The 70663-nt window shown below is 51.8% G+C and overlaps 2 protein-coding genes across 2 annotated transcripts; both read right to left on the reverse strand.

The window, feature by feature from the left end:
• Positions 1–14980: 14980 nt before the first annotated feature.
• LOC136570509 (olfactory receptor 14C36-like) lies at positions 14981–15898 on the reverse strand. The gene has a single exon (XM_066570972.1). The coding sequence runs from the start codon at positions 15896–15898 to the stop codon at positions 14981–14983; it is 918 nt and encodes a 305-aa protein (XP_066427069.1).
• Positions 15899–36453: 20555 nt separating this feature from the next.
• Positions 36454–37386, reverse strand: LOC136570454 (olfactory receptor 14C36-like). Its single transcript, XM_066570924.1, has one exon. It carries the CDS (start codon positions 37384–37386, stop codon positions 36454–36456), a length of 933 nt encoding a protein of 310 aa, XP_066427021.1.
• Positions 37387–70663: the final 33277 nt, after the last annotated feature.

Below are 70663 nucleotides of genomic sequence, written 5' to 3' on the forward strand. Positions count from 1 at the left end.
GGAATTTTGGAGAGGGAATCACATTTTGGCCATGGATGCTTGAATGAGAAGGGCAGTTCTTTTCCATTTGAAGGAAAGCTCAGAGCCCCAGGGCTTCAGGGGTACATGAGAAGAGACCCTCAACATGCCAGTCAGGCCAAGCCAACCAGGCCTGTTCCCTGTTCCCTTGGATCCATGGGGCCCTGCAGGGTCACAGTGGTGGTGTCATATTGGATCCTTGGTTCCATGAGGCCCAGATGTGTCACACTGGCCCCTTGTTTCCATGGGGCTCCAGAGTGTCACAATGGTCCCTTGCTTCCATGAGGCCTTGCAGTGTCACAGGGGTCTCCTTGGTGCCACAGTGTCACAATGGACCCTTGGTTCCATGGGGACTCACAATGTCAGAAGGGTCTCCTTGGTTCCATGAGGCCCTGCAGAGCCCCTGGATTCAACGAGGCCTCCAAGCATCATCATGGACTCCAGGATTCCATGGGGCCCTGCAATGTCCCAATGGACCTTTGGTTCCATGGGGTCCTGCACTGTTCCATGGATCCTTAGTTCCATGGGGCCCTGGAGTGTCACAATGGACTCCTTGGTTCCATGGTGCCACACAGTGTGACAGCTGCCCCTTGGCCTGCCAAGACTCCAGAGTGTCACAATGGTTCATTGCTTCCATGAGGCCTTGCAGTGTCACAATGGCCCATTGGTTCCATGGGGCCTGTATTGTCACCATGATCCCATAAGGCCTTGCAGTGTCACAACAGAGCATTGGTTTCAGGGAGCCCCACAGTGTCACTATGGTCACCTTGGCTGCACAAGGCTCTGAAATATCACAATGGCCCTTTGCTTCCACAAGGCCTCCAAGTGTAAAAATGGCCTCCATGGTTCCATGAGGCCCTGCCGTGTCACAATGGACCTTTGATTCCATGATGCCCCAGAGTGTCACAATGGTATCCTTGGTTCCATGGTGTCAGAATGGACCCTTCATCCCATGGACACCCACAGTGTTCACTGCAGTCCCCTTGATTCCACCAGGCCCGGCCATGCTCTAATGGCCCCTTGGTTCCAGGGGGTCCCAAAGTGTCAGAACAGTCTCCATTGCTCCATGAGCCCCGCAATGTCACTGTGCTCCTCTTGGTTCCACAGGGCCCCACAGTGGAACAATGGACTCTTGGTTCCATGGGGTTCCTCAGTCCCAATGGTCTCCTTGGATCCGCAGTGTCACAGTGGCCCCTTGGCTCCATGTGGCCACGCTGTGTCACAATGGCTCATGGTTCCATGAGGCCACACAGTTTAACAAGGGACCCTTGCTTCCATCAGGCCTTGCTGTGTCACAATGGACTTTGGTTCCATGAGCTCTCACACTGCCCACAGCAGTCTCCTTGGTTCTGCAGTGTCACCATGGACCCTTTGTTCCATGAGGTTCTGCAGTAGAACACGGTCACCTTGGTTCCGTGAGGTTCTGCAGTGTCACAATGGACCCATGGTTCCACGAGGCCTTGCTGTGTCACAATGGCCCCTTGGTTCCAAGAGGTTTCTCAGGGTCACAATGGTCTCCTTGGATCCACAGCATCACAATGGACCATTGGTTCAGTGTGGCCCTGGTCTCCTGCTGGGCAGGTTCACCCCTGAGCAGGCAGTACCGGCCGGATAGCTCAGTCCTTTGGGGACAGACTGTCCAAGTACCCAAGCCGCTCCTAGCCACAGGCAACCTTAGCAAGCTTAAGGGATATCAGCTCTTTTTAGTTATTATCAGCTCTTTTGGGTTCAGCTCTTTTGCTTGCTAAGGTACCGTTGCAGGCCGACCGAAGGGCAGACGGTGTGAGAGGAGAAGGCAGCTCTGGAGTTCCACAGCGATGGCTTTATTGGCGTCTGTGAAGGGTTCCAGCAACGGCTCTTCTGACCAGAATGGGCTAAAACAGCCCATTATATAGGGTATAGGGGGATCCAAAATTGTCCAAGAGCAGGGGTTAAGGGAAAGCAACCTATGGGGTTACAGAGAGATAAGTTAGGGTTGGAGAGGCAGAAGACAGGGGCTTCTTGCTATGACTTGGCGTTTCCTATCTTTAGGCCTCTGCTCTCCACGGGGCCTTTGCAGTCCCTGTGCCTGCTCCAACTCCACTTTCTGTTTTTAGAAAAAAGGTGCTCCCTATAGTTCATGTGAAACAGTGAACAAGGCACGAGAATCTAGATAATACAGTAACAACTACAAGGAGACTCCACAACATTCCCTTAACCAAAGATGCAACCCATCCTGTTAATCCCCATTGACCGAAAAGGTCATTGACCCAGTCTGGGGTTTTTTCTACTTTCAAGTCCTTCGCGAGTTCTTTCAGTTTCTGGATGTTTGCATGGATGGATTCCAAGCATGAGGAGAGGTTGAAGCAGCACATCCCTTTGAGGTCTTCACAGCCGTGTCTGTGGGCAAGAAGCAGGAAGTCGATTGCTGCTCGATTTTGGAGCGAAGCCTGTCTTGTGGTTTCTTCTTCCTTTAAGAGATCACTCAAGGCAGCAGATGTAGCGTTAGCTTGTTTACTGAGCCAGCACCCAAGGTGATTGATTTCACCGAGGGCTTTAGCTGCAGCTACCCAGGGTAAGAACAGGGAGAGAGCAATCTTTTTTGGTTTGTTCCAATTGTACAATTTGGGATCACAATTTTTATCAAATTCAGAGTAGGACCTTTTTTGTCATTTTGATTCACTTTCTTTTTTCCAATTATGTAACAGGGTGATGTTTGGAGTAAGGGTAGAAAGTTTTCCAAGGGTACAGGGACCTCCCTGGAGTCGGGATCCCAGCTCATATTCTGTCACCACAGATGAGAAACATTCCCTTGGGTAATACTTTGGGGTGGTGAGAGGACACAGAGATCACACGAGCTGTGTAATTACACCAATCGTGAGAGTTATAGGCTTTAATTGGTGATATCTCTTTTCAATATGTGTTTTTGTTCTGGTCAATTTCTGGCCAATTGTTTTTTGGACCTCTAAAGTAAAATTTGACACAGTATGTGGCCTTGGAGGACCCCAGCAGGTGCAATTCTTGGGGTTCCTCTTGAGCATTGGGCAGAATTTTTGTCCACTCGTCCCAAGTATCAGCTGCATTGGGTCTCTTACCTGTGGTGCGGAGAAGCTCTGAGTTATAGACAGGCCAGTCATCTGCTACAAAGGGAATTCCTACTAGACATGTGGAAAGTGGGTTATCAATGCTTCCCATGGACAAGCACATGTTGCTCCTGTTTTAATGTTTTTGCTAAGGTTACCCAAACATTATGGCTGGGCTGTGGGCTAATCCAGCCGAAGGCATGCAGTACGGTGAAGAACATCCAGGCAGCAATGAGGACAGCAGCAACGGAGATATTTTTCATCTTTGGGCAGGAATAGGGCTTCTGATAGGGAATATAAGCAGAATTTGTTATCTTTATGATGAGAGGGTTTTCTGCCTTGTTCTTTTCATGTTCCCCTCCTCCCCCCCTTTTTCTTTTAATTTCTAAGCTACTCTAAGGGAGGAGGAGTGGGTAGAAAGTTAAGGGGTTTTAAAAGGTAAGGGAGAGGGAATAACAGGGTATTTTTTTTTCTTTTTACTTTCTTTAAATACAAAAAAACAGTGTAACAACATATAGTTCAGAGAACACTTTTGTGTTAAGGCTATCTATGGTTTGATGCAGCAGAATGTTATTTAGTTTTTAATTTTGTCTGCTGTCACGTGGTGGGACGATCTGTTCTTGTGTTTGTGGGTATTCGGCGACGTCTTCGTCTCCAGGCAGAGCTGGTTTGGTTTTGAGGTGGTCTTGTGTTTTCCTCAGGAGCGTTCTTGTCCCCGTTTGCAGGAGTAGTGTTCGCAGTGCCTGAGTATGGCTTTATGTTTTTTCCTGGGTACCACCTCGGACTGGATGGTAGTAGCACGCACGCATATCCTCTACCCCAGGTAATCAACTGGTGAGGCCCAGAAATTTGGTGTGTTTCAGGGTCCTTCACGAGCACAGGTGGTTTCTCAGTGAGCTTTGCTTGGGTGGTATTTGCAAAGTGGCGAAGTATTGGTGGGTCAGGCTCTGATGCTGTACAGTTCAGGAAGCTGATGATGTAGAGAGCCTTGCAAAGTCTTTCCACTGGAGATGTGATTCTCATGTCTCTGTTCTGTTGATCGAGGACTCTTTTGAGGGTTTGATGTGTCCTTTCCACGATGGATTGTCCTGTGGGGTTTACAGGTATGCCAGTCTTGTGTGCTATGCCCCATTCATTGAAGAACTCCTTTAACTTGCGGGAAGTGTAGGCTGGTCCATTACCTGTTTTAATCTCTTTTGGTACACCCAGGGTGGCAAAAGCGAGGAGAAAGTGTTTTATTGTGTGCATGGTATTTTCTCCTGCATGCGATGATGCAAATACTGCTCCTGAAAATGTGTCGACCGATACATGCACGTATTTTGACCTTCCAAAAGGTGCAAAGTGAGTTACATCTGTCTGCCACAGCTGGCAGCTATTCAGACCTCGGGGATTGACTCCCGTCCCCATAGATGGTATCTGATAGTTCTGACAGTTCGGACACGTAGCCACGATAGCCTTTGCCTGATCCTTTGAGAGCTTAAACATTCTCATAAGGGCAGGTATATTTTGATGAAAAAATGCGTGTGACAACTTTGCCTGGGCAAAGATGTTAGGAATATTAGCAGTTTCTGCTGCCATTGCTAATGCATCCACTTTCCTGTTGCCTTCTGCAACAAAACCTGGGAGGTCTGTGTGTGACCTCACATGCATTATATGGTAAGGTTGCTTTCTGTGGGAGATTAGGTGTATTAATTTAGAGAGCAGTTGGTACAACTTTGGATTAGAGACCTCTTTGAGAAGAGCATGTTCTGCTCTCATCGCTATCCCAGCGACATAGGCTGAATCTGTAACCAGATTGAAAGGTTCGTTTTTAAACTTTTCAAAGGCTCTGACAACAGCTGCTAATTCTGCGATCTGTGAGATCCCTCCACTATTTGTATGTCAGAGTGCCAATCTTGTGTTTGGGGGTCTCTCCATGTAACCACCGACTTGTGGGAAGACCCTGAGCCATCTGTAAAGAGGGTTAGAGCCTTGAGAGGTTTTCTACTTTGGGTTTGTTTTGGAATCAAATGGAAGGTTACATCAGGGTTAAAAAGTTTGTGTTTTGGGATCCTAACTGAAATTTGGCCCGTGTAGCTATCCAGGGCAAACTGGAGGCTTTCATTGGTCTGGATCAAATCCTCAAAGTCTGTAAGAGTTATTGGTAAGTATATGCATTCAAACTCACAACCTGAAAGAGAGCGAAGGCGAGTCCTTGCCATTTTTATTAAATGTGCAATGACCTCCTGGTAGGTGGTGAGTGTCTTTGTGGGCTGGCTACTTGTAAAGACCCATTCCAGTATCAACAAAGGGTCTCAAAGCTGAGAGTCCCATTGGAAAATCAGTCCCTGAAATCGAGGTGCTTTTCCCAGGATGATGAACTGGAAAGGCAGGCTGGGCTCGAAGCGATGGGCTTTGCGTGAAGACAGGGCTTCCTGGACTTTGGTGATGGCACCTCTGGCTTCTTCTGTGAGAGTGCAGGGAGAGTCCAGGTCCTTAGGTCCGCGAAGAAGCTTGAACAGGGGAGCAAGGTCCTCTGTTGTAATTCCTAGCAGTGGACGTACCCAGTTGATGGATCCACACAGGCTGTGTAAGTCCCTGAGGCTCTTTGGGTCGTCATTTATGGTGAGCTGTTGAGGTACGATGGTCCTTTCCCGGATCTGGACTCCAAGGTAAGTCCATGGCTTGGTGTACTGGATTTTATCCTCACGAATCTCCATTCCTGCCTTTTCTATGGTTTCAATAGTCTTTTTAACTGTATTGTCCAAGTAAGCTTTGTCTGAAGCACACACCAGGATGTCATCCATATAGTGATGGATGATAGCATCGGGGAATGATTTCCAAATGGGAGACAGGATGTGAGCCACGTACCACTGGCAAATAGTGGGCGAGATTTTTAGTCCTTGAGGAAGATAACGCCAATGATATCTTTTGAGCGGGGTCTCCTTGTTAAGAGAGGGAACGGAAAAAGCAAACCGTGGAGCATCCTCAGGGTGCAGAGGAATGCTGAAGAAACAGTCCTTAATGTCTATGATAGCAAGTGTCCAGTCTCTAGGCAGCATCGATGGGGAGGGCAGGCCAGGCTGGAGGGGGCCCATGTCCTCGATGACCTTGTTGATTCTGCGAAGGTCGTGGAGGAGCCTCCACCTGTTTGTCCCAGGCTTTGGTAGAATGAAGACCGGAGAGTTCCAAGGGCTGTTGGACTCCACTATGTGGCCTTTTGCGAGCTGTTCTTCCACTAGGGTGTTTAGGGCGCGCAGTTTGGCTTTATTGAGGGGCCACTGTTCAATCCAGAGTGGCTTGTGACTTTTCCAGGTGAGACGAGGTGTTTCTGGCAGCGCGCTTAGCTCAGTGGCCCCGATTAGAAATCCTGAGTGGGAATACGTAGGGAAGCTCCCCACTGTGATAGAACGTCCCTGCCCCAAAGGGTGATGGGGGCCCTTACCACAAATGGACAAATGGTTGCCAGCTTGCCTTCAGGCCCTTCCACGAGGATGTTGTTCCTGCTTCTCATGGACACTGTAGCTCCGCCAATCCCTGAAATCATGCCTGCAACAGGTTGTAGATCCCAGTGTGCTGGCCATTCTGAGCGGGCGATGATGGTCACATCAGCACTGGTGTCCAGCATCCCTGGCAGGTGGGTCTTCTCACCTTTGCAGGTGAGGCCGCACTCGATGGTAGGCTTGGATGGTCCCATGACTTGTGCCCACATAGCTGTAGGGTTGAGAGGAATCTGTTCCCTGTGATCCTTTGGGAGTAAAAAGGCTTGTGCTATTGGAGTTCCCTTTGAAAGAAAAAACGGTGAGTCTATGCAGCATACCTGGACGAGAATCTCTTGTCCTGGCTGCACTGTCAGCACTTCTGGAACAACGAAGATCTCCTTTGGGCTATTAAGAGAGTCACCTATAATTAAAATGTGCGAAGGACCACCTTTTGACCCATATTTGCCTGTGGGAACATGGTGAACATTCTCATTATTAAAGTCAATGGACAAAGCAGTTACCAGTTGACGGTGGGTTCCCATCTGGGTTGCCCCGTGGGTTGGATCCTCTTCTTGTGGTCTGGAACGTCCTGGGATGGTGCGGGGTTGGGTCTGGGTGGCCTTTGATTTGTTGTCAGCGCCCGGGGCTCGACCGGGCGGCGCAAGGAGTTTAACGGATGCTGCTGGTAGCGCTGCTGATTCTGGGGTCTGTGGTAATTGTTACGGTGGTATCGGGGGGGTGACCTCTCTGGGCAATCCTTTATATAATGTCCAAGATCCCCGCAGTGATAGCATCTAGCTTGGTCTTTAGAAGCTATTACTGCATATGCACCAGAAACTCCTTCAGCAATACCTTTGGCAACTGCTTGGGCCACTGTATTTTCAGTGGACATGTGACGTGTACAGCATTCCAGCATTTGCTCTATGGTGGGGTCTGTATCCACGGATAGAGACCTCAAAATGGCTTTGCATTTTTCATTAGAGTTACACAAGGCAAGTTTACATAAGAGTTCCTTCTTTGCCTCTGTGCTCTCTATCTGTTTCTCCAGAGCATCTCTAAGTCTGTCCACAAATTTGATAAAACTTTAATCTATCCCTTGTTTAATAGTAGTAAAATGCGTTGTTGGCATTGACTCATCATGCACGAGAAGTAAAGAGGTTTTTGCTGTGATAGCGACATCCTGCAGTGCCTCTTTATTCAAGGTTTCCAATTGGTCTGCTGGTTTCTGTAAGTCACCTTCACCAGCTAGTTGGTATTCTGTAAAATTCATCTTATTAGCATCCACAGAATATGAATCTGATAATGTTTTTAAATATCTTTTCCAATGCCTGTCCCATAACATATATTCTGCTGGGGACAGGAGGCAGTGTGAATTTTTTTTTATATCGTGGGGAAGTAAGACATGTGCTGAGAACATGGCTTCTAAGAAATTTCTAAAAATATGTGAGCTTCGCCCATGTCCTATGGCTATATTTCTTAATTGCACTAGTTCCTTATTCGAGTTCGCCTTCCATGTCTTTATAGTGGACTCGCCACCATTCCGTCCTTGCTTATATTCTACTGGGAAAGCATTAATTTTCTGTGCCAACTTCCAATCTCCAGCCTTTGTCGCTTCTATTTTAATAAGAGCCCATGGATCCGTGTGGATCATATCAGAATCAGATTCACTGCAAGAGCTCTGGTCCTCTGAGGAGGACTGAGGGGGGGTTGCTATCCGTGACTTGCGCTGTTTTCGTTTAGAAGCGTTTTTTCAAAGGTTTCAGTGGCTGGGGGGGGAGACATGGCATGACCTGGCCACGGGGAGGCGCCAATGGAGCTGGGATGGCAGCACAGCACGCACAGGACCGGGTGGGGGGGGGTAGCACTTTGGGGGGTCTCTGGGATTCCGTTAGGGGGGCATTGAGGGTGGGCGGGGAGTTGGGGGGACACGTGGTCGGGGCAGGGGGGCTGGGTGGGGTGGGGGTGCGGGCATGGGGGGAGTGGGGGGAAGCCAGCAGTGGGACCGGTCTGGGGTGCCGCAGTTACGGGGTGGTGTGGTGGGACTATGCTTGTGTGAGGTCCCCCTGCTGTGGCAGGCAGGGAGCAGGGGGAGGGGGCAGGGATGGACACGGGCTCGGGAGCGGCGGGGCTGTGGCTCTGGGAGCCGTCGGGAGGGGCCGGGCCGGTCGGAGCCGGGGCGGGGGGAGTGGGGGCGGCGGGCGCGGCGACAGGAGGGATGGTGGGGGACACCAGCGCAGGGGTGGGGGGTACGCAGTGGAGGGGGGCAGAGCCGACGCAGGGGTGGAGGGGGCGGCAGAGGCAGGAAAAGGGACCCCCGGGACCGGAAGCAAGGAGGAAGTCGAGCCGGGGGTAGGGGGGATGTGTGGAGTTACAGATAAGAGAGGATCCGCGGAGTTGGGCAGCGCAGGTCCCGAAGGGGTGGAGGATGTGGGGGGGGGAACCGCGGTGGGCAGCGTAACCTCTGCTTTAGGAGTAATGGAGGCGAGAGGGACTTTAGGAACGAAGGGGTGATGTGAGGTATGCAAGTGACATTCCTCTGAGTCCTTATCAATCTCGTTAGTATTTGAAGAGGAAGTGTCTGTTAAGCCCTGCAAGATTTTTTCTCTGTTAAATCTTTCAACGGTTTTAGTTATTATATGGAATAAAGGCAAATAATTAGTTACAGAGAAATCCTGGTTTGTTTGGGAGATATATATTGTGTTCCCGATCATATCCCAAAACGAATTTTCAATGACTGCTTTCTTATCAGTATCAGGGTATTGCGAAATAATCCAAGTTACAAATTTTTTAAGGTTAGTTTTTGAGAGCTTGCCTTTAGAAAAGGAGAAGTTGTTAGCAGATAAGATTTCTAAAATAGTTAAATATATCTCTCTCTTGGTTTTACTTAGTTTTAATGTACTAAAAATTGTACCCACGTTAATGGTTAGCCCTTCCAGCAGAAAAAACGTGAAAAAAAAGGAAAAAAAAAACGAAAAAAAAGTTTTGGAGCCCCGAAGTTATGTGCGCAATATTAGCTAATACTTACAGTTCCTGGGGTCCAAGATCTGTGGAAGGGGTCTGCTGATGTCAGTTCTTCTCCGAACTTTCTCTCGTTCAGATGTAAGTTTTGAGTGTCGAACTGACCCTCCTGGGGAAAGGATTTTGTAAAACGAAAAGTCCCTTCACAGAAGGAGCGGCTTCCCGAACAGGCAATCACAGAAAACCCTGGGGGGGCTTTGTTGCTCAACCGACGGATATCGCCTCTGGGGGATTCCGAAGTCCGAAGTAGTTGGGTGCCACTTTAATAACCTCTCATTTGGCGTTATTATAAGGCAGAGCAATAGGGCTCAGGAGCTCAGTCCCTGAGTAGGGACCGGGTGCCCGAAGCTCGCTCGCTCATGCCAACGCCGCGGGGCTACCATCTAGCAAGCATGGTGATTATCAGCTCTATAGTGATTGCAAGCTCTTAGGATTTCAGCTTTGCTTGCTAGGTAGTGGTGTCCCGGGCTTGAGGCTGCAGCAGACGGAGAGAGAGGAGAAGGAGAAGGTGCAGGCTGTTCCACGGAGATGGCTTTATTTGGGGAGGTCCATGAAGGGTCTCTGCTCTTCTTCTTTCTCCCCTAATGGGGTACAGTATGCTTCTTTTATAGGGTTGGAAAGGATCCAAGCTTGACCAATGGGTAAGGGGTTAACATGACATTGCCTTATAGGGTTACAGAGATAGGTTAAGGGCGGAGGACAGGGAAAATGGATTTTTCTTTTGCTGTTTCAGCATTCCTATTGTTCATATTCTCCATGGTGCTTTTCCTAAATCTATGGGGTTTACTACACAATGCGACACTACAGGGCCCCATGGAACTAAGGATTCATGGAACAGTGTGGGACTCATGGAACCAAAGGTCCATTGTGACATTGTGGGACCTCATAGAACTAAAAGGGGACAATTGTGACACTGTGGGGGCAATGGAAGCAAGGGGCCATTGTGACACAGCTGGGCCTCATGCAGCCAAGGGGTCACTGGGATCCTGAGGAGCTCAAAAGAACCAAGGGGCCATTTTGACACTCTGCAGCTGTGGAGACCCTGAGAGGCATTCCCTGGGTTAGGGAGACACATGAAGCTTCCCTCAAAAGCTGTTTGACCCCATTGGCTCCTTCCCATTGTTCTGTGTCCCTCAGCCACTCCCTCCCCATTCCCCCATTGCCCCCCATCTTTGTACTGCCCCCATGGCACTGATCAACCCCTTCCTCTGGAGATACAGAAACCTGGACTCGCCCCAGGAGTCCTGCCTTGTGACCCTGAACATCTCACTGCACGGCTGAATCAAACATCTGTGGATCCCATGCAAAGGCCCTTTGTGCTTCCCTACCCTGGGCTTTATTAGCAGCTATTCCAGCTGCAACAATGGTCCATCATGGCAGTGTGGATCCAAGGACACCATGGTGACACTGTGGGACCTCATGGATCCAAGGGGCCATTGTGACACTGAACAACTTCATGGAACCCAGGGTCCATTGGGACACAGCAGGGCCTCATTGGAACAAAGGAACCATTGCTGACAGTACAGAAACTCATGGAACCAAGGGGCCGTGGTGACACAGCAGGCCCACATGGAACCCAGGAGAACAGTGACATTTAGGAACCTCATGGAACCAGGGTCCATTATGGCACTGCAGAAACAAGGAGACCATTGTTGATGCTATGGAAGCTCATGGAACCAAGCAGCCATTGTGACACTCCAGGGCCTCATTGAACCAGGCAGACCATTGTGACACCACAGAACCTCATGGCACTGAGGGTTTATTGTGACACAGCAGGGCCCATGGAGCCAATTGTCCATTGTGACAATGTGGAACCAAGAAGACCATGGTGACACCATGGAAGCTCATGGAACTAAGGGTCCATTGTGACAAAGCAAGGCCTCGTGGAACCAAGGAGACCATTGTGACATCATGGAACCTTGTGGAACCAAGGAGACCATTGTGACATCATGGAACCTCGTGGAACCAAGGGTCCATTGTTACAGTCCAGACCCAAGGAGACCATTGTGACATTACAGAACCTCACGGGACCAAGATTCCATTGTTATGCAGTGGGGCTTCATGGAACCAAGGAACCACTGTGACACAGCAGGGCCACATGGAACCAAGGGTCCATGGAGATACTGCAGATCCAAGGAGACCATGGTGATGCTGTGGAACCTCATGGAACCAAGGGGCCATTGTGACACTCTGGGGAACCAAATATTCATGGTGACACAGCGGGGCTGCTTGTGACCAATTGTCCATTGTGACACTGCAGATCCAAGAGACCAGGGTGACACTGTGGCAGTTGATGGAACCAAGGGGCTGTTGTGACACACCAAGGCCTCGTGGAACCAAGGAGAGCATTGTGGCAGTGCAGAACCAAGGAGGCCATTTTGACAGTACAGAACCCAATGGAACCAAGGGGCCATTGTTCTACAGCAGGGCCTCATGGAACCAAGGGGCCATTGTGAAACTGTGGGGCATAATGGAGTCAAGGACACCACTGATACTGAAATCCACTGGATAGAAACTTCTGAACAGAGTTTGGAGTATTTGAAAGCAGGTATTCTTTATTACAGCATGGTGGTCACTTGGGCCATCCTTCCTCCATTTGAGTGCGCTGAGCATCGAATGAACAGAGTTTTTATCACACACACTGAGTACGTATCCATTAGCTATCCCCACTTCCTTTGAGTTTATTTGACATAATTGCATCCCTTATCACAAATCCTTTTATGGTTCTTTGGGTTTTGTCTTCAACATCCAGTGTCCTTTTTAGGTGGCTGTTCTTCAACTCCCCTTTTGAGTAAGGGCAATATTATTGTTCTGCATGACTTCTGTTTTGTCAGCCTTGCAGAGCTGAGCTGGCATCCTGCTTGCATTTTGTGTGGCTTCTGTTTGCCAGAGGCACATCCTCAATCAGTTTCTCCAAGGCTGTGCTGTTCTGTTCTACTGTCCTTGACAAGAGTAAATGTTGTTCTGTTCTCCTGTCCTTGTCTCAGTGCTCGCCCCGCATGAGGCGTCTGCAACCCCCCCAACCGATGGGCCTGGGGTGGGCAAGTGTTCCTGGGGAACAGGGATGGGACAGCTGGGCTGGACTGACCCAAGGGATGTTCCACTCCATGCCACACCATGATCAGCAATCACCTGAGAGAAGCAGGGGGGCAAGGGGGGTAGGGAATAATTTCTTTTTAAAGACATTTTTCTTTCAAAATAGCACCTACACATACAGAATCCTCTTCTGCCACAAGGTGGTCAAACATTTTCTGCTGATAGGAGAATTCCTGTGGATTTGCTTTTCTTCTGTGGCTTTTTCTTTTTGTGGTTGGTTTGTTTGTGTGGTTTTTGTGTTGTTGTGGGTGGGTCTTGCTTTAGTGTTTTTGATTGGGTTTGGGATTTTTTTTGTCCGGTTAGTGTTTTCCCTATTGAATTGACTTTGTTCTGATGCCTGAGTTTTTTCTGTCCTTTCTTGTGGCTTGCTTGGCACCTGATGGCAAGACAAATTTACCCAACTCACTTATCTTGCCCAATTACATTTTGCAGTCACCATTAACTAGATGAGTTCAGCCACAGACTCCCTGCAATTTGGCAGCATCCACAAAGGAATTGAAAGTACATTTCATGCTGTTTTAGAGACAATAGAAATATTCCACAGTGGTGGTCAAGGGCTGGTCACTGATGGATGTCACCAGGGCGTGGCTGCCAAGAGGACTCTGTACCATGGATGACATTTGACCCTCATTGTTCAGCCAAATTCCCACCCAGCCCATGTTCCACTCCTTCAGCCCAGCTCTCTCCAGTCTGGCTCTGAGGAGACCACAGCAGACCCTGTCCCAGGCCTGGCTGAAGTCTGGGCACACAACATCCCCTTCTTTTCCCTCCCACGAGGGTTCTGCAGTCCCTGCCCTATCCTGCCAGTGCCTGGAATGGCTGCAGGAGGATTTGCCACATCCCTTTCCCTGCTGAGCCTGACCAGGCTGTGACTCTCCCAGTCCCCCTCCCTGCCCTGTTTGCAGACTGGTTCCATGTCTGCCCTTCCCAAGTGCCCAGGACCCTCTAGGATGGCTCTGGCCTTTCCAAGGGGTTTGAGAGAGGTCCCACAGTGACACTGCCCAGCCTTCTCAACAGCCCTGACACCAAAGGCCTTTTCCACATCCCTCAGTTCAGTGCCCAGAACACAGCACAGCCCTGTCAGGTCCTCGGGCTGGTTCAGCAGGGAGGCAGCTCTGATTTCTCCCCACAGACTCTCACTCTATCCAATGTCTCTCTGTGCAGTCCATGGCTGCCCTGAGCATTTTTCCTGGAGCCTCCCTGCCTGGGATATTTCTGTCCCTGCAGTCCTAACCACAACCCAGCAAAGAATTCAGGTGTTTTCCCAGAGGATGTTACTCTCAGAGTGAAGTGGCCTCAAGGCACTGTTTGTGCCGCTGGAATTGTGCCACCCCCGGGTGCTGCTGATGGTGTTTGTGCTCACTGGGGTTCATCTCCCCACACACACACACCATGCACTGCTGAGATCTCCTCAGCACAGAGCAAACATGGCCTGCTGGCCTGGTCCCTTGGTGTCCCTCCATGCAAGGCCAAACAACCTCCTGCAGGTGGGGAGAGGCCAGTGCTGGCAATGGTGGCTGCAGGGGCTGCTGTGGGACAATTGCCCCGGGGCACCTTCCCAGGCTGTCCCAGAACAAAGACACAGCCCAGGCCCTGCTCTGCTGCTGCCTCAGGTCCATGCCAGGAGCTCTGGCTGGGCCAGGACACTGCTGTGAGCCCCCCCTGCACACTCCCCCCTGCCCCAGGCACTGGGCTTTGCTGGGCCAGGGCATTCCTGGAGCACATTGCTGACAGCAGCTCTGGAGGAGAGCAAAGCCTCCCTGCCCTGCCCTCAGGAGATGCCCTTTGCTGATGGAGCTGCTGTGCTGGAGCCCAGCTGTGTCCCAGCAGTGCCCATGGCCTGGCCCTGCCTGTGGCCACAGCAGGGACACGCAGCAGGACAGGGACCAAGCTGCCAGAGCACTCCGGCCTTACAGCCACAGCAGGGCTGGCAAGGACAGGGTGGAGTTGGGCAGGGCAGCTCTGAAAGGACCAATCCCCGCTGCTCCCTGGCTGTGCTGCCCTGCTGGGACTCTTTTCCCCTTCTCCCCTCTAACTTCATGCAGGTCTCAGAGTTGGGATCCCAGATAAAACAGGCACTGCAAGGTAGTTTATTTTCTTCAAATGTAGTGATAGCCCAAACCCTGGTTTACAGAGCTTCTGGGTCAAATTCAAGAGGCAGACAGTGAATTTCATGGGGGTGATTAAAAAATTTCTTTTAGAATAATTTAATAACAGAAAGCCCCATTGAAAACTACCAAAGAACTGGGAAGGGCTATTTGGCCTGTCATGAGTTGCAATCCGAAAACTATGCAGAAGAAAACGGGAAGTTGGTTGCTTCAGAAGTCATCCAGTCATCATTTTCCTCAGGGCATCCTTGAGCTCCTGGTTCCTCAGGCTGTAGATGAGGGGGTTCAGGGCTGGAGGCACCACCGAGTACAGAACTGACACTGCCAGATCTAGGGATGGGGAGGAGATGGATGAGGGCTTCAGGTAGGCAAAAAAGCCAGTGCTGAGAAACAGGGAGAGCACGGCCAGGTGAGGGAGGAAGGTGGAAAAGGCTTTGTGCCGTCCCTGCTCACAGGGGATCCTCAGCACAGCCCTGAAGATCTGCACATAGGAGAAAACCATGAACACAAAACAGCCAGAAACTACACAGACACCAACCACAACAATCCCAAGTTCCCTGAGTTTGGAGTGTGAGCAGGAGAGCTTGAGGATGTGTGGGATTTCACAGAAGAATTGACCCAGAGTATTGCCTTTGCACAGGGGCAGAGAAAATGTATTGGCTGTGTTCAACAGAGCATAGAGAAAGCCACTGGCCCAGGCAGCTGCTGCCATGTGGGCACAAGCTCTGCTGCCCAGGAGGGTCCCATAGTGCAGGGGTTTGCAGATGGACACGTAGCGGTCGTAGCACATGACGGTCAGGAGGGAAACCTCTGCTGACATAAAGAAAAGAAAAAAGAAAACCTGTGCAGCACATCCTGAGTAGGAGATGTTGCTGGTGTCCCAGAGGGAATTGTGCATGGCTTTGGGGACAGTGGTGCAGATGGAGCCCAGGTCGCTGAGGGCCAGGTTGAGCAGGAAGAAGAACATGGGCGTGTGCAGGTGGTGGCCGCAGGCTACGGCGCTGATGATGAGGCCGTTGCCCAGGAGGGCAGCCAGGGAGATGCCCAGCAAGAGGCAGAAGTGCAGGAGCTGCAGCTGCCGCGTGTCTGCCAATGCCAGCAGGAGGAAGTGCCTGATGGAGCTGCTGTTGGACATTCCTTTATTCTGGACATTGTGAGCTGTTCAAAGACAACACTGACAATTTGGACAAAGTACCTTGAGTCAATCCTATGCTATTTTCTGACACAATCAATCAAAATTGCTTCTCTTTCTTTGGGGAAATTTCACTTACCTTTTTTTTTTTGAGTTTAGATATGGGCTGCTAAGTAACTGTGTGCTTTTTAGAAGGGCCAGAAGTCCTGTTCTTAGCACTGCTCTCAACCTGAATATTGGGGAGCCCAGAGGGAAAACAGGGCTCCCTGTGCCCCTGAGCAGTCAGACCTGCTCGTCTCACACAGGTGCCCTATGCTCATTTCACCTCCCTCTAGTACAGGATGGACAAATTTAAAACTGCATTTAAAAATAATGCGGCCTATTTGAAGACTCCAGTTTCAAAATCAATCTCTCCAACTCTTCTCTCTTTCCCTGTGCAGCTGGACATGGAGGGATACCAAGGGTTGGTCTGCCTCTCTGCTGCCCGGAGTTGTACCTGCTGGGAGCTGTTTCTCTCTATACAAGCCTTCTCCCAGCCAGTGCTGCCAGAGCCCAGCCCAGCCCTGGGGGCTCAGCTCTGCCCTGCAGACCCCTCCCAGCACAGGGCACTGCCCAGGGGCATCTCCCTGGCAGCAGGGCCTTAAGGGCAGGCCAGACAAACAGAGATGCTGCAAGCCAAGGTGCTGCTGCTGCTGTCTGTAGGGAGAGGAGGCTGAGGAGGCACTTTCTGAGGGAGATCTGAGGCCCATCTGCTGATGCCCAGGCTGACAGTGCAGGAGGCTCAGTGACACAGCCAAAGCTGGCAGCCCCTTTCCCTTCCCTTTAGGAGAAAGCTGAGAGCAGCCCTGGCCATGCAGCACCATCTCCAGAGCAGGAGGAATCTGCCCTGATGGGGGTGGCTCCTTGCACCTGGAACTTCTCCCCTGCAGCGTCCATGGGGAGCTGCCCGGCAGGCTGAGAGCTGCCCCTGGCAGGTGGCACATGCCCTGGGCTGGCCAAGAGCCCTGAGGGCTGCAGGAGCTGCTCTGCAGGACAGCCCTGGGCAGCCCTGGCTGCAGCCCCAGCTTCAGCCCCTGCAGCCGTCCCTGGCAGCAGGAGCCGTCCTGCCCTGTCCCTCTGACGGTGCCCAGGGCAGCCCCGCTCTGCAGCACATCCTCCTCCTCCTCCTCCTGCTCCTCCTGCTCCTCCTGTGCCACAGAGAAACTGGGAGAGTCCTCCTGACACATCCCCCAGGCTCTGGGGTGTGCTGGGTTCAGGAGATCCCTCCAGGAGCACAGGGGACATTGCCCTGCACCCACACACTCACCATGCACAGGGCTGTGAAGATCTTTCCCCAGGTGAAGTCTCAGCTCAATGTCTTCCCAATCCTGATTGCCTTCAGCCTGTCTCTGCCTGGCTCCTGTGCCCTCAGTGCCTGCAGGCAGAGCCCTCAGCCCTGCTGGGCTGGGAGAGGAGCTGGCCCTGGGAAGAGCTGTTCCTTTAAAGCTCAGCAGCACAGACACAGCACAAGGACTTTAATGAGCCTCTCGGGGATTTGGTGTTGTTTACATCAGACTCAGTCCCTGAGAGAGTCTTCAGAAAACTTGAGTATCGAGAACTCAAAGTTAAATTGAAACTCTGAAGTTTCTTGAAGTTTTAATGGGTCCTACTGAGGAACACGACTGGGAAAGTGTCCCCAGGTTCCAGTTAGAACACAACCCTGGAGGCAGTGATGACAGCTGGGGACAAACAAGGCCAAGGTGTCTCTGGTGCTGAGCAAAGCTGGATGTGTTTGAGGAATGCCAAGGGCCAAGGCCTGAGCCCCAGGGCCTGGCCAGGCAGATCCTGTCCCTCCCTCCTTGCTCAGGGCTCTTGCCGGGATGGGCACTGGCATGTGGGGATGTGCAATGCCAAGGACAGGAGCATGGGGCGGCCCCTGCCCGGCTGCTGAGCAGGGACAAGGAGGCCATGAGGCCCCTGGCCTGCAAGGGTCACTTGTCTCCTGCTCCTGCCTCAGGCCCAGGCCCAGCAGCCATGGCCAAAGTGCTGCCCAAGTTGGCTCTGGCAGGGCTGTCTTGCAGCTGCTGCCCATGCCTGTGCTCTGTGCAACCCAGGCTGTCCTACGGTGTCCCTGCCCTGCGCCTCTGTCCCTGCAGGCTCTGGGAACAGTTCCCCCTGTATTTTTTTGGACAAACACCTTGGCATATTAGAATGTTGTCCACATGGATGGCTACAGAACACCAAAACATACATTCTCATCCCTTTTTTCTGAAAATATAGGATCATAAGTCCCTATACTATCCTTTGGTGATTTTCATTATTATGAAACTGACCTTTCTGAATAGAAGGGTGTCCTTCTTATTGTGTAATATCTAATACAAAGGTAAAAATAATTTGGAATCATTTTAGGCATTGGAAATCATGACCATAGCACTCCAGGAAGGGGCCAAGTTAGAATCCAGGCCTATCCATAAGACATTCTATAAATCTTTAGATTACTGAGCTCCAAAGGATAAGTTATCATGGTATACCTTGATAAAGGGTCCCTTTATCAACACCATATGGACCTCCCCACAGCTGGCCTTTGGACACTCAACTTTTCAGCTACCTCATACAGACATGTTCATACACACAGACAAGAGTGCAAAAAGGTTTCTCATCTGACTCCACCAGATCCCACTGGCTCTGCAGAGCAGTCAGAAAATACACATTGAGTCTAATGAGGAAACAGGGCACTATGGAACAGTGCAGGCTTGGCCTTACAAGCACACTCATCAGCATTTGTCAGCCTCTGTCAGCATGACTGACCCCACTTATTGTATTCTTCCTCTATTTTCCTATGTCTATTTCTCTCCAAACCACCTTGATCCCTCCCTTTTCCTTCTCTGGTTCTTCCCCTAACATTCCATATTAAGTCTAGTGAAATTCAAAAATGCTGCTTCCTTGCACCCCAATATTAACCCTGTAACACTAGGCAGTAGTACCAGCCATTCTGCAAAGCCATCTGGAGAGCCAATCTGCTGACTCATGGTGATAAGTTTTCTTCCCAGACCACGAGGCTGAGGTGCTCCTGGAACATCTGGGAATGTTTTTATTTATTTATTTAGAAATTTATTTTTAAATTTAATGTATTTTATTTATTTATTTAGCATCTTTTACCGTGGTCCACATGTTCCATATGGTATACCATGTCCCCTGCTACAGAAGACTCCAGTATCACTGCTCTTACTTTCAAAATGGAGATAATACAGAATAAACTTCTGTCCTTCAGTGGAACCAAACTACTGACAGAGGTCTGATGTGAATATCTCCTGGTCACCTTATGTTACAGTGATTGACAGGGGTGTTGGCCAAAAAATATCTCCCAGGGCTACAGCCATCTTTTGGCAATGTGGAACGGGTCTTGGACCACATAATTCATGTTGTAAAACTCATCCCCCGGCTGCCCCACCTGGCTGAGCCCTTCCTTTGCTGACAGCTCTGCCTCCTGCCTGCCTCTGCCTGCCCACACAAAGCCTTGCACTGACCCAGACTCCTTCTGGGGGATGTGTTCCACCACAGCCCTGCCCTGGGAGGGAAATTCCTGTCTCGTTATGTCCAGTCTGGACCTCCCCAGCTGCTATTTTTATTAATTCTTTCTTTTTCTGTCTTTTTTCTATTATGTCAAAAGGATCCACCATCTCTGAAAGCACCCTTCAGTCCCTCCCAGGGCTCTCCTCTGCTGTCCTCAGTCTCCACCCCACTGAGCACAGAGCTCCTCTGTTCCTGTACACTGCTCATGTGCTTGAGGCCATGGGTGCCTGGACAAGGAGGACGGTTCTTTTCTACAGGAAGGAAACCACAGAGCCCCAGGGTTTTGAAGGCAAATCAGAGGCAGTCACCAGAGGCCAAGGCCAGCCAGACCTGTCTGTCCTTGCAGCTTTTGTCTGAAAGCAACCCTTGGATATTTGGGGAGTTTTGGAGGTGGAATTCCATTTCAGCCATGAGTGCCTGGACCAGAATGACAGTTCTTCTCCACAGGAAGGAAAGGGCAGAGCCCCACTGTTTCAAAGACTGATTAGAGGCAGCCCCAAGGAGGCCAAGGCCAGGCAGACCTGTTTGTCTTGGCAGCTTTTGTCTGGGAGCAGTCCTTGGGTAGATGAACTTTGGCAGGCCAAATCCCAGTTTTGTCCATGGGCGTCTGGATAAGAAGGACAGTTCTTTTCCATAGGAAGGGAAGTACAGAGCCCCAGTTTCACAGGCAGATGAGAGCTGGCCCTCAGGAAGCCAAGGGCACCTAGACAGTCCTGGCAGCTTTTGTCTGGGAGCTATCCTTGGATATAGGGAATTTTGGAGGCAGATTCCCAATTTTGGCTATGGACACCTGCATATGAAAGATGTTTTTTCCATGGAAAGAAAAGCTTGGCCCCCCTGTGTTTTGAAGGCAGATGGGAGATGGCCCCCAGGATGCCAAGGCCATCCAGAGCTGTCTGTTCTTGCAGGTTTCATATGGGATAATCTTTGGATATAATCAAATATGGAGGTAGAATCCCAATTTCAGCCATGAACCCCTGGAGGAAAAGGAGAGTTCTTTCCCACAGGAAGGAAAGCACAGAACTCCAGGGCTTCAGGGGCAGATGAGAAGCAACCCTCAACATGCCAAGGTCAGCTGGACCAGTTGAGCCAAGCCAACCAGAACTTTTCCATGTTCTTGGATCCTTGAGGCCCCTACAGTATGACAATTGCCCCTTGGTTCCATGAGGCCCTGTAGTATCACAACAGATTTTTGTTTCCATAAGGCCCAGTGATACCACAATGGTCTCCTTGGCTCTGCAGTGCCACAATGGCCCCTTGGTTCTATTGGGCTCCCCAGGATCACAACAGACTCTTGGTTCCACAAGGCCTGGCTCTGTCACACTGGCCCCTTGGTGCCATGGGGACTCAGAGTGCCAGAATGGTCTCATTGCTTCCATAAGGCCCTGCAGTGTCACACAGAGCTCCTTGGCTCCTTGAAACCATGAAGTACGGAATAGGCTCTTGATTCCATTGGACTTCTCACTGTCACATGAGTTCCTAGTTCCACCAAGCCCTGTAGTGTCACAATGGTCTCCTTGGTTCCCCAGAGTCAGAATGTCCCCGTGGTCTCATGGAGCCCCACTACGATCCCCTTGATTCCATGAGGCCCTGCAGTGTCTCAATGGCCCCTTGGTTCCAGTGGGTCCTGAAGTGTGGAGAGCTTTGTGGAGAGTTGGCTAGCTGAGAAAGGTCATGTTGACATAATACCATTGGTTAAGTTAGAAGGAGGCAAGTCTAGGATTCAGCAGTCAGTGTCCAACCACTGACAAGGACATTGTGCCCTTGGTGCAACAACTGGATAGAGGAGAGGATCTTTTGCCAAAAATATGATAGTTTCATCAGAATAACCAAAGGAATGTAGAAGTAGTAACAACATAATCATAAGAATATAGAAGTAGGCGTGGTTGACCGATAAGTAATTAACCAATAATGAGCTCAGCTTTGCAATTTGTATAAGCTTCATTAACACCAATATAAATATGTGTGAACTATCAATAAAGTTGGAGACTTGCTGATCACTCATATTGTGTGCCGCATTTCTTCCGCCGATCCGACAATTGGTGACCCCGCAACGTGATACCGACAACGGCAACCACGGTGGATCGGTGTAGGAGTTCGGGTCCTGTCACAGCAAGGACGGCAAACAAGCACGGCTGAAAAAGGGAAGGTGCCGTGCCCTGGGTGACTTTAATGGAGAGCCCAGCCGATACGTGCTGCCGAGACCTTGTAGGGCTGCAACAGCGCTGACCTTCTTAAAATGGATAGAGAAATGCAAGCAGCATATGATTTATATACTAGCTTTTTACAAAAGCGTCAGGTTAAGGGCATAGATTTGCAGAAAGAGCTTCCTGGGTTGTTAGCTTATGGGTATGAACAGGGAGTTTTTCAAAATCCTCATACAGTTCATGAGTTAACAGAGTGGTGCAAATTTGGGGATAAGCTGTGGGAGGCAATCATAGATGATAAAACTGCAAAAAAGTTGGGAAAGCTGTGGCGAGTTGTGCATGATGAGTTATTACAATATCAGGCAGAAGAAAAGGCTGCTCAGCAAGCTAGCGTGGCACATGAAAAGAATAAGGGTTATGGGGACTGGTTTAACTGTCCGTTACCCCCTGCCACATCCACAGTCATTTTGCCACCAACATCAGCTCCTGCCTAAAGCAGCAGCTCACCCCCTGTGTGTGCTACAACAGCACCATCCGCACCGCCTGTGTCAAACCCTCCATCTCCTCCTCCTAGTAATGAGCCAATCCCTGGGTCAGAGAGTGACCTAGCAGGGGCCATTGCACAGGGGTGAAGGGAGGCATGGGCAACGATAGCAAAAGATATCATGGATACAGGGGATGAGGAGGCTATAAAAGCAGCTATGGATGTTGCTTGTCTGGTGATATATTCACCCATGGCAGGGGGCGGGTTTCAAGCAACAATAACTGCTCTAGACTGGGAGTTGTTGTCGCAATTACAGTCCACAGTTAGTCAATTTGGGGTAACTGGTGAGCCCACAAAACAAATGCTGGATTATATCTGGGGGACTCAGGTTTTGCTGCCGGCTGATTGCAGAGGAATAGCAAAGCTTATCTTCACTCAGCATCAGCAGCTCTTGTTTAATGCACACTGGCAGTCACTCTGTCAGGAATGTGTAGCAGTAATACGGCAGCCGGTGATCCTTTACACGGGATAACCCTAGAGGAGTTAATGGGTCTCGGGCCTTTTCTTCGGACAGAAGCACAAGCGTTACTGGGTCCTGATAAGTGTCGGGAGGCAATGCGTCTGGTGCGGTTGGCTATAGATAGGATAAAAGAGCTAGGGGGGATTCCTTCTTATATGGGAATAAAGCAAAGAAGAGATGAGTCATTTGGATCTTTTATAGATAAGGTAGCCAATGCTATTGAGCGGGCAGGAGTCCCTGATTTCATGAAGGGTACTTTGTTAAAACAACGTGCACTCCAGAACAGTAATCAGGCTACAAAGAACATATTAAATACCCTAGGAGCTAATTGGTCTATAGAAGAAGCTTTAGAACAATTGGTGAATGTGCCCGTAGGGAATCAAGCGATGTTAGTAGATGCTATTAAGGAGTTAGGGGCAGGATTACAAAAACAGGCAGAAGCCTCACAGAGTCAGGTGTTAGCTGCTCTTGCCCCCCTACAAGCAGCGGCAACAATTACTCCACAGGCTCCATCTACTGGCCGATTCAAATGTTACCGGTGTGGAGGCACAGGACACACGCGATGGGCCTGTCAAGCAGCCAGCGTCTGGTGCCAAAATTGTCGCTTGGATACCCACAACACTGGAGCCTGCCGACGCCGCTCGGGAAACGGGAAAGCCAGCGCGTCCACCAGCCGCCGCGCCCAGACACAAGTAGCTGCTGTCAACACCTCAGCCCAGCTTCCCTTCAACCAGCCACCACCGGGAGCCTCCGATTGGACATGGCAGCCGCAGCAGCAGTAACCTTGATGACCACCCAACCAGAAAAGGTTCCAACTGGAATAAAGGGACCAATCATTAATGATAGATTACCTATGGGAGCTTTGCTTCTGGGATGATCATCGGCCACCATAATGGGATTATTTGTTTTACCTGGGGTAATAGACGCTGATTATACAGGGGAAATTTGTTTTATGGTGCATACTCTTTTTCCACCTATACAAATCGAGAAAGGACAAAGGATAGCTCAATTGGTTCCTTTGGAACAAATGGCTAAAACTTTACCCCCTCGTCAATCACGGTCAAGAGGGGAGCGAGGATTTGGTTCCACTGGAGGACTCACTTTATTAACAATGAACCTGAATGATCGACCAAAGCGCACTGTAATACTGGATTATCGGGGTGAAAGGCAAACCTTGGAAGGATTATTGGATACTGGAGCAGACTCCAGCATTGTGAGTCCGGATTTTTGGCCCCACAACTGGCCATTACAGCCAACCACAGTGACAGTTACCGGGGTTGGAGGCCTAAGACTTGCAAGAAAATCACCCATGTTATCTGTAACTATTGATGGAAAAACTTTGCAGAGTGTTTTATCAATTGTACCTTTGCCCCCTACTGTACAATGCCTTATTGGTCGGGACATTTTGGCTCAAATGGGAGTAGTACTGACAAACGAGCACCATTTAGGCTAATGGCCATTGCGTGGACTTTCCCAATCCCATTAACTTGAACCACGGACGTTCCAGTGTGGGTTAAGCAACGGCTGTTAAAAAGGGAAAGTCTGGAACAAGTTCATATACTAGTACATGAACAATATACACAAGTTCATTTACAGTTGTCAACAAGTCCATGGAATACCCCTATCTTTGTTATTAAAAGGAAATTGGGGAAGTATCACTTAATACATGATTTGTGGGCTGTAAATGAACAAATGGAGCCTATGGGAGCCTTACAACCAGAATTACCTAACCCGGCTATGTTGCCAAGGGACTGGCCACTTTTGATTATTGATCTGAAGGACTGCTTTTTTACTATTGCTCTTCATCCTCGAGACACTCGGAGGTTTGCCTTTAGCTCGCCAGCTTTAAACAGGGAAGAGCCGGACAAGGGATTTGAATGGGTTTCTCTTCCCCAGGGCAGGCGCAACAGCGCCACCTTGTGTCAACATACAGTTGACCTGAAAAAATTCAATTATCTGCGCCTTGGAAATATTTAGGATGGATACTTACTGATCAAATTGTTACCCCCCAGAAATTGCAATTAAATGTTAAAATACATACATTGCATGATGCTCAAAAGTTACTTGGTGATCTGCAATGGCTGCGCCCCATTGTTGGTATCCCTAATGAACTGTTAGATGAACTTCGACCTTTGCTGAAAGGAACTGATCCAGCACAGCCTGTTCATGTAACCTCTGAGCAGGTTAAGACACTGCAACAGATACTGGACTGTGTGACACAAGGCAGTGTTTGGAGACGAGATCTTAACCTCCCCATACAGCTGACAGTTTGGTGTGGAACTAAATTTTTACTGGGTGCACTTACTCAGCAAGTCAGAAAAACGGGGGAGGTGTGGGCCTTGGAATGGATATCTCCTCCACTTCAACAACATAAAACCCTTCTTCAAAATATTGAAATTTTGGCTGATTTGCTCAAAAAGGGTCGTGAACGGGCGTTACAGATTACGGGAAAGGAACCTGATCAGATACGGATACCAATGAAGAAGGATCCATTGACCTGGTACCTGACAAACAGTATGGAATTACAAGAGGCTCTGTTGGGAGCTGGTAGTGTGATTGCCACTGATGATATTCCCAATATACCGTTGAATTGGATAGGACAGTGGGGTTGGATTCAATGCCCAAAAAGATCACAAAAGCCCTTATTGGATGCTATAACAGTTTATACGGATGCAGGAAGAAAATCCAAAACTGCTGCAGTGACCTGGCAGGAAGAGGGACAATGGCATCATCAAATACTCCAGGCTACCGAGTTGGATACTTTACAAACGATGGAGCTATTGGCTATTGTATAGGCCATGATGCATTTCTCTGGGCCTCTCAAAATAGTAACAGATTCTTTGTATGTTGCAGGAGTGTGTGAACGAATAGAAGATGCCTCTATAAAAAAGGTTCAAAACAGGAGGTTGCATGAGCTGTTTATACAGTTGCAGAGGGCAATTAAGCTGAGGAAACATTCTTTCTCTGTTATCCATATCAGAAGTCACAAGTGGGAGATTGGTCTGGGAGAGGGTAACGTGCGAGCAGATAAGTTAGTCTCAATCACACAAGCAACTCCAATTCCCAGGCAGACTATGGCCAGAGAGGCACATTCCATGTTCCACCAAAATGCAAAAGGCCTCCGTAGAGAATTTCAGATATCTATGGAGGAGGCACGGGCAATAGTCAAAGCCTGTCCTATATGTAGTCATCATAATGGGGGCTGCGGGTTAGGTCTGGGAGTTAACCCAAGAGGGCTGAGCACAAATGAGACCTGGCAGATGGATGTCACACATTTTGCTGAGTTTGGAAGGATGAAGTACGTGCATGTTACCTTAGATACTTATAGTCATTTTATATGGGCCACAGCACAAACTGGTGAGAAAGCAGGGCAGGTAGAGAGACATCTCAGTAGTTGTTTTGCAGTAATGGGAGTGCCAGAGCGCATCAAGACAGATAATGGGCCTGCTTACTGTAGCAAAAGAATAAAGCAATTCATGCAAATGTAGGGGATAGAACACGTGACAGGCATCCCTAATTCTCCAACAGGGCAAGCAATCGTAGAGAGAGCAAATGGTACCTTGAAAAGATATCTGAGTAAATACACAGATATCAGAGAGCCACAAGAAAGATTGTTAAAGTGTTTATTTGTTTTGAATCACTTGTGTGTTTTTGGGGAAAGTAGAGTTCCTGCTGTAATTCATCACTATGTACAGGAAAAAGATGATGTGAAACAAGATGTATGGGTAAGATACAGGGATCCTAAAACAGGACAATGGCAAGGTCCTGCTAAGGTGTTATAATGGGGCCGCAGATATCTTTGTGTTTCTACCCCTACAGGATCTTTGTGGGTACTAAATGGACCCGAGCAGCTGTGTTTGATGGAAGACCTCAATCAACTGAGCAAAGAGGATCGTCAGCGAGTGGAGACGAGGCTGTTGATCATTCTTCAACCAATACTTCTTAAACTGAAAGGACAGTGTGATTTTGCCATCGACCAAGTGGTTGATTGGTGCAAATCTGTTGATAATATATTAAGCTTGCTTTCGGTGCTTTCTACATTTGAATCTAGAGGGCCTAGGATTTTAGCTTGTATTAAGTGTCAAAATAGACATTGTGCTTCATGGATACTGCTTTTTTGCGGGGGTTGTCTGGAAACTAAGTGGGTGCATCAATCCCAATTACCTGAGTTGTGGTGTAGGAGCTGTGGTTTCTATTGGCAGTCAAACTCCTGGCAGAGAGAACTTGAAGCATTTACAGGGCTACCTGGCCGCCAAGGGTTACAGTTGTATGAATCCCCAGAACAGAAAATCCTTGCATGGTTTAGGTGGGAAACCCAGCACTTAGTCAAACGTGCTTTAGGGCAATCTCAGTCGTGTATTTTACAGTCTAAGTGTGGTCAGGGTATTCCCCTGTCACAGTCAAGTGTAATAGGTCCGATTTCAGGAGGTCAGGATCCCAACCAAGTGTGGGATGATTGTTTCAAAGACCTAAAAGGGTTAAATCTGGGCAGGTCAAAGGGAAAGGAGAGAAGAGGAAAAAAGAGATATTCTTAACGGTTTGTGACAGACATGCTTGTTTCCAAAATGTCTGGGTGGTTCCAAGTAGTGCCTGGAAAGATCGGGGTGATGTGGAGACTTTATGCTATTACTTTATTAATTTCTGCTCTTTTTGTGGACAGTGTAGACCATCAGGCATGGGCCCCACTTCAGCCCAAGACTAACATCTGGGTCACCCTGGCAAACTTAACTAAACAGGAGGCTATTTGCCTGTCATTATCTTCTCCTGCCAATCCATTTACAACCTGTTTGGTTGGGTTACCAGCAGATCCCTGGCCATGCCCCTCACATGTACCCACCTGTAGAGTCACCAATGCTAGGGCAAGTGTAGATAATTGGGACCAATGGGTTTCCTTTTTTCCCATAGCACCGCAGGAACCCCAAGAATTGGAGCTGTTAGGTTCAGTGATGGCAGATGCATGTCTTAATTTCAACCATAGAAGCCAGCTGCCAGCCAAGAACCATTCCAATATTGTAACTTCCAGCATGGCTATCTACCGTAATGCAACAGTCTGGTGCAATTATACCACAAAGAAAGTGTCAATTTCATCAAATGAGCCTATTCAATTGCCAGCAGGATACTTCCTGATATATGGGGACCATGCTTGGGCCGGTGTCCCATCAATGCTGCATGGGGGGCCATGTACAATTGGACGGCTGTCTCTACTCACACCCAACATGTCCATGATACTGAACATGAGCCGCCACCATCGTCGCAATAAACGAATGGCTCATGCATTTGCTGCAGACTGCAGGGATGATGTAAAATTCTGGTCCCCAGAGGCCATAGTTGCAGCATCTTTCTTGACTCCAGGCGTATCAGCAGCAGGTGCTCATGCTATTTTAAACAAGTTGGGATGTTGGCTTGCTAAGCAAACCAATGCCACCTCTTTAGCACTTTCTAGCCTTTTGCTTGATGTTGATTCTATTCGCCATGCGACACTTCAAAATAGAGCTGCAATCGATTTTCTTTTACTTACGAAAGGCCATGGTTGTGAAGAATTTGAGGGCATGTGTTGCATGAATCTTTCTGATCATTCACAGTCCATTCACTCCCAACTCTCTGAGTTGCGGAGGTTAACTGGGAACCTACAGGTAGAATCGGGTAAAAGTAGAAACAAAAGAAGCATAAGAGTATAGAAGTAGGCATGGTAGACCGATAAGTGATTAACCAATAATGAGCTCAGACCTGCAATATGTATAAGCTTCATTAACACCAATATAGATATGTGTGAACTATCAATAAACTTGGAGACTTGCTGATCACGCATATTGTGAGCTGCATTTCTTCTGCCAATCCGACACAGGCTCTGCAGGGCTTAGGGGAAGAGGGGGACAAGGTTGCCTGGGCTCGGAGAGCTGCCCAGGCGTGCAGTGTTGCAGGGAAAATGGCCAGAAGCCCCTTGGCCTTTGATGGTTCTGTGGAAGCTTTTGTGCTGGTGACAGAGCGGCTGGGCAGGGGCCGGAGCTGCGGGGATCCCTGTGAGAGCGGTGCCTGGAGATGGCCACAAGCCCTGTGGCAGGCAGGAAGCGCCCTCTGTGTCCTCCTGCCCGTGTGCTGCTGGCTGGATTGCTGAGGGCTCCCGGCTGCCTCTGGATGGGGCTCCTCTGGAGCTGCTGTGGGGCTGCGGCGCTGCTGCCGGGCAGCTTGGCTGGGGTGGGGCAGCCCCTGAGGGGCTGGGGCGCTGGCAAGCCCTGAGCAATGGGGCTGTCAGAGGCCACAAGCAGCCCCCTGGCAGCCGCCTTCTTCCTGCCAGAGTTGACTTGCAAGAGGGATCCTGGGCACTGTGCAACTAACAGCATCAGTGCTGTTGGAAAGCCAAAGGCAGGGAAATCTCAGACCTTTGGTGTTGTCAGCAAAGCTTAGAATTCAACACAGCATTTGATCGGAGACCTTGCAAAGGGCTTCCAAACTTAGGTGCTAGAAGCCAGCATGCGGATTTCTAGTTGATTAGAGCAGAGACACGGGGAGGAAAGTTGAAGTGGAGGAAAGTTGAGAGTTTTAGGGCTGAAGATCTAGAAAAAAACAAAGTAGTTCCAATGGTAAACAAGAAGCTTAGGATGCAGTGCTGTAGGTTTGTGTGTCCTAACATGATTGCCTAAGGAAGCTTCCACTGTAGCGTGAGTCCAGAAGAGGAAATATTGAAGCATTGGCTCCAAAACAGAAATATCCTTGTTGGCAGTGTCTTCTTGGCCAAGAAATCCTTCAAAGCTCTTGGAACTACAAGTCTTGCGGCCTTGTGAGCCATGCAGTGCAGATGTGAGCCAAAGTCACCCTTCCTGGCTATGTAGAAGAGAAGAAAAAGCAATGGCATCCTTTAAAAAGCTCAGAGGTCCTCCCTCTAGCTCCTTCCAAACTCCTTCAAATCCCCCAAAGTGGCATTTAGCTCCAAATAGATGACAAGGACTCTTAGTGCTGGCTCTTGGACTCCAGAGCAGCTGCTTTAGGATCTTTCCCATAAGGCTGTGTAGTTGTGGGCCAGAAATGGATCATTTGAAGAAACTTTCCCAAGTGACTTGCATGGAGGTTTGTTTGAAGGGAGTTTGAGGAGAAAGGCTCCCAGCAGAGGTCTGGCCTTTGGCCTAGCTGTGTCCCCTGCTGATTGTCAAGTGTGCCATCAGCTGCAGGGCTTTCTGGGCTAAAAATATCATCAAGTCACTTGGACTTGCTCTTTGTGGCCTCTAAGAGCTGGACCCAATTTTGGGGCAAATTTGGAGAGCTCATCTATGGCTGGATGGACCAGCTAGGATTTTCCCAATTGCTGGCAATGGTTCTCCAGGTCCCTGGTGTAAAACGGGGCTCCCCAGCAACTGCGGATCTGCAAGATGATAAACAATTGGCTTGCTTTGAAGAGAGAGGCGTCTGCTAATGAAGGCAGAAGGCTTCTCTGAAATGGAAAATGAACATGCCCTCCCTTCAAATGATTCTAATTTAGAAATTCAAATGCTCTCAGGCAAAGATATGGGGGTAGGAGTGAGCCCGCAGAGCCGGGCAGCGTTTGCTGATGCTCTAAGCCCTTGCTAAAGATCCTGTGCGGGCTGTCTTAGACACCTGGGACCAGGGATTCCTTCCAAGCTGGGCCACCTGGGCTGGGCTGGGGGCGGCCCCAGGGCAGAAGGCAGTGTGTGCAAGGGCCCTGGCTGGCACGCTGCAGCACGGTCACCGTGCCATGGAACAGAACCCGGTGACCAAGGCCCCTTTGTGACACGTGGGAAATAGAAGCTTGCCCGGCTGCTGGGAACAGGCCACGGGGCAGAACGGGACAGAGCGGTGCCGTGAGGAGCCCCCGCACAGCGCACTCGTTCCTGTCTGACCCGCAGCCTTTCCGAGGTGTTATTCCTGCAGCTGAGCTCGAGGCCAGACCACGGGACTTGCTGACCCGTGGCCTTGCCGAGGCTTCTCTTCTGCAGCTGCTCTCGAGGGCAGAGCGTGGCACTTGGTGCCCCAGAGGCATCTCCCATCCCTGCCAATGGTGCCCTCGAGGCCCGACCACAATCCTTGACAGGAATCTCCTGTCCTTGTGGCAGGAGCCCTGGAGACCAGAGTGCAGGACTTGCTGTCCTGTAGCCTTCCTGAGGTTTCTGTCTTGAAGGTGCCTTCCAGGCACAACTGCAAGACTTGCTGACTCGGAGCTTTTCCCAGGCATCTCTCCTGCAAGTAGCCACAAATCCAGCCACTAACATGGAGCAGAGACCCCTGAGAGTGCCCAAGGTGGCCTGGGGGGAACAGGAGGAAGAAGGCCCTGCAGCTGCCCCAGCATGAGAAACCAAAGAGGTGGTGCCATTTGAGCTGCTGCAGGAGGGTGAGTGGCAGAGCTGGGCCACAGGCTTGGTGCCTGCAGCCAGCTTGGCACCTTTGCATCCCATCCCATCCCATCCCATCCCATCCCATCCCATCCCATCCCATCCCATCCCATCCCATTCCCTGGGCCATGCCCATGGACAGGACAGAAAAGGGGCCGGGCAGACACCCCACAAGGGCCGTGCTCCATCCCCTGGGGCATCCCGGGGCTCGCCCTGCCTGGGGAGCGCAGAGCTGGGCCGTGTTCTCTGGCCTCTCCAGCAGCCCCTCAGTTCTGGCTGTGCTCGCTCTTTGCCAGGTGCAGCCCTGGAGCGCACACAAGAGCAGGAGCCTGCCCGTGGCCTCTTCCGCAGAACAGAGCAGGTACCTGCAGCCATCCCCACCTGGGCTGGGCCTGCTGGCACCGCGCTTGCAGCATTCCCTGCAACATCCCTGGCTTCTTGCCCTTCTCCTACAGCTGGTTTGCAAATTCATCAAGAAAATCTGGGCGGAAGAGACCAGCCCAATGGGCACTGGGCTCAGAGCCTATTCGCACATCTTCAAAACCAAGACCAGTGCTGCTCTGCTGGATATGCTGGTAGAGGAGGGCTTTTCCAACCCAAAGCAAGTAAGCAGCCTGTGGCCAGGCTTTGATCCTGCCAGGAATTGCTTGCTCTCCCAAGCCATGCCTGCTGGTCACTGCAACTCTTGGAGGCCATGGCAGCGTGGTGGCAAGGGAAGCACTTGTCTGGAGAAGCTGGGCACATTCCTCCCTCTGGCCTCTTTCCAAGTGTCCCTGTGCCTTGTCCAGGTGCCCGCCCTGGTCAGGTACATCCACCAGTGGCTCCTGGCCAATCAGTTTGCTGAGCACAGGCTGAACAGGAGCCTGCTGGATCTGATGGAAGCACAGCCCGCTGACGTAGTCGTGACGCTCCTGCGTGTGGCCCCGTCCTGTGACAGGTATGGGGCCCACCTGCCCAGAGGAGCTCAGGGCTCCCCAGCCCATCAGCCTGTACAGCCTGGCCCAGGTGTCCGAGCAACAGAGAGTTCCAGGGCCCTCTGGCTGCTCCCTTTGCAAGCCCTGGCACGTCAGGCCTCGAGCCTGCTGCCATGCTCCCTCGCTGCCCCTCAGGGGCCTGTCCCCACAGGCCTGGGCTGCCTGGGTGCTGCTGGCCAGTGGCAGTGGGCAGAGGCAGAGCTGTCAGCCAGCTCAGCTCCCCACTGCTGCCCAGGTCCCACTGCTGTGTCTGAGACCCCCCTGAGACAGAGCTCTAACCCCACAGAGCTGCTTTCACCATGTGGAAGAGCATCATGTGCTCGCCTAGGACTGCAGAGCCGGCGCTGCTGATCCTCCTGCATGTGCTGGGCAGCTGGCCCAAGCACAGCACATGCACCTCCGACGGGGACAAAATGGGTGTCTTTGTCCTGGCTGTGAGTTTCTCTAACTGGCCTTTGCTGGCCCCAAGGCCGCCTCTCCAGCAGCTCTCCATCCCCCTTCCCCCACTGCATCTCCCTGCTGCAGGCGCTGGGCTGAAACCTGGCCCAGGGGCAGCTCCAGGCCCAGCAGGCCCCGTGCTCCCCCTGCGTCTCTCTGGGCCTCTCCCTGCCAAGCTCGGGCCCTGCCACACGGACACCTGGGCACTGAGCGCTGTCTCGGGGCGCTTTGTCCTTTGCAGGCAACCGTGGTGATGTGGAAGATCCTCCAGGTGCCCTGTGTCCCACATATGGTGATGGTCTATTTCCCCCGCCTCTTTGTGCATCTGCTCTCCCAAGTGTTCTTCAGCACTCTGCATATGCCATGTGCAACGTCCCAGGAGCGTCTGACATGTCCACCATCCACAAGTGATTTCCATACTAAAATTAATTTTAGAAAAATATGGTTCTGTGATAATTATAAGCACACTTAAACTCTTGTATCAGGATGCCCATCCTGGAGTGGGGGAAAAGCAGCCTGAACAATTCCTGATTTGCAAAGCTGTCAGTGGTGGATGGAGAATGGGGTCAGGCTGCTTTTGGTGTTGAGGAAATGCTGAAACCAGCCTGACTCATTTCATCTCCTCCTGTCCTGGCTGATCTCCCCTCTTTTTCCCTTTCCACCCATTGGCTTTTGTCTCCCCCCAGGCCCCCCAGTGAAGAGCCTGGCTCTGAGTTCTCCATCCCCTCCTCACTGGCACTGCCAGGCTGGGATGAGGAGCCCCTCAGCCTTCCCTGCTCTGGGCTGGACAAGCCCAGCTCCCTCAGCCTCTGCTCACAGCCCAAGGGCTCCAGCCCCACCTTGGAGGCCCTTCCCAGACCCTGCTCCAGCTGCCAGACATCTTTCCTGCCCTGGGGAACCCAACCCAGGCCACAGTGACCTGGATAATCCCCGTCCTTGATGTCCTGGTCACACAGCCCAGCCCCTTGTCCCTGAGTCAGGTTTTGGGGTGGATCCTGTGGAACATCCTTGGGGGAGGCTGCAGCTCCAGGTGGACCAGGGGGATACCAGGGGACAGGGACCCTGCTGGGCATGAACAGCTTTGGACTTCTCGAGGGAAACTGTGAGTGGGGTCAGGGGCAGAGTGACCAACCCAGTGACCTCACACAGCCCTCCTGTGATGTCACAGCCTGCTCTGTCATGTCATAGCTTATTCTCTGATATCGCTATGCTGGTCTTTGATGTCACAACCCACTCTGTGAAGCCACACAGCCCTTCTGTGATGTCACACAGCCACCCCTCCCCCTGTGATGTCACAGCCTGCTCTGTGATGTCACAACCCATTTTCTAATGTCACACAGCTGGTCTCTTATGTCACAGTCAACACTGTGATGTCATAGTCTGCTCTGTGACGTCAGTCCTCTGCCCTGTGATGTCACAGCTGGCTCTGTGATGTCACAGAGACATCACCAGGTGAGCACACACAATGCTTGTTCTTCAAAACCCCAGGCCTATGGAAACCACACAATGTCCATTGTGTGAGAAGGGGAACTGAAATTCACCAGCCTCAGTGTCCTGCCAGCTCAGCCAGGCCCACTGGAACATTGGGGTCCACGAGCACCAGGGACCACCAGAGAGACCCCCAGGACAGAAGAACACATGGATAAAGGGGAGGGGAAATGAGTTAATGGTTTTGGGGAAATGATTATCATATGCATCACAGTGAATGCAGCCACGACAAATCTCTCTGGTTCCCTGACTTCAGGGCAAGGATGGCGAAAATGAAAAGGAGTGGATTCGATGGAGTTGTCAAAAAAGAACTTTAATAACAGGGTGAAAAACAACAAATGTGGAGAAGACGACCACAGTATGAGGGACAGGATCCAAAGACATGAGACAAAGGGGAAACAACAATATATACACTTGGGGGTGGAACACTCTAGAACAACAACCATCTAGGGCAAACAGGTAACCAATAGGGGAGCAGAACTGGGACAACTTCGCATAATAACACCAAAGGCTTCTGGGGGAACTCTCAAGCTCACCCCAAGATAAACAAATGATTCTCAGGGCTTGAAGCTCACGCTCAGTGCTTTTGGGGTAAAATCCAGTTGAGTCTGAGTCACAGCTGGGCCAACTCCACACATATGTATGTTTAGTCTGGGACAATCAATGAATATGTATGCAAAACACAGCATGTAAACAGAAACTTTCCTGTACTCAGCATGCACAGCTTTGGGAGGGGCTATCCCCCTGTGCATCTGGCCAAATAAAGAATGCTGCTTTTAATGCTATATTGGTGTTAAGGAGTTTTTATTTTACTGCATTTTTGGTAACAATCCCACTCCCAAGGAAAGCTCTGTCTGCTGCTGTTCACAAACAAAGAAGGGCTGGTGGGAGATGTGGTGGTTGGAGGCTGCCTGGGGCACAGCCACCATGAAATGATCGAGTTTTCAATATTCTGTGAAAGAAGGAAGAGCACGAACAAAACGTCTACCCTGGCATCAGAAAGGGCAAACCTTGGCCTATTCAGGATGCAGATTTAGAGAATACCGAATCAGGTCCTGATTTTTTAAAGGGAAGCAGCCGTTAAAAAAAGGTGTCCAGGAAGGATGGACACACCTCAAGAAAGGAATCTTAAAGGGGAAGGAGCAGCCTGTCCCTCTGTGACAAAGTTGAACCAGAGAGGAAAATGACTGTCCTGGCTGGGCATGAGCTTTTTGTGGGAACTCAGAAAAAATAGGTCAGGCAGCTCAGGAAGTGTTTAAGGATGTTGTTGGGTCATGCAGAAAGAAAAGTAGAGAGATGAAAGCTCAATTAGAGCTTCACCTGGCCACTTCTGTAAAAAGTAATAAAGAAAAGTTTTTATAAATAAACTAATAGCAAAAGAAGGAATAAGGAGAACCTCTACTTGAGAGTGGATGCAGTGGGGAACAGAGTAACTAAAGATAAGGAAAAGGCTGAGCTGCTTAACACCTTGTGTATCTCAATTTTCAACAATAAGACAGGTTGTCCTCAGGACAAGTGTTCTCCTGAGCTGTAGATGGGCACAGGGAGCAGAACAGCCCCCCTGTAATCCAGGAGGAAGCAGCTGGGGACCTGCTGAGCCACTCAGATGCTCACAGGTGTCTCTGGGAGCAGATGGGATCCATCCCAGGGGGATGAGGGAGCTGTGGATGAGCTCCCCAAGCTGCTCTCCATCATTTACCATCAGTGCTGGCTCAGCAGGGAGGTCCCAGAGCACTGGAGGTGCCAATGTGAGCCCATCCCCAAGAAGGGCTGGAAGGAGGAGCTGGGGAACTGCAGGCCTGTCAGCCTGACCTGGGTGCCCGGTAAGGTTATGGAACAGATCACCTTGAGTGCCATCACAGGGCACCCACAGGATGGCCCAGGGATCAGAGCCAGCCAGCGTGGATTTCAATATCTGCACTGATGATCTGCATGAGGGGACTGAGTCCAGCATCAGCAAATTTGCAGATGACACCAAGCTGGGTGTGAGTGTGGATCTGCTGGAGGGTAGGAGGGCTCTGCAGAGCTGGATCCAGGGCCCAAATCCAGCCAAGGTGAGGTTGAACAGACCAAGTGCTGGGTGCTGCACTTTGGCCACAACAACCCCTGCAGCGCTACAGGCTGGGGACAGAGGGGCTGGAGAGCGGCCAGGCAGAAAGGGACCTGGGGGCACTGATGGACAGCAGGCTGGACATGAGTCAGCAGTGTGCCCAGGTGGGCAAGAAGGCCAATGGCTCCTGGCCTGGATCAGGACTGGTGTGGCCAGCAGGAGCAGAGCTGCTGTGCCACCCATGACATGCCCCCAGCTCTGCACACAGACATTGCTGCTGCAGCTCCAGGGAAGGCAGCAAAAGGGGAATTGCCAGGGAAGACTTTGCTGGGAGATGGTTTAGGTCACTTAAAATCACTGAGAGCAGAGGTCCTCATGGACACAGTCTGAGGTCACAGCAAAGGTGGAGAAAAACAAATGGAATATGACACAAACAATGCCATTTTTGTAGACAAGAATAAAAGACTAAGACAAAAGAAAGAAAAGAACAAATCAAATACCAAATCCAAGTATTATCAAAGACAAAATTTATTACAAGTGACTTACAGAAACTGGCCAGCAGTTTAATATTTCTGAAACTGTCCAGTGATCAGTCTCCACACTGCAGCCTTGAGCTCCTGGTTCCTCAGGCTGTAGAGGAGGGGATTCAGGACTGGGGGCACCACCGAGTACAGAACTGACAGGGCCAGATCCAGGGATGGGGAGGAGATGGAGGGGGGCTTCAGGTAGGCAAAAAATGAGGTGCTGAGGAAGAGGGAGACCACAGCCAGGTGAGGGAGGCAGGTGGAAAAGGCTTTGTGCCGTCCCTGCTCACAGGGGATCCTCAGCACAGCCCTGAAGATCTGCACATAGGAGAAAACCATGAACACAAAACAGCCAAATCCTAAACAGACACCAAGCAATGAAATCCCAATTTTTCTGAAGTTGGAGTGTGAGCAGGAGAGCTTGAGGATCTGTGGGATTTCACAGAAGAACTGTCCCAGGGCATTGCCATGGCACAGGGGCAGGGAAAATGCACTGGCTGTGTGCAGCAGAGCAATGGGAAAGGCACTGGCCCAGGCAGCTGCTGCCATGTGGGCACAAGCTCTGCTGCCCAGGAGGGTCCCATAGTGCAGGGGTTTGCAGATGGACACGTAGCGGTCGTAGCACATGATGGTCAGGAGGAAATACTCTGCTGAAATGAAAAACACAAACAGAAACACCTGTGCAGCACATGCTGAGTAGGAGATGGTGCTGGAGTCCCAGAGGGAATTGTGCATGGCTTTGGGGACAGTGGTGCAGATGGAGCCCAGGTCGCTGAGGGCCAGGTTGAGCAGGAAGAAGAACATGGGCCTGTGCAGGTGGTGGCCGCAGGCTACAGCGCTGATGATGAGGCCGTTGCCCAGGAGGGCAGCCAGGGAGATGCCCAGCAAGAGGCAGAAGTGCAGGAGCTGCAGCTGCCGCGTGTCTGCCAATGCCAGCAGGAGGAAGTGCCTGATGGAGCTGCTGTTGGACATTGCTTCACTCTGGGCATGGTGGACTGTTGAAACAAGACATTGACAAGCTCTTTGGGGTTATTTTAGGAATTGCGTCAAAACTACTTCTCTACCTGTCAGGAAAATTCACTCAACATTTTTATTTTTGAGCTTGGGTTTATGCTCCTGAGTTCCTGCCTCATCTTCAGCATTGCTCTCAGCCTGAACCCCAGGGAAGCCCAGAGGGAAAACAGGGCTCCCTGTGTCCCAGGGCAGTCAGACCTGCTGTCCCCACACAAGTGCCCTTTGCCCATTACACCTCCCTCTAGCTCTGGGTGATCAAACTTTAAAAATGCTTGAAAAAAAAAGTGGCGTTTCTAAAGACTCCTCTTTCACAGTTAGTGTCTCTAAGCCCTGCTCTCTTCCCAGTGCACCTGAACAGGAATGGATACCAAGGGTTGGTCTGGCTCTCTGCTGCCTGGAGTTGTGCCTGCTGGGAGCTGTTTCTCTCTATACAAGCCTTGTCCCTGCCAGTGCTGCCAGAGCCCAGCCCAGCCCTGGGGGCTCAGCTCTGCCCTGCAGACCCCTCCCAGCACAGGGCACTGCCCAGGGGCATCTCCCTGGCAGCAGGGCCTTAAGGGCAGGCCAGACAAACAGAGATGCTGCAAGCCAAGGTGCTGCTGCTGCTGTCTGTAGGGAGAGGAGGCTGAGGAGGCACTTTCTGAGGGAGATCTGAGGCCCATCTGCTGATGCCCAGGCTGACAGTGCAGGAGGCTCAGTGACACAGCCAAAGCTGGCAGCCCCTTTCCCTTCCCTTTAGGAGAAAGCTGAGAGCAGCCCTGGCCATGCAGCACCATCTCCAGAGCAGGAGGAATCTGCCCTGATGGGGGTGGCTCCTTGCACCTGGAGCTTCTCCCCTGCAGCGTCCATGGGGAGCTGCCAGGCAGGCTGAGAGCTGCCCCTGGCAGGTGGCACATGCCCTGGGCTGGCCAAGAGCCCTGAGGGCTGCAGGAGCTGCTCTGCAGGACAGCCCTGGGCAGCCCTGGCTGCAGCCCCAGCTTCAGCCCCTGCCGCCGTCCCTGGCAGCAGGAGCCGTCCTGCCCTGTCCCTCTGATGGTGCCCAGGGCAGCCCCGCTCTGCAGCACATCCTCCTCCTCCTCCTCCTCCTGCTCCTCCTGTGCCACAGAGAAACTGGGAGAGTCCTCCTGACACATCCCCCAAGCTCTGGGGTGTGCTGGCTTCAGGAGATCCCTCCAGGAGCACAGGGGACATTGCCCTGCACCCACACACTCACCATGCACAGGGCTGTGAAGATCTTTCCCCAAGTGAAGTCTCAGCTCAATGTCTTCCCAATCCTGATTGCCTTCAGCCTGTCTCTGCCTGGCTCCTGTCCCCTCAGTGCCTGCAGGCAGAGCCCTCAGCCCTGCTGGGCTGGGAGAGGAGCTGGCCCTGGGAAGAGCTGTTCCTTTAAAGCTCAGCAGCACAGACACAGCACAAGGACTTTAATGAGCCTCTCGGGGATTTGGTGTTGTTTACATCAGACTCAGTCCCTGAGAGAGTGATCAAAAAACTTCTCAAGAACTCAAACTTAAATTAAAACTCTGAAATTTCTTGAAGTTTTAATGGGTTCCACTGAACGACACAACTGAGAAAGAGTCCCCAGGTTGCAGTTAGAGCAGAACACTGCAGGCAGTGATGACAGCTGGGGACAAACAAGGCCAAGGTGTCTCTGGTGCTGAGCAAAGCTGGATGTGTTTGAGGAATGCCAAGGGCCAAGGCCTGAGCCCCAGGGCCTGGCCAGGCAGATCCTGTCCCTCCCTCCTTGCTCAGGGCTCTTGCCGGGATGGGCACTGGCACGTGGGGATGTGCAATGCCAAGGGCAGGAGCATGGGGCGGCCCCTGCCAGGCTGCTGAGCAGGGACAAGGAGGCCATGAGGCTCCTGGCCTGCAAGGGTCACTTGTCTCCTGCTCCTGCCTCCGTGCTTTCCTTTTTATGGAAAAGAACCATCCCTCCTTCCCAGGCACCCTTGGTGGGAAAACAGGACTCCCATACAACTCACCAATATGATTAAGCTGAAGCCATTGATTGTTTACATTATCCACTTATTTATGCATTCTAACTCTACTGCATACACTGATCACGCATCTCTTCATTGGTGCCTCTCTCTTGTCCTTGTGTTCTGCACTCACTTCTCAGGGTATGTGATTGGTTACAGTCCAGGTGGTTCACAGCCCTCTGTTATCTAGTTCTTGTGCTCTTGGTATTCTGTTTCTCAGCATTTTCTTTCTTCATTTAGCACAGTTTATGTCTTAGTAACCTTGGTGAATTCCAGAGGGCTCTGATAAGAAGAACTACAAGCAATATGGCTGGTGCACAGTGTGGCCTAAGTTGTTCAGATACATTGCTACAACTCCCCCTTCTTCTTCTTGCACCAGCCAAACCCTTTTCACTGTATTTTCTACCAAGTGGGTCACCAATATCACTATGCATGGAATAGCTCAAAGCAATATAATAATAACTACTAGTAATAACAAAGCTCCCTTTAAGGTATCTTTCAATCATCCATTTCTTCCCCATCCCTCAAACCATTCATCCAAGCCCCAATCATTCAGAGTCAATTTCTTCATGTTGTCTTGTAGTTGTTTGAGTTTCCTATGAATGGATGTAGACTGGCCAGAGAGATTCATACAACACATTCCTTCAAAATCCTCACACCTGTGCCCATGTGCTAACAGCAAAAAATCTATAGCAGCTCTATTTTGCAGTGTGCCATGTCTAATACAATCTACCTCAGTGAGCATTTGATTTAAAATAGCTGAACTTGTGTTCAGTGTGAGAATCCACAAAATCACAGGGTTTTTGGGAAAGCTGCAAAAGGCAGGCCTCAGAGACAGCAGGACTGTGATTAGAGCTAAGCAGTAGCCATGAGATTGGTCAGCAGAAAAATTATTTAAAAAGTAGAAAAGCACGGACAAATAGAACAATGGTCTGTGTATTAACGCTTGTCTAGAAAAACTCTCTAAGCTACAGAAAAGTTTTTCTAGCAAGATATTAGGAAATTTGAAGCTTAATAATGGAGCTCTGTGCATTGTGTTTTAAGGCTTACAAGCAGGTATTGTATCCAAAATAGGCAAGCATTGTTTTAACCAAAGGTACCTGTGCTTATTGTGGTTGGATAGAACTACTGTCAATATGCTTTTGCTTTGTGGGATTGGTAAAAATCTTTTAAAGTAAGTTGTAACATTGCGTTCTTTGTCTGCTGCCGAGGACACGAGCTGCTGGCATCTTCCCATTCTCATAACCATGTAATGGGACTGATGCTGGAAAATAAAACAGCTCAAGGCACGTTCCACAGCAGCCCCGTCCCATTTGTGATTTGTAAATAGCCCCTGGCTCTCTCTATACAAGACAGACTGTGCAAAGTATTTTATGCTATGAATTTCATGAATTGCTCACAAAAAGAATCATACCCCCTATCTTAAGGCACTTTCATAACAACATGTACACACACCTCAAAGAAAGACCTCCAGTACTTGACCAGAATCATGAATCTAAAATTATTGAAGGGCCATACCCTCTCATTATGTGGGGGAGAGGATATGCTTGTGTTTCTACAGGTACAGGACCCTGGTGGATTCCCAGAAGATTTATCAGTAGACCACAGATCTGACGATGACCCCTCGAATGAACACAAAGTCAGATCCCCTTCCCACCATGCCACAGAAGCAGTTTTCTCTTGGAGATGAAGAAAAAAGAAATTCATATATCCAAACATTGTGGCAAGGACACTCATCGCACGTAGATACATCCCACTGATAACATCCATGTCAATCTCAAATGCAGACACACCCCTGCCTTTTCCACCATCCCTCTACCAGTGACCTTTTATCCCTACCCCCTCCCTCTTTCCCCTCTTGAAACTGCTCCTTTTTCCCTCCCTCAAACTTCCCTTAAAAAAGAGAAGGACATGATTGGGAGGAGTTGGGAAGAACTATAGGAGGAACTTAAAAATATTTAAGAATGTCTTAAAATAAGTCCACTAATGTGTGTTTTTATCATACACAAGTAAAAACTACCCAGTGGGAAAGAAGAAGTATGATTCTTTCTGTCACACCCTCCAGGGCACCCTACAGCAGTACCAGTGCCATCGTTGTCATCGTCTTTATCAGCGCCCTCATCTGTATCCAAGTGACCACCGGCTGGATCGTCCCTCAGCCAAAACAAAACATCTGGGTCACTTTGGCAAAGTCATTAAAGCAAGACAATCTTTGCATGGCCATTGGAAGCGTAGACGGTCCACTCTTAACATGCCTGGTGGGAGTCCCCCTGTCACCAAACGACTGCCCGTATGTAGGTAAGAAACCCAACCTCATGGATACCTGGGACGAGTGGATGAAGATCCTCCCACGCCATGTCTCCACAGGACTTGCTTTTCCAGGCCCAGGATGGTGTTCTGGGCAGTGGTGTGAGGCACAGGGTCGGTCTCCAGCCATCCTGTGGCGGCTTCCACCATGGTCAGAACGTAGCGCTTGCCCTGGCGTGTCTGGGGCAGTGGGATGGAGTCAATCTGCCAGGCCTCCCCATATTTGTACTTGCACCACCGCCCACCGTACCACAGGGGCTTCACTCGCTTGGCCTGCTTGATGGCAGCACACGTCTCACAGTCATGGATAACCTGAGAAATACTGTCCATGGTTAGATCCACCCCTCGGTCTCGTGCCCACTTACAGGTGGCATCTCTGCCCTGATGACCTGAGGCATCATGGGCCCATTGAGCTGGGAACAACTCCCCCGTATGTTGCCAATCTAAGTCTATCTTTGGCACCTCTATCTTTGCAGCCTGACCTACCTGCTCGTTGTTTTGGTGTTCCTCACTAGCCCGACTCTTGGGGACATTGGCATCTCCATGGCAGACTTTCACAGGTAGCTCTTCGACCTGAGTGGCAAAGTCTTTCCATTCATCAGCAGCCCAGATTGATTTTCCTCTATGCTGCCAGTTGGACTTTTTCCACCTTTCCAGCCAACCTCACAGATCACTGGCTATCATCCATGAATCAATATAAAAGGTATTGTTTTGGCCCCTTCTCTCTTTCAGCAATGTCCAGGGCCATCTGAATGGTTTCGAGTTCAGTAAATTGACTTGATCCACCTTCTCCTTTGATAGCTTGTGCAATCTGTCGTGTGGGGCTCCATACAGCTGCTTTCCATTTCCAGTTCGTCCCTACAATGCAACAGGAACCGTCAGTGAAAAGAGCGTAGCGTGTTTGCTCTGCTGGTAGTTGGTTGTACGGTGGAGCTTCCTCAGCCCGTGTCACTTGTACCTGCTCCTCTTTGTCAGTGAGACCAAAGTTTTCACCTTCCAGCCAGTTTGTATTTATCTCCAAAATCCCAAGGCGATTCAGGTTTCCAATACAGGCACGCTGTGTGATCAGAGCAACCCATTTGCCCCATGTGGTGTCAGTGGTGTGGTGGGTACAGAGAACCTTTCTTTTAAACATCCACCCCAGCACCGGTAGTCAGGGTGCCAGGAGGAGTTGTGCTTCTGTGCCAATCACCTCCAAGGTCCCTTGAACTCCTTCATAGGCAGCCAAGATTTCCTTCTCAGTGGGAGTGTAGTTGGCTTTGGATCCTCTGTAACTTCGGCTCCAGAATCCCAGTGATCGGCCTTGAGTCTCCCCAGGCACCTTCTGCCAAAGGCTCCAGGACAAGCTATTGTTCCTGGCTGCAGAGCAGAGCACGTTCTTCACCTCTGCTCCTGTCCTGACTGGGCCAAGGGATACTGCATGAGCGATCTCCTGCTTGATCTGAGCAAAGGCTGGTTGCTGTTCAGGGCCCCAGTGGAACTCGTTCTTATTGCAGGTGACCTGGTGGAGAGGGCTCACAATCTGGCTGTACTCAGGAATGAGCATTCTCCAAAAACCTATGGCTAAGAAAGCTTGTGTTTCCTTCTTGCTGGTCAGTGAGGACATTGTTGTGATCTTACTGAAGACCTCAGTGGGAATCTGACGCCATCCATCTTGCCACTTCACTCCCAGAAGCTGGATCTCTCGGGCGGTCCTTTGACTTTGCTCTTCTTGATGGTGAAGCCAGCTTCCAGCAGAATCTGGATGATTCTCTCTCCTTTCTCAAACACTTCCATTGCCGTGTTCCCCCACACAATGATGTCCTTGATGTACTGCAGGTGTTCTGGAGCCTCACCCTTTTCCAGTGCAGCCTGGATCAGTCCATGGCAGATGGTGGGGCTGTGCTTCCACCCCTGGGGCAGTCGGTTCCAGGTGTACTGCACGCCCCTCCAGGTGAAAGCAAACTGAGGCCTGCATTCTGCTGCCAGAGGAATGGAGACAAACACGTTAGCAATGTCTATAGTGGCAAAGCACTTTGCTGCCTTGGACTCCAGCTCGTACTGGAGTTCCAGCATGTCCGGCACAGCAGCGCTCAGCGGTGGAGTCACTTCATTCAAGCCACAATAATCCACAGTCAATCTCCATTCTCTGTCAGATTGTGCACAGGCCAGATGGGGCTGTTGAAGAGTGAGTCTGATTTGCTGAGCACCCCTTGGCTCTCCAGCTCATGGATCATTCTGTGGATGGGGATCACGGCATCTCAATTCGTTGCTATTTCACCATGACTTGGCATTTTCCTATCTTTAAGCCTCTTCCCTCCACGGAGCCCTAGCAGGCTTGGAGCCTGCTACAGATCACAGCTTCTCAATTTGTTCAACACTGCCAGTGGTGCACTGTCGAGGTGACAATTAGTACTCGTTGCTCTTCCACCCTCAGGAGTCCTACTGCAGATGAGTTTTCTGATAGTCCAGGCAAGGTGTTCAACTGCTTAATGTTCTCTGCCTCTACTGCAGCTATTCCAAAAGCCCACCCGAGTCCCTTGGGGTGTTTGTGAAGCCATTTTGGAAGAAGTCTATGCCCAGAATACACGGGGCCTCTGGGCCAGTCACAATAGGATGTTTCTGCCACTCCTTCCCAGTCAGGCTCACCTGGGCTCCCAACAGGGTCAATTGCTGTGATCCCCCCGTCACCCCAGCAATGGAAACAGGTTCTGCCCCCCATGTCCCGAGGGCATTAGGGTACACTGCACACCAGTATCAACTAAGGCGTTGTATTTTTGTGGCTCTGATGTGCCAGGCCATCGGATCCACACCATCCAGAAAATCCGGTATTCCTGTGCCTCTTCCTGGCTAGAGGCAGGACCCACCTAGCCCTGGTTATTATTTCTTTCCTGGGCATACATGGTAGAGGTTCCTTCAAGGGGATGTGACAGATCATACCTGGCAGCTCGGTCATGGCAGGTTGGGGCTGCCTTCACTTTAGTGGAACTCCCTCAGTTAGTGTTTCCCTCCTTGAGCTGATGCACCTGTGCTGCCAGGAGAGAAGTGGATTTCCCATCCCACCTTTCCATGTCTTCCCCATGGTCACACAGGAAGAACTACAGGTTGGCTCATTGGGTGTACCCTCTCTCTCTAGCTGGGGGATGTTGGGCTCTGACTTTGGGGCCTGTAACCTGCTCTGGTGCCAAACTGATCTTCCTCATCTCCTCCTTCATCTCGCTCATTGTAGGAAACATGTGTTTGTGCTGTTCTTGTGAGCCAGCGAAGGCTTCCTGAAGATAAGGAAAGCCCCATATCTCTCTGGAGGAAGGTACCAAGGCTATCACCATGACACCATGGAGAAAGAGAGAGAGTTAGAAGATAGGGACTTTAGTTGGCTCACAGAGTGACATGGCTCCTTGTTCACCTACTGAGAACTTTGTTTCTTTCTTATGACCAATGGGCAGTGAATGTGTCTGTTCAGTAAATGTAAATATCTTGACAGAGTATAACAGCAACATGTTGCTATAATAAATCTCTCTTGCACCCTTCTGATGGAGTCGTGGTACTTTGTGCTGTGTCGTGCCCTATATCGGCATCTGGTGGCCCTGCCATGATTGCAACAGGACTGTAAAAAAGGAAAGACAAAAGAGAGAAAAAGTTGAAAGGTACCCTAAAAACGAGTGAAGGCAGCAAGGACGCTGCGGAGGTCCGGACCTAATTCAGACGTCTGATTCGAGGTAAGTGACTGGGAAAAATAATGGGAAATAATTTATTAAATGAGGAAAAGGCTGTTTTGTTCACGTGGAAGGCTTTATTGAAAAGGAAATATGTTCAAGCTTCTGATTATGCTCTTGGTAGTTTACTGACATGGTGTAAACCACAGGACTTTGAAGCTGATGCCGACATTGCCTTCAGTGACCGGGCATGGAAAAAGGTTGGGAAGAGACTATGGGAAGAGATATCTAAGGGGTATAAGACAGTTGTTGATTTGGCTGCTACCTGGAGACTGTTGTATGAGGCGTTGAAGGTGTAATATATGTTATGAAATAATTCATGCTTATAGAGAGAACATATTTTATGACTGTGAAATCCAAACGAGTCTCTGACCACCAGCAGCCCAGAGGCAGACGTCTACTTGGAATCTCAAGGTTCCTGAAGGCAGCAGGAGAACAATACCCAGTTAACTTATGAATAGACGTGTCCAACGCGATGATTGCTGCTATCCCGAGTGATCGGAAGACACCCGATGACAATCATTGCCCAACTGATACAATCGATCGAGATAGCAGAAGTTGCCAGAAAAATACATCTGAATAGACGACTTCCCTGGACGCAATTAACGCTGGCTATTGACCAGGAAACAGCGATTGTCCAGCTCTGCACAGTGAAAGAAACTGTCTTGAATATGCAGTTACAAAAGAAATCAGGACTCCTCTGCCTCAGGCATAACAAACTGTATAAAACAGCCCCGCAAGAAGTGGTGCTCGTGAACAGGGGAAGGTCTGATGCGATAGAGGTCAGATCCAGGTTCACCCAGCGCTGACCCCGGGCTCGACACTTTCTCTTTGGCTCTGGGGTTTTTGAGGACCGTATTTTGGTCATGGAAAAAAAAAAAATCTTTTTCGCATTTTGATAAATTTGGCTTTTTGATTGATCATTTATAACAAAGGAACGGAAAGCAGAACGAGATAGAGGAGAGGAATTGGAGGAAGAGGAATTAGAGCAAGAAACTGAAGTAGAGGAACAGGAGGAAGTTGAGGCTGAGCCTGTCCATGTATCTCCCCCTGAAGAGCCTGCTGCAGTTGCTGGGGAGGTTCCCCCAGGGTTTGCTATCGTGACAATCAAACGGCAGGCTGAGACTGCTCCTTGGTACTCATCTCCAACAGACTGCTGAGTGTATGTTAAACCTGTGTTAAACTGCTCAGCAGTTGGTTGAACTGAGTACCAAACCAAAGTATCTTGTGCCTGCACAGCAATTAGGCAAAATGAAGTTCCAGAAGAAGCCAAGTGAAAAACAGGCTGGGTCCTTGGCCCTTCTGTCTCTCCCTGGGCCGTTTGCTCCCCTGCTCCCCTCTCATCCTCCCGTGGATCAGTTGCTCCCCACCACCCCCAGCTTTCCCTTGAGCCCTCCACCCCTCCTCTGCCCTCCTTCGAGTCCTCTGCCTCCACTCCAGCCCCAGCTGAGCCATCTGGCCCGCCCCTCCCTCCTGAACTGGTTGAACAAAATCAATTTTTAACATTGTGTCCTTCTTTCTCTAGTGATAGTTCTGACGGTGAACTGCCGGTTATAAGTGCACCCAAAAAGACACAGGAATCTGTTTCTGTTAGCCCTCGGAGCAGATCCAGGCCTGCTGTTTCTTGGACTCTGCCTCCCTGCCAGGTGGCTGTGACTCCTTGACACCCTTTGCAATTCTGGGAGCATGTGAGAATGAAAGCAGCTGAAGTGGGAGATTGGAATTTGTTAGAGAAAATAGGTCCACCTAAATGGATGGAGATGGCTTCTGCTGCTTCTGGTGGGCCTGTGGCTTTTCCTGTTTTCAAAGCTGTTCCTAATTCAGGACAAGAAGATAGCCATCAGGTTTTTGCATGGAGGGATCTCCAGTCAAAAGTAGATCAGTATGGTGTTAACGCTTCGCAGGTGATGCAAGTGATTCGTGTTCTAAATGCTGATGTACTTGCACCTTATGATATTGTTCCCCTTGCTACGATTCTGTTTCAGCCAGTGCAGTATGGTGTGTTTCAAGCTACCTGGAAACAAATGGTTGAAAGAGCAGCATTGGACAATGTGCAGTTACCTCAGCAGGATCCACGTCATGCTGTGGGAGCTGATGCCTTGCTGGGCAATGGACCATTCTCTAACCCGGATTTGCAGGCAAGATGGGACCCCCTGGTTCTGGCATAGGCCCAGCAGCTGGGTATGAGTGTCACCATGATATTTTCTGAAAAATCCTCTTTGCCCAGGATTTTCTCCTGGGAAGCTGAGAAGCCTCAGAGAGGAATGAAAACAATAAGTATCTGATTGATGCTCCTGTGTTTGCTGCTTTGGAATGTGGCTTGAACATTGTTTACCAACAGGCGAATGTTTGATTGGTTCCATGTGAATTGTTTTAATTTAATGACCAATCATGGTCCAGCTCTGTCGAGGCTCTGAGTAGTCATGGTGTTTTATCATCATTCTTTTCTAGCCTTCTGATGTATCCTTTCTCTATAGTTTAGTATAGTTTTAGTATATAATTTCTTTTCATAAAATATAATGTCATAAAATAATAAATCAGCCCTCTGAGAACATGGAGTCAAATTCTCATCTCTCACCTCGTCCTGGGGACCTCACAAACACCACACATGAGTGCTTTACTCCAAACAATGGAAATGGCAGCTCCTAAACCAAGGTTTATTACCATCCAGCAAGGGGTGAAGGAACCTTTTCTGCAGTTTGTGGAGAAGGTTGCTGCAGCCCTTGAGAAGCAAGTAGAAGATGATAAGCTCAGGCAAATTTTATGCAGACAGCCTGGGACAACGCAAACAATGACTGCAGGTGAATTATTGATTCTTTAGCGGGAGATCCCCCACTGTCTGATCTTGTAGTTGCTTGCTCAAAGGTTGGTTTGGTTGAGCATAAAATGGCTGCTTTGGCTGAAGTAATGAAATCTTCACCCAGATGTTCTGCTTGTGAAGAATCGGGGCATGTGAAGACACAATGCCCTCCAACTGCTGGACGATGTGTACACTCCAGTTGGTTTGGTTATCGCCCCGGAGAAAGTTCAAAGGCAGATGCCTTGGAAATATTTGGGGTTGATAATCACCAATACACAAATTGTGCCTCAACCTGTAAAATTGGACATTGAAATTAAAACTGCTGTTGACGTACAGAAATTAGTTGGTGCAATAAGTTGGCTTAGGCCATACTTGGGGATAACCAATCATCAACTGCAACCTTTGTATGACTTACTATCCGGGATAACTTCCTCTACCGATGAGAGACATTTGACTGCTGCAGCAAAAAAGGTTGTAGAAGTTGTTGAATTGCCCTTGACATCTAAATTTGTTACCAGGATAGAGTTTCTCTTGGTGTGCAATTATTTATTTTGAGAGATGATGAAATACCATGCAGATTGTAGTCTCAATGGAATGATAAATGGGAAGACAAATTGCATATTTTGGAGTGGATATTTTTTGTCTTTCAGGTTCTGAAAAACAGCTCCAGGCCTGTATGAGCTTTTTGCAGACATCATTATCAAAGGGCGCAGACGCTGCCATGAGATCTTAGGCCGTGCTCCTGTAACTATTGTCATACCGGTACAACAATGGTATTTTGAGTGGTTTTTTCAAAACAATCATGAGTTGCAATCTGCCTTATATTTCTTTACAGGTCAAATAGCATATCATTTACCTTCTCATCCTCTTTTGGATTTCACTAAGAAGATTCCCTTTCAGGGGAAACAATTTTGCTCTTCTGTGCCAATGGAAGGTGCAACAGTTTTTACAGATAGATCAGGGAAAACTGGAAAAACTGCTGTAGCCTGGAAGAAGAATGACTGCTGGGAATATGAAGCAATGGTTCAACAAGGGTCTTTTAATTAGTTGAACTTTGTGTCGTACTTTTGGCCTTTAGCTTATTTCCTAATTCCATCAATATAGTTGCTGATTCTGTTTATGTTGCTAATTGAGTGAAAAAGTTGGATCAAGCTGTATTGTATAATGTAAAGGAGAAACCATTATTTGTTATGTTGTTAAAATTGTGGACTGTTATTCGTAATCGAAAGCATTCTTATTTTATTATGCATATCCATAGCCATACATTGCTACCTGGATTCTTTGTTGAAGGTAGCGCCTATGTGGATTCCCTTGTGGCTGCCTCAGCAGTAAAAACGGTGCCTAATGTGTTACAGCAAGCTGTTCTATCTCACCAATTTTTTCATCAGGGTGCTCAGGCACTATGGCAGCAATTTAAGTTATCACACAGCGAAGCAAAGTCAATTATTTCTTCTTGCCCTGATTGTCATATGGCTCATCTTTCACAATATTACAGCACTAATCCTAGAAGCTTACTCCCTTTGCAAGAATGGCAAACAGATATTACAAAATTGCCTGAATTTGGCAGTCTAAAGTATGTTCATGTTAAAATTGATGCTTTTTCTCATGCCATGGTTGCTTCAGCATTGGCAGGTGAAACAGCTCGGGGTGTTATTTGTCATTTTTGCCACGCCTTTTCCATCTTAGGTGTTCCATCACATGTAAAGACAGATAATGGCCTGGCGTGTGTTTCAAAGAAATTGCAAGTGTTTTTTCGTGCCTGGGGTGTTGATCATTCCACTGGTATTCGACAGGCCAAGCAATTATTGAACGTGCTCATGGTGTGTTGAAACGACAGGTACAAAAAAAAAGGGGGAATGCAGAGGGAGTCACCTCAAGTGAGATTAGATAAAACTGTTTATGTCTTAAACTTTCTACATCCTTTACCTGACTTAGAATTGTCTCCTATATTCTACCATTTTTTGTCTTTGAATTCAAAACAGCCAAACTTTCAGAAAGGTATTAATGTATGGTAAAAGATTTAATCACAGGAAAGTGGACTGGCCCAGGGGAATTAGTAACATGGAGAAGAGGATATGCATGTGTTTTAATGGGAAATGGCTCTTGTTGGGTCTCTGCCCGTTGTGTTAAACCTGATTTGGAGCACACAGGAAATGACAGGATGGGTGGTTCTACAGCGGAAGCAAAATGAGTAGGCAATTGCATTGGTTATTAGGTGGATGGAAGCATGGACCCTCAAGGAATGTGTGGTAAAGATGGTAATTCGAGACAGAGTAAAGGGAGTTATAGGCTTACCCTGAAAATACAAAATTTAAGTTACTGGGTGTTACTTTTGCTTCTTTTCCTTGAATTGTCTTACAGAGAGGTTGGTAGTACTGAGAAATGTGTCTTGTACCATTTCCTTTTGCAGGGCACCGACAGTCCCAAAACTAGGGGAATTTGATGTACCTAAGGGAGAAGTGTTGCCTTTGCAGAGGGGTTGAATTAGTAGCTGAACTCCAAACTTTGAGCAACTAGGTTGGTTGCCCATTATGATAGCAGCAACCAGTTGTAAAGTTAAGTAGATGCTACTTGGTCCTAAGTGGTGACTAGGCAGATGACTTGGTCTCTGACTCTGTGTGGGTGAAAGTTATTTGACTAGAGGTGAAGGTGTCATTCTGCTACAAATGTGTTATCTGGAAATTGCGAGGTCTGTAATGGTATTTGAAGATCTATTTTTTATGTGCCTTGTTTGTATATGAATGTTAAGACTGTGAGGGTGTGTGTTGTGGGTTGGGTAGAAGTTGGTTAGTTGTAAGTGAATGAAGAATGGATCTTCTGTCTGCTTGGATTTTTGCAAGGGCCCTGCAGAAGTCCTTAGCAGTTGTTTTTGTGGGTCAAATACAAAAAGGGGGACTTGTAGGAAAGACATTTTGGTGCTGTTGCTGTAAGCCAGCGAAGGCTTCCTGAAGATAAGGAAAGCCCCATCTCTCTCAAGGAAGGTACCAAAGCTATCAGCATGGCAAGGTGAAGAAAGAGAGAAAGTTACAAGATATGGACTTTAGTTGGCTCACAGAGTGACGCGGCTCCTTTTCACCTATTGAGAACTTTGTTTACTTTTCATGACCAATGGGCAGTGTATGTGTTTGTTAAGTAAATATAATACTCTTGTAAAGCTATAAAGGCAACCTGTTGCTTTAATGAATCTCTCTTATACAGCCTTCTGATCTGAGTCCTGGTGCTTGTGCCATGTCGTGCTCTATAGCGACACCTCATCTCCTCTTTAGGGCCTTGATCACAGCAGAGACAGGAGCCTGCATGAGGCCATTGATCACACTCTCACAATTTCTAAGCTTGTTGGTGACAGAGCCCACTGTCTCTCGGTTGTTATTGGCATTAATCATTGCAATGAAGGTGGTGTATTGAGATGGCCCCAGATTTGCCAGACTCCACAGCATTTGCCCTGTGCACTGACCTTGTCAGGGCCATTATCATGCTGTCCATCCCTCCCAAAGAGTACCTCCAACACTGCCACTTCTCTCAGCTGTTGGATCCCATCCTCAAGGATCTTCCAGCACATTCTGGGGTGCTGCTCCTGCATTCTCTCCCTGGGGACAAACCTCTCTCTGACACTCAATAAAAGCTGCTCCCAGAGACAAAGGGACCCTAGCCCCCCTTCAGAAATCTGATTCACACCTGAGTCCTGGGTCAAGGGTCCCAAATTCCTTGCCTCACCACCATCCAAATCAGGCCTGTACCCATAAGGTCCCAGACCCGGAGTAACCAGGTTGTATAAGCCTCACATCCCTGTCGTACAATGTCTTTGTGCAGATTACAGAGACTTTTGTACATCAGGGACTCAGTGATGATCTCAACCGTTGGCTCCCCTGCGGGTTGTGAGGGGCCTCCATTTTTACCCTTATCTTGGGTGATCTGATTTCATCTTAGACCTCCTTGTTTCCACAGGGGCGACTGCTGCTGGCTGTGACTGCCCTTGCAGTTCAGCTGGAACCTGGATGGTTGTAACATCTGTGGGTTCACTGCCGCACCATCAGACTCTCCCTCTTTGGGGCAGGGGGAGGGTTTCTCACCAGCTGGGGAAATGTGCTCCTTCAGCATCTGGCCCATCTCCTTCACCAGAGCCCCCACCCAGTCTGGGTGGTTCATTTCTGAGCTGGGCTGTGGGGCAGGGTCAGGCTCTGGGGCTGCAGCATCCCTTGTCTCTGGGGTAGGTGCCAGGGTGGTTATCCAGGTTAATCTTCCCTTATCTCTGAATGCTAAATAGAACAGGCCTATCAGCAACACCAACCACTTTCTGATATCATTAGCATTTAGAGTGGATCTGAGCCCTTTGAAAACTGGGGGGACAGACCCAAAGAGCTGGGTGAAGGGTTGGGAGAAAATTTCCTCTGGTGTAATCTCCTTACAGTGGGTATCATTATTAAAGTAACCCCAAAACCATACAGTTAGTGTGTGATAGTTCTGAATCCATGTGCCTGCCTTCCGGTGGAAGTTAAAGATCCATGAATTCCACACCTCATTAAGCCATAAAGCAAACTGGGTAACAGCCACAGCAGCCTTAGTTATGGTTAGCCTGCGTTCCAGGCATGGCCGGGGTGCTCCTGATGGGGCAGAGGGAAGAACTCCAGGCCCTCTGTGAGGGTGATGAGGGCAGTGGGCTGTCAGCGGGGGCTGGCTGGGCGAGCTGCAGTGCCTGGGCAGGGAGCTGCAATCCCTGCCCCGGCTGCGGTGGCTTCGCTCCTTGTGTGGACCAGGGGTGGCATGGGCAGAGCACACGGAGATTCCAGGGACATGGGTGAGGGGATTCATGGCCAGCACCTTGCAGCTGATCCCCTTGGCCCCTCCTCTCTTGTGGCCATGGCAAGAGCTGGGTGGGATGGCCCTGGCAGAAAGGTCTCCATGGATTCCTGCAGATCCAGGTTCTGACCATGGCTCTGTTCCTCTCTCTTCCAGCCCTTCAAGCCCTGAGTGAAGACAACAGCCCCTCCCACATAAGCACATTTGTTCAGGTGATGTTCGAGGGAAGAGCTGCAGAACAATTTCCATCTGCTGGCTCAGAAGAACCAGTGTCTCTTGAAGACCTCCAGATCCCTTGGAAGGTGAGACCACCTGGAGACCAGAGGAGACCAGCTGGAGCTGCAGGCACAGCTGATGATTGGCACAGCTGAGCCTGGGGAAGCTCCCATAGCTCCTGCCTTCTCCCTCCCTGTTGACAGCTCCCTCTCTCCAGCCCTCAGACCCTGCCTGTGGTAGTTGGTGTTTTACAGTTGTTTTAATACAAAAGATAGATTTCCTGTGTTAGTCAGTTATAATGGTTTCTCCCATGTACCCCATTTTTCCCCCTAATGGTTCAGTCCTATGTTGTTCACCACAAAGTTTTCTGCCACTTGTCTGCCCATCAGTGTGTCAGTCTCCCTGCTCCTCCCCTCATTCCCTTAGAAGCCCTTGTCAATCTCAGTTGTGCTACCCCTTACTCTTGTCAGTCTCTGTAGTCACTCCCCTTGTATTCTCAAATGTTCTGTGTCAGCAATGTCTCGATGGTTGATTGCTTTGTGAGGCTTCTTCCCTCCCCTGAATGATCCTTATTGGAGTTGCTGAGTGATCTGTTCCTCCCCTAAGATTCCCTCATTGGGTGAGAGTTGTATCCACCCCTTGTACCATCCCCTCTTTAAAAATGCTAGTCGGACCCATTTGCTTTGTGACTTGCATCTGACCCCTTTTGGGAATAAACCTTCCTTTGAAACTCAGACAAGTGATTCTTCCTTGTTTCCTTTGCCTCTGATTTCTCGTGCCGTGCTCCTGCTGTGTCACCCACGCCGTAGCGATTACCGCCACCCTGGACGGTCTCGGCAGAGATCAGGGGCCGGCCACTCTCGAGTGTGCCCTCGGCCACCAAGGGTGTGCCAGCCAGAGAACCTCCATCCCGTGGCTGCAGAGCCCTTCCACACCTGCCCATCCCCTTTCTTCCCTTCCAGCTCATCCCTGTGCTTCGCCTTCCATTAATAAACAGTTTGGCTTCTTCGCTTTACCTGCATCTCTGTGGAGCTGGACCGATGCAGATCCAGGGCCCTGGGACACTCAGGCCCCTCCTGCCGTTCTCCTCCATGCCGTGTTTTGTGCACAGACACAGAGGAACGAGGGCAGATGAGGCTGGAAAGGTCCCTGTGCTGAGGGTCCAGTTCCACAACACTGTGGAGTTAGAGATGTTGCTGAGCACCCTGGAGCCCCTGGACGTTGGAAGAGCCAACCCGAGGATGCTCTGAACCCAGCTGTGAGGGATTCCATGGCAAGCATCCATGGAGGGCAAAGGAGCTTGGAATGCTGGAAGGTTTCAGGAACAGCTTCCTGAAAGCACAGCAGTGCTCTATCCCTGCCATGGATCAGGAAGAGGGCAGAACCAGAGACCATCTGGGCTTAACAGAGAGCTTTGGGTGTGCCTAAGAGCAAATGAAGCAGCAGCACGGTGCCCGAGACTCGGACGCCCGACCGTGCTGGTGCCTGGAGCGCTGTCAGGCAGTGCCGGGATCCTGGCTGTGGTTCTGGTCCCCACAACTGAGGAATGGCAGCCGCAGGCTCAGACTCAGTCAGAAAGCCAACCAAGTGAGACCAGAGGGAGGGCACCCTTCCAGTTTCTCTTGGGCATGGCCACAAAACAGCCCCTGCTGCTTCTTCCTCCGCCTGTGTTTGGGGTGTGCTGGTGGCAGAGCCAGCCAGGTTGTGCTCTGCATTCCAAAGCCTGTTGAGAGCGGGCATGAAAAGCGCTGTGTGCACAGCAGAGAGTCCTGGAAGGTGCTGGCAAGAGCATCCTGCAGGGACAGGGCTCTGGGCTCTGGCTGGGAACAGCCTGGTTTTGCTGCTGTGAGCGCAGGCAGGAGCTGAGGCAGGTGAAGAGGCAGCGGGCAGCTTGTGTTTGTAGAGGGCCTGGGGCTGCACATCTGAACCTCCCCCTGGACACACACTTGGGGGAATATGAGCTAGAGCTGGAGTGCCTGTCCTGAAAGGACCTGGAGTCATTCAGCCCTGCCAGCTTTTCTAAAGAGTGTGTTGGTGCTCCCCAGGAAAGCTACACATTTGGGGAAATGCCTTTGGAGGAAAGGGTCTTGCTTCTCAAGGAAAGTGCTTCCCAGGGAGCTCCCAGTGAGGTAGGTGCAAGTGTCCCCCTTTGGCTCTCTGTGCTCCTTTCAGTCCTTGAGGCCCCTTGCACTTGGCAGAGGTGCAGGGCAAGGGAGAAGGCTGTGAAGAGCAGGTTTGGCATCTGCCTGGACCTGCAGAGACCAACCCAAGCACCTGCAGCAGGGCGTGTTCCTCCCTTTGGACAGAGGTGTGAGCAGGAGCATCTCTGTCCAGCCACGCGCCCCAAAGCTCTCTTTGAGAGCTGTGAATTAAAAGGCCTTTACACACACACTTTTCTCATCTTCCCTGTCTGCTGTGTTTCAACTCTTGGCAATGTGCATTTGCCTCCTGCTTGGTGGAAGCTGCTGTGGCCCAGGGCTGGCACAGAGCTGGGCTGTGTGGGCCAGGCAGCGTGGAGAGCCTTGGCTGATCTTGTGTGTCCCTGGCCTCACAAAAGGCTTGGAAGGTTTGCCTCCCAAGGCATCCTGCTCATTGGCTCTCCCTGTGCATCTTGGAGAGAGCAAGGTGGGCATTTCTGGCAGCTGGGCATCAGCAGGCCTCCAAATGGGGGCATGTTGTGGAGCGAGCCCAGCTGAGATTCCTGAGAGGAGCCCAGTGCTCCTTGCTCCCCTCTGCTGACACGTGAGCGTTTGTCTGGTTTTGGGATGGCCCTGGCTGTGTCAGGGGTGCTACGTGGACATGAGACAGCCGGTCCTGTCCTGCTGGGTCCCAGCAGTGCCTCACAGCAGCCCTGCACCCATGTCAGGATGCGGGCCAAGAGAGGTCCTGGAAGCTGAGGCAGCTGATTTTAAGCTTGTGCAGGTGCCTACAGGTCAAGGCCAAGGGTGTTCCCTCAGGATATAGCAGTCCTGAGGGCTCTTCCTCAATCAAAGAAATTGGCAGACAAATGCATTGTCTGCCAAAAGCCCTTTTATTGACTTGACAGGAGGGCAGGAGTCTGCATCCTACTAAAATGTTTCTCCACCACATATAAATTTCAGTGGGTTGATGTAGGAATTGTATCAAAAATACCATCCATTTTTACACTGCTGAGGTGATTTGATAGGCAGGTGGTTAGAAAGACATTGGGTCAGATTCCTGTACTTGAAGCTGATGTCCAGGCATTGGCCAGGAGCGCTCTTGATGCCCTAAAGCAGCACAAAATCTTCCTCATGGCTTCCCTGCACTGGGCTGATTCGCCACTTGCCCTTAGTTCTTCTGGCAGACTATGTCTAAAACTTTTGTCATGTCACTCTCTTTTCAAGTTAGGCCTGCCAGGTTTTTCTTATGCTAGCTGGTGCTAAGGACTTATGTCTGTCTGTGCTAAGCACTTGTTTACTAATGTGAATTGCTTGTGCTTACTTATGTCAAACCAAGGCCTTGTTCCATTGCCAAAGGTGCCTGAGGTCCCCTGCTCCTTGTGGCACCAGTTGCTTTGCTGTGGGATGTTCTGCCTCCCCGGAGAGTAAAGAGGGAGCTGGAGAAAGAGCTGGCCAGGCTGCTCTGGATCCTTTCCCAGCAGCCCTGGCTGAGTGGAGCAGTGCGAGCTGAGCGCAGAGGTGCCCATGGAACAGCCGTGCCCAGGAAGGCTCGGTGGGAAGGGTGATCCAGGAACCACAGGCCTGGCAGCCTGAGCGGCCACCGGGGAAGGCCTTGGAGCAGATCCTCCTGAGTGCCAGCCCACGGCACGTGCAGGGAGCCAGGGCGTCTGCTGGAGGCTGGGAAAGCTCTGCGGAGGGACAGGGACAGCTGGGGGTCCTGGTGGGGTGTTGAGGGCTTCTGTGTGGGAATTTGGGGGATTGGTGTTGGTGGGTGTTGGGGGAGGCGTTGTCTGGAAGGTGAGAGGTCTAGGCTGGAATTTGAGTCAGTCTGAAGGCAGCATCTGTGCTTTGGCACAGCTTTGGTTAGAGAGGGCAGAAAGAATATCTGTGACTTTTATTCTTCATGGTCCTGATTCTCCTGCAGGGAACAAGAGGGGAGAGCTGTACTTTACTGGCCACTTAGATATCTGTACCAGGGGGAGGATTAGCCCTTTTGCCATGTACTCATTTCCTTGGGCTACTTTTGTAACACTGAGTGGACTGTAATTTCTTGAGAGCTTTTATTCCTTAAGAGAATTAGGATATTATCATCCCTTCATAGGAAACTGTTTGCAAACCAAAGAATGGCCTTTTGTTTGCTTCTGTGTAGTGTTATGTTCTGTCAAGTGACTCTCAGTGGATGATGTTAAGGCAAATGAGTTGCTGCTTTGAGAAGGGAAGCAAAATTCCAACTCTTCACCTTCTCAGGCCATCCCAATGAATTTGGGAAGTTTGCAACTTTTTGGAACTACTTGAGTTGAGCAATGGGAAATAAAGATTTCCTGAACTGAGGATTCTTAAATGCCAGGTTCTTCTGTGCCTTTGCCACTAAGGTGTTTTTGTGCTGAAGGAAATGACTTCAATGAGAAAATAACTTCAGCATGGAGTAAGAGACCAAGTGTTGCCAGCAGTTGCTCCAGGTGCTGCTGCCAACAGCCCCTGCAGGAAGGAGCACAGCCCCCAATGCACGTGGGCTTTGGCTCCCTGTGGCACAGAAGCCCCCCGGGGGCACAGGTCTCTGGGGCAGGAGATGGGCACCAGCGCTGCTAGGGCTCGGGGGGTGGCAGCTCTGCTTGGGCAGGGACTCTGCCATACCTGCTGATGTCAGCGCTGCCCGGGCCCCAGGGGTCAGAGCAGCGTTCGTGCCCTGGCCCACATGTTCCCTGTCCGTGACACACCCGTGGGTTTAGGATGGCCACCAGCTGGGACGTGTCCCAAGGAGGCCGTGCCAGCTTCTGTGGAAGGTCCTGTGCCCTTCCCAGCGTGGCTGCATCAGCAGCCCTGGGGCTCCTTCTGCTGCCCTGAGCCTGCAGAGCAGGGCAGTGTTTGCTGATGGTTTGAGCTGTTCCTAAAGACCCTGTTGGGCTGTCTTAGACACTTGGTGTGAGTGATTTCTTCCAACCTGAGCCCCTTTGGCTGGGCTGGGGGCGGCCCCAAGGCAGGGGGCAGTGTGTGCAGGGGTCCTTTGTGACACGGTGCAGCACGGTCACCATGCCATGGAACGGGTGTCCAAGGGCCCTTTGTGACACGTGGGAAATAGAAGCTTGCCCGGCTGCTGGGAACAGGCAACGGGGCAGAACGGGACAGAGCGGTGCCGTGAGGAGCCCCCGCACAGCGCACTCATTCCTGTCTGACCCGCAGCCTTTCCCAGGCGTTATTCCTGCAGCTGAGCTCAAGGCCAGACCACGGGACTTGGTGACCCGTGGCCTTGCCGAGGCTTCTCTTCTGCAGCTGCTCTCGAGGGCAGAGCGTGGCACTTGGTGCCCCAGAGGCATCTCCCATCCCTGCCAATGGTGCCCTCGAGGCCCGACCACAATCCTTGACAGGAATCTCCTGTCCTTGTGGCAGGAGCCCTGGAGACCAGAGTGCAGGACTTGCTGTCCTGTAGCCTTCCTGAGGCTTCTGTCTTGAAGGTGCCTTCCAGGCACAACTGCAGGACGTGCTGACTCGGAGCTTTTCCCAGGCATCTCTCCTGCAAGTAGCCACAAATCCAGCCACTAACATGGAGCAGAGACCCCTGAGAGCGCCCAAGGTGGCCTGGGGGGAACAGGAGGAAGAAGGCCCTGCAGCTGTCCCAGCACAGGAAACCAAAGAGGTGGTGCCGTTTGAGCTGCCGCAGGAGGGTGAGGGCCAGAGCTGGGCCACAGGCTTGGTGCCTGCAGCCAGCTTGGCACCTTTGCATCCCATCCCATCCCATCCCATCCCATCCCATCCCATCCCATCCCATCCCATGCAATTGCATTGCATCCCAACCCATCCCATCTCCTGGGGATGTTCCCATGGACAGAATGGAATAGGGATGAAGAAGACATGGAGCAGAGAGACCCAAGAGTGCCCAAGCTGCTCAGGGTGGAGGAGGAGCAAGAAGGCCGTGGACCTGCTCCAACACAGGAAACCAAAGAGGAAGTGACACTCGGGCTGCCACAGGAGGGTGAGTGCCAGAGCTGGGCCACAGGGTGTGTGCCTGCAGCCAGCTTGGCACCTTTGCATCCCATCCCATCCCATCCCATCCCATCCCCTGGGCCATGCCCATGGACAGGACAGAAAAGGGGCCGGGCAGACACCCCGCAGGGGCCGTGCTCCATCCCCTGGGGCATCCCGGGGCTCTCCCTGCCTGGGGAGCGCAGGGCTGGGCTGTGTTCTCTGGCCTCTCCAGCAGCCCCTCAGTTCTGGCTGTGCTCGCTCTTTGCCAGGTGCAGCCCTGGAGCGCACACAAGAGCAGGAGCCCGCCCGTGGCCTCTTCCGCAGAACAGCGCAGGTACCTGCAGCCATCCTCACCTGGGCTGGGCTTGCTGGCACCGCGCTTGGAGCATTCCCTGTAACATCCCTGGCTTCTTGCCCTTCTCCTACAGCTGGTTTGCAAATTCATGAGGAGAATTAGGGAGGAAGAGACCAGCACCATGGACAGTGGGCTCAGAGCCTATTCGGACATCTTCAAAACTAAGACCAGTGCTGCTCTGCTGGATATGCTGGTAGAGGAGGGCTTTTCCAACCCAAAGCAAGTAAGCAGCCTGTGGCCAGGCTTTGATCCTCCCAGGAATTGCTTGCTCTCCCAAGCCATGCCTGCTGGTCACTGGAACTCTTGGAGGCCATGGCAGCGTGGTGGCAAGGGAAGCACTTGTGTGGAGAAGCTGGGCACATTCCTCCCTCTGGCTGCTTTCCAAGTGTCCCCGTGCCTTGTCCAGGTGCCCGCCCTGGTCAGGTACATCCACCAGTGGCTCCAGGCCAATCAGTTTGCTGAGCACAGGCTGAACAGGAGCCTGCTGGATCTGACAGAAGCACAGCCCGCTGACGTAGTCGTGATGCTCCTGCGTGTGGTCCCGTCCTGTGACAGGTATGGGGCCCACCTGCCCAGAGGGCTCAGGGCTCCCCAGCCCATCAGCCTGTACAGCCTGGCCCAGGTGTCCGAGCAACAGAGAGTTCCAGGGCCCTCTGGCTGCTCCCTTTGCCAGCCCTGGCATGTCAGGCCTCGAGCCTGCTGCCATGCTCCCTCGCTGCCCCTCAGGGGCCTGTCCCCACAGGTCTGGGCTGCCTGGGTGCTGCTGGCCAGTGGCAGTGGGCAGAGGCAGAGCTGGCAGCCAGCTCAGCTCCCCACTGCTGCCCAGGCCCCCGTGCTGTGTCTGAGACCCCCCTGAGACAGAGCTCTAACCCCACAGAGCTGCTTTCACCATGTGGAAGAGCATCATGTGCTCGCCCAGGACCGCAGAGGCAACGCTGCTGATCCTCCTGCATGTGCTGGGCAGCTGGCCCAAGCACAGCACGTGCACCTCCGACGGGGACAAAACGGGTGTCTTTGTCCTGGCTGTGAGTTTCTCTAACTGGCCTTTGCTGGCCCCAAGGCCGCCTCTCCAGCAGCTCTCCATCCTCCTTCCCCCACAGCATCTCCCTGCTGCACGCGCTGGGCTGAAACCTGGCCCAGGGGCAGCTCCAGGCCCAGCAGGCCCCGTGCTCCCCCTGCCAAGGTCTCTCCGGGCCTCTCCCTGCCAAGCTCAGGCCCTGCCACACGGACACCTGGGCACTGAGCGCTGTCTCGGGGCGCTTTGTCCTTTGCAGGCAACCGTGGTGATGTGGAAGATCCTGCAGGTGCCCTGTGTCCCACATATGGTGACGGTCTATTTCCCCCGCCTCTTTGTGCATCTGCTCTCCCAAGTGTTCCTCAGCACTCTGGATATGCCAGAGGAGGTCGATGCCTTCTGGAAGGGATGCCAGGAGGAATACGGCCTTGCCACCAGCCCCAACAGGTGCTCCATCCCACTCCTCCTGTCCCTGCCATGTCCCTGGCCAGGAGCCAGTGCTCCCAGCGTCACCTGGCCTTTGCTGTGCACGCAGGTTTGCAGTGCGGACCCTGAAGTCCCTGCTCTGCCGCATGCAGCACAAGGATGTGGTGGTGGCAATTGAACACAAACATGGCTGGGACACGCTGTTGTGTGCTGACACCCACCACTATGCCGTGGCTCTGCTGGCCAGGTGAGAGCCCCTTCTCCCCACAGCCTCTGACATTTGTGCTCCGGGCCCAGGGAGCTCCACACAGTCCCCGAGTCGTGGGCCATCGGGCCTTGTCACCAAGGGATGGCCAAGCAGACTGGAAAAGGCTGGCAGAGGAGGGTGCCCAGCAGGAGCTGCCTCCCAAATAGCCCAGGGCCCCTTGCAGGATGCTGGGGAAAGAGCAGAGCTCTGGCTGTCAGTCCTGGCAGAGCTTTTTCCCCCTGGCCCACAGGCTTGGCTCCTTTTTCTCCTGCCAGGGAGATGTGCTGTGTCTCCATCCCCTTGTGCTCCCGCATCGCTCGCTACCTGCTGCGGCTGCTCAGCACACAGGAGCCACGCTGGGAGCTGCCCGCCCTGGCCTTCCTTGTGGAGGTGAGCCTGATGGCCAGCGCTGCCTGGCTGAGCTGCCTCCCAGCTCTCTGCCCTCTGGGAGCCGCAGCTGCCTGGGATGGTGCCCGCGCCCTGTGCTGCTGCCCGGGCCCAGGCCTGTGCGGCTCCAGGCTGCTGCCGGCTGGCTCCCCTGTCACTGACCTGTGCCTTTCAGGTCCTCCAGTTCCTGGACTTGAGTCAACGTGGTGCTAACAGAGTCCTGCAAATCTTGTCAAGGCAGCTGCAGAGCCAGTGCAGAGAGAGGCGTCGCCTGGCGCTCAGGGCCCTTCTCGAGCTCATTGAGGAGCCCTTCATGGTGAGAAAGGGGCAGCGGCTGAGATTGAGCTGGGGAATGCAGTCGCTTGGGCTTGGCAGGGCTTTGGGTGCTGGGGCAGCTACTCCCAGCTCTCCTGCCTCCCAGTTCAGCTGCCCCAGTGCTTCGGGACAGGCCTTTGGCCTCTGGGCCCTGCGGCAGCAGGATGGCATTTCACAAACTTGTCTACCACACAGACCAAAAAAATGTGGAGCCTGACTGAAAGTCTTGTGCAGTTCCTGTGGGATGCAGATGGAGAGATAGTTTTCATGACAGTCATGCTACTGAGCTTTATTATCTTGGACAATGACACACTGATGCCTGGCCCCATCACACTGCAGCTGCTTGAGGCGCTCCTGCCACTCTTTGACCACGTAAGGCTCACTGCCCCCAGCCACGGCCACTGGCTGCTGCCCGCACACTGTGTCCTGTGCATTTGCAGGCCTGCGCCAAGCTGAGCCCCGTGCAGCCGCAATGCTGAGGTCTTTTTTTCTTGCTTCCATACAGAACAATAGCCAGGTGCAGCTGCTCTCCATCCTGCTCTTCCGAACATTGGTGACTCTTCCAGAAAGGGAAAATGAAAAAAAGGCCCTGAAGACACCCCTGCACCAGAGCCTGCTGCCCCTCTTCTTCCACTGCCATGATGGCAATCAGCTTGTGGAACAGGTGAGGACTCGTGGGCTGCTGCTGTCCCCCTGGCAGGGGGCTCGGCTGCCTCCTGGCCTGGCACCTGCCAGGCTGCAGCCTCCTGCAGGCCTTGGCACAGGGACGCGGGTCTTGCACCCTGGGCTGTGGGGCCATCTCCGCGTCTCTGCTGCTCTCCAGGCTTCTCAGGAATCGCTGCTTTGTGTGGCCGAGTTCCTGAAGAGGAAGGATCTTGAAAGACTGCTGAAGAGCCAGAATCTGTGGAAGTTGAGCGAGTGCCTGGTAAGGACGGCCTGGAAGCCCCAGCCTCAGCCCAGAGAAGCCCCCTGAGGGAGGTGCACAGAGTGTGGGGCTGGCAGCTGTGCCCCTGCCCACTGCTGCAGCCAGAGGCCTTGCAGGCTCTTCTCCAGGCTCCCAAGGGCCCGAGCAGGGGGCCGATGGAGCCCCGGCCCGGCGGGGCTGCAGGGCGGGCCGGCACCACGGCTCCCCGGGCAGCAGCCGGCCCCCTCTGCCCCCTCCCCTCGGGAGCCCTTGGCCAGCGGCTGCTGGCCGCGCCTCAGGGCTGTGCGCCCAGGGGAGGCTGGGGCCGGGCGTAGGCAGCGCCCGGCCCAGGGGCTGAGCCTGCACCAAGCCTTCCCTCCTGCCGCTCTCTCCAGCTGGCAGAGGACAGCAGCAGAGTGGCCGAGCACCTGCACCGGGCCCTGCGCTACCTGCAGAGCCCACAGGAGTCCCTGCGAGCGGCGGCCATCAGGTTCACGGGTGAGCCACGAGCCCAGGCTCCCTCCCAGCCCCGGCCCGCCGCAGCTCGGCCCCAGTCCCGCCTGCTGCCCCAGCAGCGCCAGCCGGGCCCGGCGCCGTGGAGCCCCGGCTGGCCTGGGCATTGCTGCTGCCGCCCTCTGGCAGCCGTGCCCTGGGGCGGCAGCGTGCGCCAAGGGCCGGGCTGAGCCCTGCCGCGCCAGCAGCCCGTGTGGCCACAGCGCCAGCAGCGCCGCTGGCAGGGAGCTGTGCCGCTGGCGCCCTCACAGGCTCTGTGTTCACAGGGATGGCCGCGCGGCACCTGAGGGGGAAGAAGGAAGAGCTCCGGCTCATCTACAATGGTGAGTGAGGCCAGCGGGGACTGCCGGGGGAGCTGCAAGCCCTGCCCCGGCTGCCGAGGGCTCTGCTCCCTCTGCGCACCAGGGCCGGCGTGGGCAGAGCACACACAGATTTCAGGGCCACTCGGGGCATTTGTGGCCAGCAGCTTCGGGCTGGTCCCCTTGGTCCCTGCTCCCTCCTGGCCATGGCTAGAGCCAGCTGCCATGGCCCTGCCAGGACGCTCTCCTCAGCTCCCCGCAGATGCGGCATCTGACCATGGCTCTGTCCCTCTCTCTTTCAGCCCTTCAACACCTGACAGAGGACACCAGCAGTGCCGTGTCAGATGTGGCACTTGCAACATTGGATGTCCTCCAGGCACTGCAGAGTGAGCCATATTCCGTCTTCCAGAGGCTGCAAGATCAGCTCCGCAGGGCATGGAGGACTTGGCCTCGTCTCTTGGCGCTCGGCTGGCTGCGCTGCTGCAGCTCTGCAGAGAGCTGATGCCAGAGGCTCTGTCTGCTGGGACCACCTGAGCCAGGGGGAATTTTCCATTTCTTTCAGATTGTTCTTTTCTTCTTTCTGGTTGTTCTTTAGTATATCAATATAGAGTTTGTTATAATACACAGACTCCCAGGAGCTTTCTTCTGCTACCCAGGCTCTGCAGGGCTTAGGGGACAAGGGGGACAAGGGTGCCTGGGCTCGGAGAGCTGCCCAGGCGTGCAGTGTTGCAGGGAAAATGGCCAGAAACCCCTTGGCCTTTGATGGTTCTGTGGAAGCCTTTGTGCTGGTGACAGAGCGGCTGGGCAGGGCCCGGAGCTGTGGGGATCCCTGTGAGAGCGGTGCCTGGAGATGGCCACAAGCCCTGTGCCAGGCAGGAAGCGCCCTCTGTGTCCTCCTGCCTGCGTGCTGCTGGCTGGATTGCTGAGGGCTCCCGGCTGCCTCTGGATGGGGCTCCTCTGGAGCTGCTGTGGGGCTGCGGCGCTGCTGCCGGGCAGCTTGGCCGGGCTGGTGCAGCCCCTGAGGGGCTGGGGCCATGAAGGGATGAGGGGCTGGGAAGCCCTGACAGGACACGGCAGTGGGAAGGCACGAGGGGGATGTGTGAGGGAGTGGGTGGCTGTAACATTGGCTGGAGGGGGAGTGGGTTGGAGGCAGCGAGAGCACTCACCCCGTTGTTCATGTGGCAAACAGAGAGCGTTTATTCTCAAGCCCTTCCTTCTAAAGGGCCTTTGAGAAACCCAGTCTGGATAATTTCATTGCTCTGATCTCTATGCCTTGTCAGATTCTGGCCGGTGAAATGCTGCAGCCCTGGGTGAGATGTGACTGGGCGAGGCCCCTGGCAGTCAAAGCAGGGCTGGTACATTCACACAGCACGAGCCAGCCTGCACTGTGACACACGGCAACAGAGTGCAAGGCACAGCTCCGGGTGCTCCCCAGGAACCTCAGCTCTTGGAGCCCTGTCTGCCCCAAGCTCCAGGGGCTGCAGTGGGAGCCCGGCTGGGCTCTGCCCTGGGGCCATGCTGCAGGGACAGCTGGACACAGGGAGCATTCCCTTGCCACAAACAGCCAAGCCAGGGCTGCAGGGCAGCTGCTGCAGCCCGGACTGCACTGTTGTGTGCTGTGCTCTGGGGCTGGGGCTCCCCGCACAGGGCACTGGGCTGGTGTGCCAGAGGAGACACAGAAGCTTCAGCTTCAGCCTAACTGAGGTGGGTGCGTAGGCTGGGAAGAGTGGGGAGGCTCAAGGGGATTCACAGAGCTCATCCTGCTGCAAGGATAAGGAAAAGGGAGAGGGAGCTCAGCAGTGAGGAGAGCTGAGGGCTGGAGAGCAGCTCTGAATGACACTAAAATCCCACTGGACCTCTGAGACATTGCTGCTCCTCAGGCAGTGACAGGATGAGTCCCTAAACCTGGGGCTCTGCCTTCCTCATGGTGAGGGGCACCAAGGAAGGCAACAGTGTGATGGAGACTGCAATGGGCTGGGAACTCACTGGGGGAAAAGAGGGAGCAGTTGGGAAGTAAAAGGCAGGTGGAGGAGAGAACTGTTCAGAGAAGGGCTGAGCTACAACTAGAGCAAGCTGAAAAATGTCATTTGGGGTCATCCCAGATTGATTTCATTTCAGAAGTTACTGAACAAGTTTATTTTCTGGGGGGTGTCATGTTTTCCCTTGGAGGTGTACACTCTGCAAACTTGAGCTGTGCTGCCAAAATGCTCAAGCAAGTCTGTGCTGCAGGTCACACCATTTCTTCTTTGGCTGATTCCGGCCCGGTGCTGAGCTCCAGCAGAGCCCTGGCAGAGCCCAGAGCAGCCTCAGCACCCGCAGAGCCCGGCTGCAAGGAGAGAAAGCAGAAACCGCCCATCAGCTGAAGGCTCCTGTGCCCTTGTCCCAGCCGCCCGCGGTGCCCAGGCCATGCTGGCCGTGCTCAGAGCGGTGCCCAGAGCTGCCCATCCCTGCTGCCTTTGGCACAGAGCAGGAGGGCAGGACATGTGCCCAGCCTGCAGCCAGCCAGGGCACATCCAGCCCTCAGCAGCTGCCCAGAGCAGGATGCTCCTGTGCTCGCTGCCATCTCCCAAAAGCTCTGATCCCACCCTGCCAAGCAGACGGGGACCCACCTCATGCCATCCCCCCCTTGAATGCTTCCTCTAGAAAAAGAAACATCAAATTATTGAAAATAGATTACAGACAATGGGGCAAAAAAGAAAAAAGGTAAAAAATCTTATCTCTACCAGGGGCTGGAGGAAGGCCCAACCCCTGCATGCCAGGGAAAAACCCACCCATGGGTGAGGGAAGCCCAGGCTTTCTCCCTTCCCCCTGCACTGCCCCCCATAATAACAGTGACCCCAAAGCAAACAAGGGCAGTGGAGCAGCCCAAGCCCTTCCTTGCCTGCACAGCAAAGCAGCCCCTGCACAGCTTCTGGAATCCCACCTCTGCTCCCACCATGGGGCTTTGTTTGTGTCGGGCTGGCTGCCCCAGCCCCAGCCCCAGACTGGGGCACGGTGGGTCCTGGGGGCTGTTGGCAGGGCCAGGAGCCCACTCCCATTTGTACCCAGCCCAGCCCATGCCCCAGCCCTGCCAAAAGCAGCTGGGCAGCGGCTGAAGGATCAGCTGCACCCGCCCCAGCAAAGGGGGAACCTTTGGTTCCTGGCCAGGCTGTGCAATGCCCAAATCGGGAAGCATCCCCCTGTGTGTGGACTCATCTGCGAATTCCCTGTGGAGCCTGGCTTTGAAGAAGGTGCCAGAATCCAAGTCCATCATCTTCAGCTGGTCAGTGGCCAGGTCCAGGAAGAGGTTGTCATCCTTGATGTCATCCTCGCTGCCTCCAGCAGCAGCAGCCCCACCTGGTACAGCTTCTCCAGGGGCTCCTTCTCCTTCCCTGGGGGGAGACCAGGCTCTCAGGGTTCTGCCCAGGGCCCCAGCTGTCAGGGAACCAGGACAAGCAAAACCAGCTCAGATGGCAGCCACCAGTGCTGGGCAGAGCAGCTCAGCTCCAGCACAAGGGCTGTGTGTTCCCATCTGATGAGCCCTGGGCAGTGACACGGGCAGCACAAAAAAGTCTGGGTTCCTTTGCTTCTGATTGCCAAGGCATGTGTGGGGCTGCAACTTACCAGGGCCCTGCATCAAAGTGTGCCTGTGGCTCTCTCCCTTCTTCTACGGCAGATGAATATCCTGCATCCCAGGATGACAGAGCAGCTCTTCCAATGAGGGCCTTTCCACGTCCAGCAAGGATAAACACCGCCTGATCAGATCTTGGCACTCTGGGCACAGAAACCAGAAAACGCCGGGCAGTTGGAAAGGCTTCTGTTGGCTTTGCCCCAGTATTCCCATGCCCAGGCCTTGCTGGATGTGCTCAGAGCTGGGCCTAAACTTTCCCATCAATTCCCTGTTTTGGAGGAGAGCAGGAGAGCAGGACATGTGCCACCTCCTCAGCAGCTCCCAGAGCGGGATGCCCACGAGCCCGCTGCTGTCTCCCAGCACTGGGATTCCCCCCGTGCCCAGAGATGAAGATCCACCCTGAGAGAGCCCTTGTGGCAGCGAGAGCTGATGGTCCCAGCTGATGTTCTGGCCCCTCCTGAAAGGGTGCTCCCCGCAGACCATCTGGTGCAGCAGGATGCCCAGGGACCAGATGGTAGCTGGCTTGCCATAGTACCGGCCAAAGTGGGTCCATTCTGGGGGGCTGTATGACCGTGTTCCTATGGAATAGAGATGGAGTTCAGCAGGGGGATGCTGCTGCTCCCAGAGCCTGGCCCCAGCATCCCTGGGCGTGCGGGGGCTGCCCCAGTGGCACACGGGGTGATCCACTGCCCTCTCGCCAGCACCTGGGACTTGTGTACAGACTTAGGGTTGGGAAAGAAGCCACTGGTGCTTGAAGAGGGCTGTGGAAACCCTGGCAAGGCCCAACCATGACAAGGAAGAACCCACTCAGTGCTGGTGAAAAACCATGCTGTTATTAATTGGAACGAGGCCAGATTTTGAGAAGGAAATAGGCTCTCATTTATCAAAACAAACTACAGAGGACAGGGAGTTTGAGATAAGCCCAAACTGCCACGCAACAACCCAAAGATAACATGTCCCAAACACACTGGGTTCCCCCCCATATAGTACATCCCTCAGAAGGAGAAGAACCCCAAACCAACCAAACCCTCATTTTATAACCCCTCTCGGGTCCAGGATTGGTGGGGTTTGGATCCGCACGTTGATTGGTCATTTTCCAGTGTTCTCATTGATCCTTATCGATGTTCATTCTGGACCAATCATTTTCTCAGGGCATCGAATGATTGGTCAAGTCCCCTGTCCAATCACCTCCCGCCCCCCTTCGACTATCGCCCCCACCAAACCCTGGACCTCCCCTCCCCAGGACCCACAACAAACACCGATACACTCACCCCAAAACAACAATTCCCAACCCAGCCCCAATGCAACACAAATTGAACACCATTTATAACAATGCCCTCATTCTCCCTGCCTGCATTGCCCCAAAAACAATATGAACCCAAAGCAAACCAGGTGAGTGGAGCAGTCCAAGCCCTTTCTCACCTGCAAACTAAACTGGTTGGGGCTCAGGTTCTGCCCCCCCTCTCTGCTACGCCCACCCACGGGTGTGTTTGTTGGGCTGGCTGCCCCAGCCCCATCCCCAGTTCTGGGTAGAGTGGCAGGCAAAAGCTGCCAGCAGGGCTGGAAGCTGGCTCCCCACTCAGCCCTGCTCAAAAGCAACTCAGCTGAAGACTCAGTGCCATGAAGGGCTGCAAAAGGGAGAATCCCTGCTGCCACACCCACCTTGGGCTGTGAGATGTTGGGCCATGAGATGCCGGGACCAGGAGCACACCCCTGCGTGGGCTCACCTGCAAAGTGAGTGTAGGCTGTCTCTTGCAGGCAGGTGTCACAGCCAAAGTCAATCAATTTGGCCTGCCCGGTGTGCAGGTCAAGCAGGATGTTCTCTGGTTTGATGTCCCTGTGCAGGACCCCACAGCTGGTGCAGTGCCGCACGGCCTCCAGCATCTGGTGGAACAGCTCCTGCGCCACCTCCTCGGGCAGGAACCCCCGTGCCCCAATGAAATGCTGCAGGTCCTGACACCGCTCCGGGCGCTCCAGCAGCATCAAGATGACCTCTCGGGTCCAGGATTAGTGGGTTTTGGATCCACCTCTTGATTCGTCATTTCCGGTGTTCTCATTGCTCCTTATCAATATTCATTCTGGACCAATCATTTTCTCAGGGTGTCGAATGATTGCTCAAGTCCCCTGTCCAATCACCTCCCACCCCCCTTCGACTATCACCCCCACCAAACCCTGGACCTCCCCTCCCCAGGACCCACAACAAACACCCATCAACTCTCCCCAAAATAACAATTCCCAACCCAGCCCCAATTCAACACAAATTGAATCTAATAAGTAGCAATACGGTTGTTCATTAATTAAATCAATAGCTAAATAATTATACAATGTAAAAGCAATAACTAAATAGCTAATACCCCTTGATTCTTAAATGTGCAGCCACATATGGTTGCTTGGCTTGCAAGAATCGTATAGTGCTTTGGGAATTCCATGGTAAAAATATACCTTATAAGGAAAAGTTCACCCAGAGGTCACAGAGGAAGACTGTAACAAGAATCCTTAAACTCGCAAGAATTGCTTAGGCTTACAGGAATCGTATAGTGTTCTGAAAATTCCACTGTATAGGTATGCCTTATAAGGAAAAGTTCACTCAGCGGTTAAAGAGGAAGACTTGAAGCCTTCATCCCACGACCACCAGAATGCAGAAAAAGACCCCCTAGCAACTGAACGAGCAAGCACAAAAGACAGACCACATCATCCCTGGACCCGGGAGAAGAAGGCAATAAAAGGCAAACCTTGGGGATAGGAACAGTGCGAGCCTAGAGGAGCGGAGACTCCCGGCCTCCCAGCACTGAACTTTGCTTATTCTCGCCTGCATAATAATAAAAATAATTATATGATCCTTAAATCCAGTGGACTCGTTTATCACAATTTGGTGCCGTGACTCGGATCCAGAAAACGGGGTTGGTTCGAGAATCCTGGGGGGTTGCCCCACCACCCGGTGGCCCTGGCCTTCTCACCCGACCCCTCATCTGGACTGACGAACCTAAATTTGGGAATAAGCAAGGAAAACACCGGTAACTCTGTAAACTTTGTGCACGAAGATCCAAGCAACAACGCAGGACGCGTGAGTATACGAGGTGAACTGCTCGGTTGGGGTTGGGATCCCAGGGCACGGTGAATGAGATGTCCACCTGCGGACGACATGAGAGGGACCCTCTAGTAGTGCGGTTCTCGTAGCCCGCAAGTGAGCGAGCCACGACCGAGGGGTTTTGTGTGTGTGTGTGTGTGGAGGTGCCTTGGAAGATGGGGCAGAAGAAAAGCAAGCCTTCTGA

This window comes from Molothrus aeneus, unplaced genomic scaffold, assembly GCF_037042795.1.
Source record: "Molothrus aeneus isolate 106 unplaced genomic scaffold, BPBGC_Maene_1.0 scaffold_34, whole genome shotgun sequence".
Taxonomy (NCBI): domain Eukaryota; kingdom Metazoa; phylum Chordata; class Aves; order Passeriformes; family Icteridae; genus Molothrus; species Molothrus aeneus.

What these genes read in the sequence shown, in the direction of transcription:
- LOC136570509 (XM_066570972.1), bottom strand. Translation starts at nt 15,898, where the DNA reads ATGTCCAACAGCAGCTCCATCAGGCACTTCCTCCTGCTGGCATTGGCA.
- LOC136570454 (XM_066570924.1), bottom strand. Translation starts at nt 37,386, where the DNA reads ATGTCCAACAGCAGCTCCATCAGGCACTTCCTCCTGCTGGCATTGGCA.